The sequence below is a fragment of the Zalophus californianus genome, chromosome 1 (assembly GCF_009762305.2).
Source record: "Zalophus californianus isolate mZalCal1 chromosome 1, mZalCal1.pri.v2, whole genome shotgun sequence".
Classification (NCBI taxonomy): Eukaryota; Metazoa; Chordata; class Mammalia; order Carnivora; family Otariidae; genus Zalophus; species Zalophus californianus.
The window spans coordinates 155881318-155953406 of record NC_045595.1 but is presented as its reverse complement, the minus strand read 5'-3'; the positions used below and the strand labels follow the sequence as shown (position 1 = coordinate 155953406).

General features: G+C 40.3%; 1 long non-coding RNA gene across 2 annotated transcripts; it reads left to right on the top strand.

The window, feature by feature from the left end:
• Nucleotides 1-36403: 36403 nt before the first annotated feature.
• LOC113918223 lies at nucleotides 36404-57224 on the top strand. Of its 2 annotated transcripts, XR_003518482.2 has the most exons (4): nucleotides 36404-36504; nucleotides 36813-36934; nucleotides 51327-51451; nucleotides 56453-57224. It is a non-coding gene; the product is annotated as an uncharacterized LOC113918223 (long non-coding RNA). The 2 variants fall into 2 exon arrangements; XR_003518483.1 differs by lacking the exon at nucleotides 51327-51451.
• The last annotated feature ends 14865 nt before the right edge of the window (nucleotides 57225-72089 follow it).

Sequence of the window (72089 nt, the reverse complement as noted above, 5' to 3'; positions counted from 1 at the left end):
TCACTACTTACATCAAAATAAATTGCAGATGAAACCCCAATTTTAAAGGGAAAAAAGCTGAAGATATTAGGTAAGGACCAATTCTGAAAATATTATTAGAGCTGAGAAGAACTTTGTAATCATGACACAAAACCCAGAAGCTATATTGGAAAAAACAGATGAGTTTGACTACATGCAAATTAAAACTATTGAATGGGGGGGAAATGCCATTAAAAATTTAAAAGTCAAACAACAAACAGGGACAAATACTTGCAACGTTTATGGAAACGAGTTCATTTCTGTTACAAAACATTCCAACAAATCAGTAAGAAAAAGATCAACAACTTGGTAGAAAAAGGGCAAAGAACACAAAGAGGAAGTTCATAGATAAATCCAAATGGTGCGTTGAAAATATAAAATAATTCTGACCCACTATTCATAATTAGGAAGTTGCAAATTAAAATGTTAGTGAAGTACCATTTTTCTTCTATCAGATTGGCACAGATTAAAAGTTAGATACTGAACAGTAAGAGAGGGTGGAGAAAAACAGGCACTCAGTCCTGCCTGAAGACACATGTTTAAAGATGCTAATTGCTGCATTGTTTTTAATAACAAAGCAAAGCAAAAACAGATGTAACATAAATGTGCCTTATTAGAGAAGTCTCAGTTGGGTAGAAGTGGCTAGTCCTTTTTACCATAGTCTGGCTCAGTCACTGAGGGAACCACTATTGGCTCAAGAGCTGAGGCCCACCTTAAAGCTAGAGGTTATTAGCTTATCAAGTCTTGCAACTGGGCAAGGAGTTCTTTCTTGAAAGGGGATCTGAGGGATCCTGAAGAGTAAGCGAATGAGATTCCATTTGCATATAAAGGCCATTCATATATATGCATTTATATAGTAGTCCGCCCTTACCTGTGGGGGATAATTCCAAGACCCCCCCAGTAGATCATTGAAACCTGCAGATAGTACCGAATCCTTTATATAATGCTTTTTTTCTACACATACACACCTATGATAAAGTTTAATTTATGAATTAGGCACGGTAAGAGATTAATAACAATGAACTAATAAAAGAATAATTATAACAATACACTGTAATAAAAGTTATGTGAATCTCTCCCTCTTTCTCCAGATATCTTACCATACTCACCCTTCTTGTGATGTGAGATGATAAAATGCCTACATGATGAGATGAAGTGAGGTGAACGATGTCAGCCTTGTGATGCAGTGTTAGGCTACTACCGACATTTTGATGATTCCTCAGGAGGAGGATCGTTGCTTCTAGACCAGGATGGACCTAGGATAACTGAAAGCTCAGAAAGTAAAACCATGGTTGGTGGGGGGGACGGACTACTGTATGTACATAGATAGAAAATATTTATAAAAATACAGAAGAAAATGGTTAACAGTATTGGATTAAGTGGTAGTTTGAAGAGAATATTGCTTTTTTAATATCCTACTATGCTATACAAATGTTTTAGCAAATACACATATTGCTTTTATAACTATTATCAAAAGCTCTTGATGAATTTAGAAATAGCGTCAACTTTTTCTGAGCCCCTCCTCAGGGGCCATGTTCAACATGCTCACAAATCCTTAGCCTTTCATTTGCTCACAGGCCTTCCTAGATACTCCTGCCTAAGGTACTTTCTCTTTCTTATCTCAATCATTTTCTGTATCTGGTTTTATTTTTCCTTAGCAGTACTCCGAACACCAGCTCAGTGTCCTACAATTCAACTTAATTCTGACACTATCTACCTGGAGATGGCATCAGATCCCACATGTTAAGGGTTCAATGCCACACAAGACTGTCCCGTACCCCCACTTTCCATGCCAGTTGCAAGAGCCCATGTTGTTACCTGTGCTCCCAGCCAACTGGTTACAGATTGGAGGTTCCCATGACCACATCCTCAAGTTCCAGTAATTTACTAGAGTGACTTACACAACTCAGAAAAACATTTTACTTGCTGGATCACTGGTTTATTATAAAAAGATATAACTCAGGAATGGCCAGACGTTAGAGATGCATAGGGCAAGGCAGGGGAAAAGGGCCCAGAGCTTCCATTCTGTCTCAGAGCGGACCACTTTCCCTAACTCTCCATGTGTTCACCAAAGCTCTCCAAACCCTGTCCTTTTGGGGTTTTATGGAGACTTGATGAAATTGGCAGGATTGATTAAATCATTGGCCATTGGTGATTGATTCAACCTCCAACCCCTCTCCCTACTCCCTAGAGGTCAGGGAGTAGAACTAAAAGTTCCAATTTTCCAACCATATGGTTGGCTCCACTGGCAAACAGTCCCCATCCTTAGGTACTTTTGTAAAGCCACCTCATTAACATAATGAAAGATACCTTTAGCACTCAACACTTAGGAAATTCCAAGGACTTTGGGGCACCATGAGCCAGCAACCTTGGAAGAAGACTATATATCTATATCTATATCTATATATATATATGAAACATATTTTGGTCATCTAGATGACCAAATATATATTTTTCTTACATGTCACAATATCACGATTTTATTCACAATTCTCATCTGAAATTCTTATTTGTTTACATGTTTATTCCCTGTTCCAACTCTAAGAGGGCAGGACTTAGTACCTATCTTGTTTACTGCTGTAGCCTCAATTTTCTAGTGAAGTGCCTGGTATATAGTAGGGCTCAATAAATATTTGTTGAATGATTGAATGAATTACAAGCAATGTTAAAAAGAACGAAGTCTACACATTGTGTCATTTCACCTGGAATATAAATTGGGTTTCTCCAACTTAAAACTTTCTATTCTTCCTTCAGTACAGCATACAGTTAGTACCTGCTATATGGAAGAGCACTGAGCTGTGAAGAATAACAATATGTCTGTCTTGTCCTCATGAAACTTAAAATTTGTGGACAGAAACACAGGTCATTTCTGGTCAGCTAAGCACCCATTGGGGAATTCCTGAACCAGGAGAAACCACGCAGGGGTAAGGCCAAGAGAAGTGGTTCTTGTCTCATTAGTGGGTGGGGTGCAGAGGAGTTTCTGCTCCCACCTCACTGGAAGACAAGGGTTCTGGAAACCACCATCGTATCAAATCTCCTGGGATTGCCCCCATGTGGAGACGATTCTGATATGCTATCCCTCTTCTGCCAGTGTTTCTCACACATATGGTTTCTATGGTTCCCCTGAATCTCTGATGCCTGGGAGGGACCCCTGCCATCTATGCCAGCTGGCTTGTGGGCCCTGTTTTCTCACCTCTTTTCTGCCAACTCTTTCAGATTGCTGTGCCTGGTTCCCATTTTATCCAGCCTTTTCTCAGAGAGCATTTCCTGAACACAGTCATCTCAGAATGGGAAAAGAAATATAATCAGGATACAACAGCTTTCCAATACTCGTTGGATTGCCTGCCTGGAAATTTCCACTATTAGAGACTCATTTTTTTAGAGTTAATACGTTAGCCTATTTTGGAATTCAAATGCCTTTGGGAATAAAGAGGGGCACATTAAAATATTAAAACAATAAAGAGGAAGAAAACAAAACTATTAAAACCTTAGTGTGAAAATGTGAAACAGGAATTTGGCATTTGGATTATGAGCTATCAGAAGTGAAAGGGAAAATGATTATTTTAAAAATTTTTATCCATCCTTCTTGTTTTTACAAAATGAGGACCCTGAGCCCAAGGAAAGCATGGTGGCTTGGCTAAGGCCACAACCCAGTTTCCTGGGCCTTTGCCTCCTTGGAATGGGAAGGATAGATCCTATGGAGTGTTAAGTGGAGATCCTTACACAGGCAGTCAGCAGGTTGAGACACTGGGCGCCTGGGTTAGTATCCTAAAGAATCGTGTTTCTGAAGGCCCTCTTCGGTTGTGTAGCAGTCCTGGGCTTGGTTCTGGTGATAGCAACATAGATTTCGCTCTTGCTTCGCTATGTGCATCAGGGCAAGCAACAACATCTTTAATTTGCAGTTTATTCACCTGCAAGAGACAGATGGTGATATTATCTGCTTCATGGAGTTGTTATAAAGATTAAATGAGCTAAAGTAGATAAAACACATAGCAAAGTTCTTGGCTCATAGTAGGTGCTTGATAAACACTGGCTATTAAGACCGAGTTATTAAAGAACTGGTTTACTACTGGACAGTGTTGTAAAGGGCTCTCCCAGTAACAGGAAGCTGCTCTAGCCAGTCATCTTCTCATCCCCACTGTCTCTCTGCCTCCCAATTTTCACAGCCTCAAAATGGAATAGATGATTCATCTCCCCTACCTTCCCCCAAAGAATATCTCATATCTTTTATACAACAGCTAATTTTAGCTGTGTGTCCTTAGGCATCTTCAAATCATACTGTTTGGGGAGAATATGAAGGGGTTAGGGAAGGTGGGAGAAGTAGCGGAAGTGATAGGGTTTGGTGATACGTACCCTTATCACCCACCTGTTCCCCCCTGTTTCCATTGGCTGAAAGGTAGCAGAGATTGGAATCTGAACGTTTGGAGAGTCACTATGTTCCCTGGAAACTCTACCCTGAGATTTGTTGGCTAGGGAAAGGAAGAGTGTGTTTCCAGTATGCTCCATCTAGCTGCCTAATTTGTCTCAAAGATCTGAGAGGGATACAGAGTTTGTCTACCTGGCTGACTCCAGCAGAGGACAGGAGCTCAGAGCTTACTCCAAAAGAAACTCAACTTCTCAAAAAAAAGAAAAAAATCCATTCTCTGAGGAAAAGCTGCCGTCAACACTCACGTGAAAAGACTTGTCATGATAAAGTCACGTCTGTGGCTTTCCCTGTCATTTACTCCACTCATAACAGCCTATGTTTTTCTGAAGGTCCATGCAGTTATCTGGGAGTTTTAAAATTCAGATTCCTGAGCTTTACCCTATGGAGAGTTTGATTCAGTAGGGCCTTGGAATAAGAATTTTTAATGAGCACCCTTACCTGATACCTCAGGGGGTAATTTGAACCACACTTAGAATTCTTTCAAGTGTAATACATGCACGTAAATCCCTGTTTCAGTTAGAAAGTTAACACAGATCCACTCTCTTTCATATTCATAACTCCTTTTTGTAGGAACCACTAATTTTACCTAGAGCTGAGATATGAGTTCATTACCTGAGAAGTTGAATAGAACAGAATCAGAGGATTTAGAAAGCAGCTTTAATTTCAAAATATACTGAATGAAAAAAAAGCAAGGAGAAAATAGTATGCTACCATTTTTTTCTTTAAATTTTTTATTGTTATGTTAATCACCATACATTACATCATTAGTTTTTGATGTAGTGTTCCATGATTCATTGTTTGTGCATAACACCCAGTGCTCCACGCAGAACGTGCCCTCTTTAATACCCATCACCGGGCTAACCCATCCCCCCAACCCCCTCCCCAGTATGCTACCATTTCTGTAAGAAAGAAAAGGAAATAAGAATACACACACATATATACAAATATCTTCCAAAGGAACACAAGATAGTTAACAGAGAGACTAGGGAGATTGGTTGGCTGTTGGGGATGGGTGGAAATAAAATGGAAGCAATAATAAAAAGAAATGATACTTTTCTAAATTTACTTTTCAATCTGGTTTTGACTGTTAAACCACATTAATTCACCAAGTATGTAGTAAAATCCTAATGTTTAATACAAATAGAAACATATGAATTGAACTATATATCAAATTGATATGAACACAAAGAAGTAAAGCCAGAATTAATTCAGGTAAATTTTGAACACTGTACTCTGACTATATCCCATCATCAGTGGGTTTTTCTTTCCACAGATAAACTGTTGTTGGTAGTTTGAAACTATTTTGTGTGGATTATAGAATTGAGCAAATGAGCAACTGTATTCATGTTTTGGGGAGATGGAGTTCTTATGGTAGGGGAGTGGAGAAAAAAATATGGAAAGGGGGAAGGAGAACTTGGATTAAAATTGGAGGTATGAATATGAACTCATGACTTTATCAAAATACATATTCTCTTGCCAGGCTCAAAGAAAGGGCTTAGAAGTAATTATACCTCAGTAGCAATGAATGAATGTATCATCCTGATTTTGGTTTCTAACTACCATTTCTCATGCAAAGAAATCAAGACTCCCTGGAAAACTGCTTTATTCTGAGACAGTGGAGTGCAAGGTGAGCCTGTAACATTGAGTTGCACCAAAAAGTGAAGAAGTGCTCAAGCACTGATAGATAGTAAGATGTCAAAAAATATGAAAGCCAGATTGATCACATTTGAGACAACTAGAATATGAAAATAAATAATGGCAGGAATGGATTATACTAGATTTACCTGTAAAATTTCATGAGGCCATAATGGCACCAAAAACAATGGGACTGGATGGAGAGAAGAAAGGAAGCTTTATTTCTACAGAAGAATAGCAACCATAAATGTAGGAAGAATATAAAATAATGATTTTCTATTACCATTGTAATAATTGATTCAAACAAAACTCATCAAAGCGTGCTAAAACTATTATGCAAAATATTGGTCTTCATAATCACCCAGTTCCTGAACTATTTATTAATTATAGAGGGAACATGGTACATTTACATTGGAGAAATCTGGCAGCATCATTTTAAACAAATGATCAAACTTACAATCACCTGTGTCTCTTGGAAGGCTATTCCTGCCAATAATATTTAACCTTACTCTGATCACAAGGAAGCAATCAGAAAAAAAAATCTAAATTGAGAAACAGTCTTCAAAAGACAACTGGTCTGGACTCTTCAAAATGTCAGTGTCTTAAAAGTTAAAAAGTTAAAAGAAAAAGGGGGGGCAGGCATGGTTCTAGAATACAAATTACTAAGGAGACACAATGACTAACTGATGCATAATTTTGTTTGTATTCTGGATTTTTCAAAAAGTTATAAAAGATACTGGGACAATTTGGGAATTTTGAACATAGATTGTATATTATATAATTTTTGAAATAAAAATTTCAAAAATTTTTTTGAAAATGATAAATTCCATTATGAATATGTTGAATGACCCTGTTCTCAGGAGATGCATACTATAGCATTTGGGGTAAAGCATTTTTGATGTCTCCCACTTAATAATTCAACAAAAAGAGTAAAGGAAAATGAAAGAGAAGGCAAACAGCCAAATATTAACAATTGGTGAATCTTGTAATAGTATCAGGTGCTCATTACTAGTGCAACTTTTCTGTAGGTTTGAAATTTTTCAAAATAAAAAGGTGGAAGGGAAGGAGGGGACCAAAAAAAAAAAAAAAAGAGGCAGTATTGGTTGCATCCAGAATCAGTTGCCAGAATGGAGTGATACGCACCTTCACTTATCACTTACTGGGCAGGATGCACCTGCTGATAGCCACATTTAATTTCCCTCTTCAGCCTGGCTTTCTCCCTTCCTCTTCCCCTCACCAGGATGTGCTTAAGTACAATAGTGAGGAGAGGAGGAGAAGTATGGAGAATATTCTCTGGTATTACCATTTCAGTAGGATATTCCTGCTTCAGGCACCCCTCCAGAGGGCTAATGGCCTTCACAGCCTTATTACCATCCTGGGATAAGTTCAAAAAAAAATTTTTTTTATGATAGTAATTTGTTACACCAGTTTACCACTTGCCTGCTGCTTTCTTGTTAATCCAATAATCTATATGAGAAAAGCAATTTGACGTACCTCCATTCCATCTGCCACCCATCATCCAATCTATATCTTAACTATCAGTGATTTATTAGTGGCATCTGCATTGAGCACATTTCCACCCCATTGGTGCCCTCCTTCTCAGCCTCCTTGGATACACTCTGTTGGTGTATTAGGAGAGAAACTCAGCATGGAGTTTAAAAGCCATAAAGCCTCATTTCCAGGAGTTGCTTCTTTCAAACATTAGCATTTATGCATATCCACACACTAAGCAAATTAATTTCGGAGCCAGTCTTAAAAAATGTGAGAAACCAGGATGTTTCCTATCATGCTTTTTACTTAGTCTCCAACCTTGATTTTCTTAGCGGTTCAAGTTAGTCATTGAAAACTGCAAACAGACTGGTGGCATTGCTCCGTGCCTCAGATGAATGTTGCATTCCTCATCCACAACCTCCGGGATGTCCATTCACTTGAATTAAGGGCATTTGTGAGCTCTGGACCCTGAACTCTTTCCTGCAGAGACCAAAGGGGCAGGTAGCTATTGGCTGGTTGTACTGAAGCCACTCTGAAGAAGGGACTTTGTTCTTGAAGATGTGAGCTGGGTCTCTGCGCTTCAGGGCATTATTTGTGGTTGTTAAGATTTCTTTTTCTCAAGTCACTCTGGCCTACCCAGAAAAACAAAGGCTCTAGGATGACTGTCCCAAAAGAGGGAAATAATGGAGTTGGGCAAGTAGAGAATGATGGCGCATAGCAATGTCTGCAACCCCTTGGGCAGAACATACCCCAACACAGACTCTGTGCTGTTCTTTGCCTGTAGAAGCTTGACACACATGGCCCAACCTATGGTAAGAGAAGAAACATGGGCATAGAATGGAAATCTCAGGAATCCATTGCTACCACTATCTACTTACAGTTTCCACAAAATGGGAGTCCATATGGCATAGTGGTTGGTTCACTGGCTATTAGGTGAATTCTGATTCTGCAACTTCCTGTCCCTCTGCTTAGGGACCCATTTAAGTCTCCATTACTTCTGTAACATGGGACTCCTATCACTGCCTCATAACGTGGTGATTGAGAGTAATATGATCAATCAGTAAGTTGTTTTTATTCTCCCTTTCTCATCAAATGTGATCTGATTTTTAATTCTATAATGACTCTCCCTTTTTTTGTTAACTTTTTTTTTCCCATTAGGTTCCCCAGGAGTCCTAGTTACATTTGGTGTGCTTTCCTTGGTTCTTTTTACTTTTACCTTGGTTTGTGTTGCCTAGTGTTCTTACTATCACCATTCTAGATAGTAACTTTGAACTCTGTTGGGAGAATGACCTATAGCTCGTGGTGGGAGTCAACTACCAACAAATAGAAGGGCATTTTCCTGAGCTGATTTGTTTTAAGCAAAGGAGAATGAAAAAAGACAACCCGAGTCTACAATCTTCATTTAACATGGGGCGCCTGGGTGGCTCAGTCTCTTAAACATCTGACTCTTGATCCTAGCTCAGGTCTTGATCTCAAGGTTGTGAGGTCAAGGCCTGCATTGGGCTTGGCATGGAGCCCACTTAAAAAAACAAATGAAAATAAAGTTTAACATTCTGTCCAGAGTCAAGGATAGCATCTTAAGTTGTCACACTTTTAGGCTCACCTAGAAGTGTGCCTTATGAGGCAACAGTTCTGAAGGGCTGGTATGTTCCATGTCACAAGTGACTGAAACTCATGATTTTGCATAGTAGTTGTTGGTTATATATATTTTATCCTCACGATTAAATGCCAATTGCTGAAGGATTAGAATGGCCTACTTAATTTTCTCCACATAGAACTCAGCATGGTGCACTGTACTTAGTAGGTGTTCAGTAAATGCTTAAGTGACCATGGTTTCAACATCATGAGCAGAATGACAGTATATTTTACTGTGATTTCTTTTCCTTTGAGTTGTTTTCTCTCAAAACTCTGTTACTAAACTTTTTCTTCTGTTGAAGAGTTGTATTTCTTTCTAAAGAGAACATCCCCCTCCATCTTTTCTTAATTAACAGCCTTTTCCAGTACAGTTTTTTTCTTTCTCTGTGACAGTTTCCCACTATTGTCTGTTTGCAGCTGTTACGCAGTTGAGAAACTGAGTAGACATGCTAATGAGTGCCTGGTGTGTGGGAAGAGCACCCCTAAATTCTCCTGGACTGGCCAGGCATCCTGTTCCTACTTACTCTTGCTAAAATAAGCTTCTAGTTGGCAGCCAGGGGATGGGTTATTTGCAGTTTCTGTGGAGGAAGTTCTTGCTGGGACTAGCTAGCTCTGTTTCTATTTAAGCACAAATAAACATGTCACTGCTCCCAAACTCCTTAGGTGTATACCACACTTCAAATTGCCTGATCCAACCAAGCTCACAAATTCATCCAAATGACTGAAATTCAGCTGTAGTTTATGCTTTAATTAATTTAGAAAATTATCTTATGGTTTTTTTAAATTTATTTTGCCCACATCCAGTCTCTTCCTACATTGATCTTAGATGTATTCTCGAGAAAATTAAGAGACATTGTGTCACAGAATGAATTTTGGTCCTTATAACTGTCTTTAGAACTTTTGTGGCTGGAACTGAACATCTCCATCAGGGAATTTTGAGCACTTCATTGTTTATTCTTCCCAGGAGCTTTGAGAAAATGATATTGATAACTTGTTTTCCAAGAGAGGTTACACAGGTGCCTGAATTTCCTAGCATCTGGGATGATGATCTGTAGTACTAATCTGAGATTCTCATTCTGAGTCATGTATTGCCGCCAGTAGGCTGGAATCAAGCTAGTTAATCTCCCTTCAGAATGTTTTACAGCTGTTAGGATTCCATGACCTTTATGCAAAGACACAGAGAATCTCACTGATCAGAAAGCAAGCTGGGAATGGGGGGCTGGGCAGGATGGAGGCCTGGAGAGATAGCAGGCTTTGAACAAGGCACAGGGTGGTTGCCAACCACCTTGTTAATGCAGGCATGGTCTCAACAATAAATATATTTTTAGCTTTCCAAACTATCCGAAGATGATTCTTTTCCCATGGAGCTTCTCAGGTGGCTTTTTTTGGGGGGGGGGGGGGAGGAGAGAATAAAAGCCTAAAGTGACCATTCCTAGAAAGTGGCCCTCATTAAAGATGTAAGACATCAGGTTAAGTTTTTTCTATCTGGGGAGCTCTTTGGAGCGTAACCACTTTGTCCATTAAAAACCAGGAGACCACATAGAAGAAAAGCTGGAACTGTGAGGTTTGACAGATCTTCTACCCTGCTGTCCACTCTGAGCATAGATGAGAACTATGGAAAAACAGAAAGGCCTCATCTGTCTCACTGTCTTTCCCTGAAGATGTAGAAATAAGGGATAGAAAATATTAGGTTATATATTCTTGTGAAGGGGGCTGATCCTATTCATTTTTGTATCCTACTTCTTTGCCAGATCGTCGTTCTCATTTCTACTCCTCGAGGACGGACACACACAAATAAATCTAATGACATTTGATATTTTCCCAGAGTAATCCTATCTGTCTGTCTATAGTGTAATAATAATGGCATTCCATTTGAATAGCACCAATTTCATTTACATGTGCCAAGAGCCATGGACTTCTTCAGAGCCTCAAAATACAGCATGGCAATTCATTTACTGAATTCTATCCCATGGCTCAGTTGTACCACTATTTTACTCTACGTCAGTTTTCAGGTTAAACCGCTGGTGGGTGTTTATCACTTTACTCAACATTTGTCTCAGCTTGGGGAGTTCTTTATTGAAAGAGGCAACATAAAAAGTAGCTCTCACAGCTGGAGAAGTTGAAAAATATGTGATGAGTTAATCAGACTAATTGGCCCGGTCTGGTAATCAGTAGGTAACCCAATAATTTTGACACAGAAAACAAACAAGAGATTGAGTGGAGTAGGTTGATTTTTCCAACTGAGAAGAAAACATCCCTTTAAGATGGGGAGACTATTCTGGCTAGGGATACTAGGACATTTTAATTTCTTTGTATTACACATTGATTTTACTTATAGACAGTGAAACTAGGTGCAGATGGTTGGCTAAATAAGAATTGCAGTATGTCTATGATTCAGGCTAAGGTGGAGAAAATGTAAAGAGAAAACTTGAGGATATGTATCAAACCAGCCTAGAGTGGATGTTTGTGTTTAATACAATGAGTGTGAACACACTGGCACTATTCTCACCAACCGTAAAATGAAGGCAGAAATCCCAACAAACTCCCTGTCCTCCCACTCTGAGACTACTGAATCAGACACTTTGGGGGTGGGGTCCAGAAGTCCGCTTCAGCAAGTCACAGGTGATCTTGACGCACACTAATGTTTGAGAACCACTAGTCCACAGCCTTACTACTCAGTGTAGTCTGCTGACCAGCAGTCTGGGAATCATTAAAAACTTGTGAGAAATGGAGAATCTGGAGCCTGTCCTCACAGTCTGCATTTTTAACCAAATCCCCAGGTGACTAGGGTGCCCAGTAAAGTTTGTGAAGCTCTGGACATTATCCCTACTTCCTCAAGTCTGACTGAGACCTCATCTAGCTTCTACTCCTTCCACTCCCATGAAATTGCTCCCGTTCGTGCTATTGATGACTTCTAATCAGGGCACTCAATGGCTTTCTTTCTATCAGTCTTCACATTTTGTCTCTCTGCTGCATTTCACAGAACTGCCCATTCCATCCTTTGGATTATGGCACAGAATATTCTCCTGAAAACTTTGACTGTTGCCTCTATGGCTCCTCCATAGACTCTTTTCCCTTTTTGAGCCCTTTAAGTGTTGGCAACCTCCTCCCATCCTGCCCAACAACCAGGGTTCTGTCCTCAGCTCACAGTTCTCATTCTGTACACTCTTTCTTGGTCATCTGAGCTCATATATTGCTGACATCCAAAACTAATTCTGGACCATTCTTCAGTGTCTAATTGCTGTTAGACATTTCTACTTGTATGTCTTGCAGCCACTGTAAATTCAACATTCAAAAATGAACTCATCATGGAGTTCAACTTCCTCTTCCTTTTATAGTATCTCGTTCAGTTGGTGTCACCACCATCTAGTGACTACTAAACCTAGAAGCTTGAAATTTATCCATGACTCTTTCTTTTCTTTACTCCCTAATAGAGTGCTAGTTGCCATCCACTATCTACTCTTCTCTTTTGTTTTTTAGGATTTTATTTATTTATTTGAGAAAGAGAGAGAGAGGGAGCATGAGCGGGGGGAGGAGCAGAGGGAGAGGGAGAAGCATACTCTCCATTGAGCAGGGAACCCAGCTCGGGGCTTGATCCCAGGACCCTGGGATCATGATCTGAGCCGAAGGCAGATGCTTAACTGACTGAGCCACCCGGTACCCGTACTCTTCTCTTCTTTAATGAAGAACCAAAGTGTTTATTCTGGTACTTGGAATAAAGATTTTGTCTCCCAGCCTACCTTGCAGCTACATCTAGCAACATATCTGAGCTTTGGCCACTGAAATGTAGGTAGAAGTCTTCTAGAAAGTCTTCTGTAAAGAGAGGAAGCAGGCACTAATTTTGCCCTTCCTCCATTATTCTGCCTGTAACATGGAAGTGATGATTCAGGCCCCAGCAGCCATGTTTGATGATGAGGAATAAGGTCCACATCAAGGATGGCGTAGTGGAGTAAAAGAAGGAGCTGGGCTCCTAATGAGAGTGAGCCAGTCCCAGACTAAATTCTATCATATGTGAGAGAAGTACACTTCCCTCTTTACAAGTACTTATTTTTGTAGGTCTCTGTTCTCACAGCTGAACTTTGTTTTTAGTGATAATAACCCATATCCAGTTATCACCAAGACTTGCCAATTTTACCTCAAAATATCTTTTTTTTAGATTTTTATTTATTTGAGAGAGAGAGAGAGAAAGAGCACAGAGGGAGAGTGAGAGGGAGAAGCAGACTCCCTGCTAAGCAGAGAGCCCGAGGTGGGGCTCGATCCCAGGACACTGAGATCATGACCTGAGCTGAAGGCAGATGCTTAACTGACTGAGCCACCCAGGCGCCCCTCTCAAAATATGTTCTAAATCTGTTTCTCTATACCTTGTAACCCAGCACTTATTTAGGCCTGAATCATTTCTCATCCAAACTACTAAAATACTTCTTGTGTTTAGACCTTCAGTTCTTTACCCTTCAAATTCATTCTTCATTGATGTGAATAATCTAACATAAAAATCTCATTTTGCCATTCCTTTGCTTATAACTCTATTGATAATCCCCCTTTTCCAGTAGAATAGCTTTCCAGCTTATTTTCTATTCCCTGTGCTCATCATAATGCCCAGACATATGAATGTCTTACAGTTCTCAGAATAGCTTTTGATTTTTCATAGATCCATGCTGTTGCTTTCATTCTGGAATGCCCTGTCTCACTTCTAATTGGAAGGCACATTTTTAGTTTTCTTTCAAGATACAGCTCAGAGTTCTCATCTCCTAGTCTATGGATGACATTTCAGTTGTGCATCCCATGAGACAAAAATTAAGAGCATGCAACTGAAATCTAGGTATGTTAATTTACATATTCAAAATTATATACTTGTACACACATACACATACACACACACACACAGACATCAAAACCTACATCAAAATAGAAATAAAAATAATTAGAAGTTTTTAAGTTTTATTTTCACCGCCATGGACTGGCTTGTTTCTCCTGGGGTAAGAGCACTGAATTTGGGAGACCAGTTTCTCTCTACTCGGCAATTTTTTCTCTGATGACTCCCACCAAAGCAGAATCGATCACGTCCTCTTTCGTGCCTCTATAGTCCTATGTTATTTATTGATGTGTTTCTCCTATTTCATGAGATCCTTATTTAAGCAGGGACTGAATATTAGACATTTTTATATGACTACCACCTATCGTTTGGCCAGTATTTTATTTTTTAATTCATTCAATCAAATGCCAGTCAACATTTATTGAATATCAGCTGTAGACTAAGCATTGCTCTAGGTGCTGGCGACTCAGCAGTGAGTTAATCAAAGTTCCTGACCCCACTTAGCCTATAATTTAGTGGGCAGTGGGGGTGGGAGAGGAATATAGATAATGAAAAAACAAAAAAATATAAATAAGATGCTAGGCGTGATAAGTTTAATAAAGAAAAAGTAATAGTGACATCATTTGGAAAGAGACATGAGCTGAAGTCCTGAACAATTGTCCTGTTTTTGTGAACCTAACCACCTGAGACATCAAACAGCTATGTGGTTCTCTTCACATGGTTCCTTTAGCCCCCTTTATATACCAACAGGAAGTGTGGATCCTTATCAGTATGATAAAGTGCTTAGAGAGGAAAGTTTGTAAAGCACCAGGTTCTCCTTCCCTATTGCTTTGCCTCTTCTATTAGAAGACTGGGGCAGGATGCCTGGGCGGCTCAATCAGTTAAGCATCTGCCTTCGGCTCAGGTCATGATCCCAGGGTCCTGGGATCAAGTTACACATCGGGCTCCTTGCTCAGTGGGGAGTCTGCTTCTCCTTCTGCCTGCTGCTCCCCCTGCTTGTGTGTTTTCTCTTCTCTCAATCTCTCTCTCTCACAAATAAATAAATAAAATCTTTTAGAAAACTGGGGCTATTTAGTTCCACAATTGCCTACATTAATCACTACTTACTTGGACTTACCCAGCTCTACTGCTAAGAAGTCCCTCTAGCTTACTTCCTGACCCTGCTCCTCTAATGTTTGTTCTGGATCTAGCCCTATGTGTGAATTCTCCTCCCTAATACCTGCATCCCTATTTAGTTCACCTGCCACAATTAAAAGGCCCTCTTATGTTCTATCCATCCCTCGACCAGTTCCTTTCCCTGTGTCCTTTGATTGTGGATAAATGTCCTTTGTCTTCAAACCTGCCTTCAGAGATTTGGCCCATCTTTTGTCATTTTCTTCAGGGACATCATTTCTCTCCTAATGCAGCCAGGTGCATCCCATGACCAGAGAAGAGGTCAGTATGTCCTTGCTTCCCCATGGTTTCTTTTAGTCCACTCTCCCATGGTGACATCTTCATTAAGGTTCTTCCATTTGATTATGCTACCTTCCTTCTTTCTTTCCTTGTTACAAAAATCTCATATTCTGGAAAACTTCGACCTCCAAATTCAATATGTGAATCACAGTTATCATTTATCTGCTTATTCATATTTTTTCAACTAGCACATTTCTTGTGATTTAGTCCTCTGTAAGATTTAGCCATTGCGGTTGAGACTTTATACTAAATACCCTTGTGCCTTACTTTAATTTTTTCAACTCTTGCTACCCCACTAAAAATGACCCCACACTCGTGACCTTGAACTCGAAATCCCCTGCTCTGATTACAACTTTGTGTCCTTCTTTTCCTTCTCTTTCATTCCTATGACCTGCAGGCTCTCAACTCCTCTTCCTCCAAGCCCTGCTCTAGCTTCTAGCTCCTTGTCCAGCCTATCACACGTGGTAGGTCGTTTCAGTTATGCAACTGCTACCATTATAGAATCTCTTGCCTCTAGCCTCACAAGGGCTAGAATTTCAGGCCTGTTGTGGTTATAAATGTGTGTCTTGGGCAACTTGTTTTACCTCCTTGCACCTTAGATTTTCATCTTGAATGGAAAATAATAACAACACCTTTTTCACAGTGTTGATGTGAGAACTAAATAATAAAACATAAATGTATCCTACATGGTGTTGGGCCAAAGTAGGCATGGGATAAATGTTAGTTGATTGCTTTCCCCTGGTGCTGTATTAAGAATTCTTACCCAGCTTTCACTTTTCACAGAAGCTCTCTCGTTCCTTTTCCTTTGTGGACACATGTGCTTATACTTACCCTACTCCAAACAAGCTTTCCTCCATCACTGAGTAGTAAATCCTGTAGTTCTATGCCTCCTTGATCTCAAAGTCACATCTGAAACAATTGACTATGCCTTTTTTCTTGAAACTGTCATTTCCCTTGGTTTCTATATTTAAGTTGCTATCCTACCTTTAACAGCTCCTTATTTCTTCCCTTCTCTGTTTTTTTTTTCCCTGCTATACCTAACAAAAAATATCCCCCTAAGATTAGACACTTGCTGTTTACCCTTTGCTTTCTACAGTTTTTTTTCCCCAATATACTGCTTCCCTCCCATGGCCACAACTCTCACCTCTGAAATGATTTTTTCTACCAAATCTCCCCCAAGATCCAATCCCAGATTTTTACTTGCTCACCTTCACCTGCATGGCCTAGAAATACCTCAATATTTATAAAACTGAAACTCTTTATTTCCTCTTAATATCCCCCCCCAAAGGGGCCATTGTTTTCTGTTATCTTTTTTTGAGTAAACTCAATGCCCAACGTGGGGCTGGAGCTGACAAACCTGAGATCAGGAGTCCTGTGTTCTACCGAGCCAGCCAGGTGCCCCTTCTCAGTTATCGTTTATACTTTTTCTGTCTTGCCGCACATCTGATCAGTTGCCAAGATCCATTAACTGTACAGTCACAAGTTTGTGTTTCTCTTCAAAGAGTATTTTTCCTAGGGATGCCTGGGTGGCTCAGTTGATTAAGCGTTTGCCTTTGGCTCAGGTCATGATCCCAGGGTCCTGAGATTGAGTCCCGCTTCAGGCTCCCCGCTCAGCGGGGAGTGTGCTTCTGCCTCTCCCCTCCCCCAACCCCCGCCTGTGCTCTCTCTCAAATAAATAAATAAAATCTTTAAAAAAATTATTGTTCCTAGTGCCCTCACTCTACTTCAGACTTTCATCACCTCGCATCTGCACCTTAGAAGTAATTCCTCACCAGTCTCCCATCTTATGTCTACTTCTTCCCAATCCATACTAGATCCACTTAGAGACATTTCCCAGTTCAAACTCTTTGGTGGTGCCCATTGCCTTTTAGCATCCTAGGGTCTTCATAATGTTGTCCTAGCCCATTATCACGATTTAATCTACTTATCACGAATTTACTCCTAATGACCTTCATTTCCACCAGACTGGAGTATTTGTCCTTCTTGGAACATGCCCTGCCTCTTTCCGCCTTCATTAATATATTTATGGTGCTCCTTTGCTCTGAAATGCCTCCTGGTTCTCCTTTCACAGTTTGAAATCCTATCCTGCTCTCAAGGCTCATCTCAAATCTTTCCACCTCCCTGAAATCATTTATGTTCTTCATTTGTACTTCTCTCAACTTTAAAAAAAAATTATTTGAGAGAGAAACATAATTCTTCCTATTATAGCTATTTGTGTACTTGTCTATTATACTACATTGTATGTTGTCTGAGAGCAAAGATATAGTGTTTTATTCATCTTTTTCTCCCATTTTGTGCTTAACACATCCTGCTAATAGTATTTACACCAGAAATATTTGTTGAATTGACATAAAATGGCAGTATAAGCTGATTTCTTATGTGCAAATCAAAACTCTGATTTAGAAAAAAAATGACAGAACAAATTATTGGGCTTTTTTAAAATATATAAACAATATGGACACTCACAAAAATAGTCTATAAACACAAAAAGGGAAGTAGCTGCCCAAGAGTAGACAGTCAGGTATATCCACTAGAGCAAGAGAGACTATTTAGGACTTGGTTTCTAAAAGATTGTCACAGAAGAAAAAAAAAAATCACTCAATTTGGTAAACACCTCCATTTTTGTAGAGGGTTCAGTTTAGCTTTTGAGAGACAACAATTTTTTGTTTGGCCTCTTAGTCATTTTTAGGGTAGATGACAGTCGTAAAAATAGTAACCTTGAAAGTCTGTGCTAGTGCAACACACAAAGGTTAAGCAATTAAATGTCATTACTGTTTGGCCCTCAATGAATTTGGTGGTATGTGTTACCTGTTTGGCCCGCAATTCATTTATTTTTCCAATGTCACCTCCTCAGAGAGGCCCTCCTTGACCCCTCTACCAAATTAGCATGTCTCTGTCATGTGACTCTTGGCTCCTTTACCGTCCTTTGTTTTTTCTTCATAGCATTTACATCAACCATCTACGTCCTTTGTGGAATGTAATCACCTTGGGGGCAGGGACTTTGTTATCTGTTCCCTGCAGTATCTCTATTCTAGAAGGACCTGCTACATGGTGAGAGCTCAGGTCACAAATGGTTTTCAATGAGTTGAAATGCCAAAAATAATCAACTCATCCATGACATGTTTGTTACAACTCCCACTTGTTTGATAGGATGTTGTTTCATTTGGTACCCCTTAGGTTTTGCTCACATGGGCAAGACAATTGCAAAAGCTCCTTAATCCTTTCCAGAAATCCTCTTATGTAAATTGACCAAACTACTCTTTCATTTCTCTTTCCATGATTTACCCTGCTTATTCTATGAGGGAAGCTGGCTTCAATTTTCCCAGTAAGTGAAAATGGGTTTCTGATTCAGGCTTTCACTCTTTATCCTTTCTTTTTAATTCACGGTCATTCTTGTTCCTAGCTGGTCTCTGTTGACCTACTCAGAATCATTACTGGGAACCAGAAGATGGTATGTAATTGAATTGGTATCGCTGCTGTCACCATCAATTTGTTTAGGAAAAAAGGCTGAGGAAACACAAAGGCAGAAACTATAATTGAATTTGGTTACTCCAAAGGTAAAACACAGTTGCAATTTTCAGAGAGCATGGCAGGTCAGATGGTGAATGGGTAGGGGCTGAGTGAGATGGATTATCCCTAGGGGACATGAAAACCAAAAAGTTGGACTTGGGCCAAAAGGGATGATCAGAAGTCATGAAACCCACAGCTTTCTCAAGGTCACTTCTTTTCTAGGCATCAGGTACAATGAACACTGGATTGTGAGGTGAATGGGGGCTCAGGAGAAGTGGGTTCTAGTTCCAGCTTCTCCAGGAAAGGTAAAACAATCAGCACGTTATTTAATTGCCCTGGGCCACCATCATCTCGCTTATAAAATTGAGACAACAATATAATTTCTGCCTCTCAAGGCTGCTAAGAGGATGAAATGACATGGTATCTTTGATTGCTTTTGAATAGTGCTTCATGCTGTTTGGAAGCTAAGTCTTATTATTATTACATGATCAATGCCTTATTTCTACAATGACTAATCATTTCAGTTAGCTTTTTATCCATTACAGAAAGCATACCACAGAGAATTGGCTTGCTCAAATTATATTTATTTAACTTCCAACCTCCCATTAATATGTATTATCATGGCTGGGAATTTAACAGCCTGTAAGCCAGGACATATGAAAGTGATATCTGCATAGCATCCTTACATCTCTTCACTTCCCTTGTCACAGTGAGGAGTGATGTTTACTTTGATGATATTTTATCAATGTCATCCACTTACCCTGTTGCCTGAACGATTATTTTTGTGATTTTGTTATAAATACTACCTTTGAGGGGATCATGTGACTAGACTCATTATGGATTGTCAGTTTTCTATCCCTTTTTCTTCTACCCAGAATTTTCCCCCACCACTGTTTTTACTTCTTCACACCTTACTGCATTTAGTCATAGTCGAGAACTCATTTAATGTTTTATTCTAATTCTGACCTCAGTTAGTTAACAGAAAGAGTGTGAACTGCCCAAGTTTTGTTCCCCTATTTCATATGTCTCCAAAAGTGTTGGAAAGGTACTAATAGGCTAAAGTTTATTTCCTTTTGTGGCACCTCTTGCTCTCCGAAATATTGGCAGATAGACATAAACATTTTGAAATCCTAATGAAGGCCTGCAACTTGATCGTCTGTTAAGGACAGGGTCACCATATGACCCAGTATGCCTAGAGGGTTCTGGTTTATACCGGGTGTCTAGGAATAATTATTAATAGTAGTCCCCTGTCACTCACAGACATGTCTCATTTGAGATAATATGACTGCCCTTTGGGGGATGATATTTTCAAATTACCTTCCAGTTGCTAGAACCATGGGTTATTACAGCAAGAAGGGTCTTTAGAGTTATCTGCCATTCTTTAACCACACGGACACTAAGAAGAAACTTCAATAGCTTGAGTCAATTCGATAAGTTAGTTTTGCTGCAAACTAGCTGTGTAACTTTTGACAAACCAGATTATCTCTCTGACTTTGAGTTTTAGTTCTAAAGTAATAGATAGCATTGGCCTAGAACCTATGTGGTCTGTCCATCTCTGTGTATGCGTGTCTCTCTGTCTCTCTCTAGTCTTTATTGATATTTTCTGATTAATACATAGTATTTTAAAATTGAAACATTATGAACCATATAACAATTAGAAAGGAAAAGTGCCCCCACAACTTTATTCTCCAGATATAACCAATATTAAATATATTTGACATATATTTTTAAGCTTTTTTTTTTCTTGTGCCAAAGATCTAAGGAAAGTTGTCTTACAGAAGAGTTTTAGAACTATTTCTAAAGGCAACAGGAGTTATATCAAGTGTCCTGAGGCTGATGACTCTTTAAGTTGATTTTTCTAGAAATCAATTCTATCTAGGTCTCATGAAATAGAAAGGAGGTAAGGGCAGCTTTTTATCTCCTCTTTATGCCTCTCTGGCTTTGCATCAGGACCTGTCATTTGATTGTGCAAAAGCCCACAGTGATGAAGTGTAGTGTGCTCTATTTTGGCTGATTCAACACGGTGTGAATTATCTGCTGGTTATATTGTAACTCCTGGACTAGAACACTAATGGTCCTCTTTGGCTCCTCTGGCTGTATTTAGTTGCAGTGATTTGCCTGAATTGATCAGTGGTGACAGGGGCAGATGTCCTGAGAGTCCTCATTTCCCAAGATGAACTGTCATGGTGGACAGATTCTCCACTGTGCATAGAGCATAGTTTGGGTACAAAAAGCCCATGTCTAAAATTAAATTCTGGGCTTTGTGTTATAAAGAAATGAATGCCCAAGAACTAATGAGCAAATCTGGACCCTACGCTTACCTATGTAGCTTTTGCCATTAATTAACATGACAGTAGGGAGAGAGATACAATGGAAAAATGGATATAACAGTATTGTCATACTTGCTGCAGTAACTGCAAGAAGCTAAGAGGGCCACAAAAGCACTTTGAAAAATGTAAAGGGTTACTCAAATGTTAGGCATAATTAAGTTTACTATACTTGCTTTGTGGTCTTTAGGTGGATATTCTGGATACTTCTGGTATCCTATTCTGCCTAAGCAAAGTGAGGTTATTATAGTTTATGCCATTTCGTCTCCATTGGGTGGATACATTTAAGGTATACCTTCCAGCTCTAGGATATCCCAGGGGGAGGAATTTTAATACTGGTCCCTCCAGTTTTAGGATCAGAGATACATTTGGTCCGGTGTAGAAAATGTTTCAGCTCTTGGGTTTAATAATCAGGTAATCAAGTTATGCCACTTAATTCTTTATCAAATGGCAATTTGATAAATATCCCTAAATTATTTCTCAGATTAAATTAATGCGAAAGAAGGCTTCTCTCTGCTCGACTACTTCCTTCTCATCTTGCAGTTTCTTAATTCCTCATTTTCTACTACTGAGGGCTCCCCCATCCCGGGGTGCCTGACCTCTACTCTTTTGTAAGCCCACCTGTATTCTGAGCTTTACTGTCAGCGACCTGCTGCTAATTCTTTGCTGGCACTATCTTTCGAGCTCCTCAAAGGTATGTTATTAATGCTAGCAATAAAAAATACTTTCATGCAAAGCACATTTTTGGAACCTGGTAACATTACAAAAACAAACCCAAAAAACAACAGGCCGATAATATTTCTGTGATTGTCCAGTTCCACCTGGCTTGGCTTTGATAATCCCCAGTGATAACAATAGTAGAGGCTGGAGGTGTTTGAGAAAATGGCAACACATAGGATTACCCCAGCTTGTCTCAGCCAGCTCCTTCTGCTAATCAAACCAGTGAGGCAATCTTCTCCATTTTCCAGGAGGCACTTCTCTCTCCAGAGTGACAGAATACATTTGGTGCTTCTTACCCTGCCCTAGGTCCGTGACTCCCTACCCTCTGAACAGTCACAGCTAAGGAGCCCAGTGACCCTGTGGCATTCAGCCTCAACACCGTAGTCTATTCCATCTTTTTTTGTTTTTGTTTTTCTTCTCTTTGCTGAATTGAATTGCAAATCTAGGCATGCCTCAGTGAAAGCACTTATATTTCTGATCTGCATCCTGACTCCCCTCCTCTTCTGGGACAGCAAAAACCCTGAGGAAATGTAGTCAGCCTCAGTTAAGCCGAACCTCTGATCAGATTAGCTCCCTGTTTAATAAGACCGAGGTAGGCATCCCAGCTGCTCTCCATCCCATTTCACACAAGCAGAAGGATCAATGGCAGAAGACCCTTATTCTATGAATGTAGCTTTGGGCCCTGTTTCTCTAGTTTTATCATGAGGTTCAGACCACAAGGCATATTGCAGGTTTCAATGGGGAGATTTAAAACCTAAGAAAGAATTAGAAATCTTTATCTAGGGAAGGTGACAAAAACATGGACTACTAAAATGTGGATCCTGTTTACAACCCTAACAAAACATGATTCTTTTGATAGCATAAGGTCACAATCTTTCCACCTCTTCAGTCCTCTGGCTTCCTTTTCTAGTATGTAAAACATATTGGGATAACGCAAGATAATTCTCAAAGTCCCTCTCTGTTCCACCTCTCCTAAAATCCTTGGGCCCTAAACAGCTTTTATGGGCGAGATATTTTGAGGAAAGAATGAGGAGACCATAACATTGTTCATTCATTGAACTACCCCTGCATTTGGCAGACATTTCATTCAGTGCTAATCACAGGCTGGCACTCGGGTGAGTAAGCATGGCACTTGACTGTGAAGAACTCAGTTTAGTGGGGGAGGTAGGGCTATGAAGAATAATCATAATTCAGTGTGGTCAGTACGTCGTCAAGGCCATACAGGGTACTATGGGTGTACAGAGGAGAGACTATCCCATCTATTACAGAAAGAAAATTTGCCATGCCCTATTTACAAGCTCAGAAGAACCATAGGTGTCTCCACTTTTCTTAGCAACATCTTGGAGCTCTCACTGTTCATTCTCCAGGCTTGCTCTGTGTCTTAACCCAGAGTCTACATTATGATCATTTTGCCTTATATAAGGATAATAATTCACAGAAATTATTTCCGACACCTTCAAGTTTGTGTTTACCTACAGCAGGCCCTCTGAGCTCTGAGAACAGAGCCTGTTGAATCTGTCCTGGGTTACCTCCCAACCCAAATATGTCATCAACCATGGAGGTTGGCCCAGCCAAACTGATGTATCTGGTTACCTATCTTAAGAAAGAACAGGAAACCAGCAATATTTCAAAATGTTGTTGTATCTGTTTTTGAAAACGTACCAAAAACTATGGCAGGAGAGTTTGCTCCTGAATGCTTTGTTCTTCAATTCTGTAAGTTAATGTCGAGGGCTACATTCTTCCTCAGGTGTAGTGCTGGGCCTTTTCTCTTTCGAGGGCAGTGTTCTTGTGCAATAGAAAAAAATACCAAATCATTAGTCAGGAGGCCTGGGGTTTACTTTTGGCTCTGTCGTTAACTAGCAAGGTGACCTTAGTCAAAGTATGAAAACTCAATCTTTTCTATTAAATGAAGTGGTTGGGTGAAATGATCCCCAAGTTTTCTTTCAGCTTTGAAAGAATAGTCTCTGTTTCACTGTGAGTCTCTGATAGTCTCTGATCCTGAGGCTGTTCAGTGAATGTGTGAGGTTGACATGATAGGCTCAAAGCATAAGAAATTATCATGGTTTCTCTGGGAAGCAGGCTCTGAGATGGAGATTATCAAGCAGGTGGTTTATTAGGGAGTACTCTTGGAATGAATCCCTAGAGAAGGGAAGGAAAGGAAGCAGGACTGAGCAGAGGGACAAACAGAGATTTGATGCAGCCTCAATGGAAAACACAGATGGGATGACCCTTTGGAGCCATCTTGAGTTGGAGAAGAGAGCTGGGCCTTTGATACCCTCGTGTTGAGGAGTTGTTGGATGCAGCCTGGGGGGAAGCAACTCTCCTTAGCTCAAGTAATCCCCCAAAGTGGGCTGATAATTGAGGGCCTTCTGCCAGCAGCACTCCTGGTAGCTGGAAGAATAAGTCCTTCATTTCTGAAGGGGATGGTACCTCACAGCATCCACCCCAGGATGTCTGTGTGCTCCCACTCTTGTGAACATCTGTGGAATATATGCAAAGCACCTAACCCAGTAATCATGCTCAACAGATGTTCATTTGTCCATTCATCCAACCATCCTTTTATTATTTTTTTTCCAGATGTTACAGGAGAGAATCAGCTGGTGATTTCTCTTACTAGCAAGAAAGGGATTCCTATTTAAGAAGGGAGATTGGATCTATTAATTTTCTTCCAATCTGAATCTACCTCTGTTCTATGATTCTATACTAATTAACAATAATAAATAATAATTAAATACTGCTCCATGATTTACAGTGTTTTGAAATATGTTGTTTCATGTGATCCTCACAACTAACTTGTGTGGCAAACTAGGCTGGTATTAATAGTCTCATTGTAGAGATGAAGAAACTGAGGATAGATCTAGTAACCTGCCCCAAACCAGGATGAGATGAAAGGAGACTTTGAATCCAGGTCTGCTGATTTCTGGTCCAGGGCTGTTTCCATGATGCTAGAGTCAGCAGGGGCTCACAGGCTCTGAAGCAGCTGATAAGACCTGGCTTGGGGCAGCCTATCTTGCTGGTGAGTCTTCTCAGCTAAAGCTGACCTACTGGGCAGCACTGGCTTCCAGAGTCAGTGAGTCTAGAGTCTATGGGCCCCTTCCTAGTGCTTCCATTCCCCACATGCCAGCCCCCCATAGTTCACTGAGCTTGTGCAGAATCCTGTGTATATATACTGTCAGCAGAGCCACTCTAAACTTGGTAATTTTATACACAGAGCAGCAGAGATTGTTCCCTATGACTTAGTGTGGGATTATGGTGAGGAAAAATCCTGGAAGTACGTGTATGTGATGTGTCACCATCCCATAGACCGGTGCTTCTCAAACCTTAACTTGCATTTGGATCACCTGGGGATCTTGTTCAAGTTCAGACTCTTTGAGTCGGTCTGGGTTTGGGCCTGAGATTCTTCATCTTAAGCAAGTGCCCAGGTGCTGCTGGACCATAGTTTCCCTCTCTCCCAGGGACAGAAACCCACAGTCTTTCATAGAAAGCTCAAGATTGGTCTTTGCTTTAAAGGCTAATTGGAGCCACTGATTTGAAAGGAACAGATCATAATTTTACTGTAGTTACAGTTTGTCACCTCTTTCACCTCTTTCTAACCTCCACTCTTTCTAAGAAAGGAAGGAAGGAAGGAGGGTGGCAGAGAAGGGAGGAGGGGAAAAAAAGAAAATCAAATTGGTAATGTAATATGTGGTCAGAATCAATCAAGCTGTAAATGGATGTGATGCTGGTAGCAGGTGCCACAACACTGGATGGGAGACTCTTCTTATTTAGTAGAGTCAACATTATCCATTTTGTGAAAGAGAAATGGAAACCATATGGATGAAATCTTCAGACACCAGAGGGAAAGATGCAGTGGACAGCCACTCGGGAGTAAAGGGAGCCCTTGGGGTTAGAAGCCCAGAGGAAAACCCTGTGATTTGCTTAAACCAGCTCCATTTAATGGGCTGTGGCTGGGTGTTTATGCAACAGAATGGCCCTCACTGCAGTCCCTGGGGTGTTGATTTACTCTTTGATGGTGTCTGTTCTGTAGAATCTGCCTTCATTTCCTGGCTTCTCAGGCTGCTGGAGGGGGTGAGTGGAAGCAAATGCTTTTGAAGTGATTTCCTTGCTAAAACATTCAAATCGCTTTTTCCTAAGGGGATGAAATATTTTCTGAATTTTCACTGTATAGTTTCTCCAAGCAATAGAAGGAGGGGGCAGGGAATGCAGGCTGGAAACAGCCTTAGTCAGGAATGTTCTCAGGGGCAATACCAGGCAGGGAGGGGGGAAGGGAGTTTTTTCCTACAAGGCAAACTCTCTAAAAGCGAGGAGAAATATGAAAATCAGGGCCTGCTCAGCAGGGAAAAACTGTCAGTACGGTGGTGGAATATACATGTGAACGGAATATTTAAAACAGGCTTGGTCAGGTCCCCAAGAGCTATTCTGTGCAGAGCAGCGCCTCTCCAGTCCCCTCATGTCTTCCTGACTCTCTCAATCCCGGTCTCAGGGTGGTGGTATTGGGTGGGGTTGGACTGGTGCCCACAGCCATTGTCTGTCTGTGTTGGGGGGGCGGAGTGCAGGCTGCTCGCGCATGTGCGCATGCATGGTGGGGGAAGGGCGATGGCTGAGGCTTTCCAGGAGCTTGTGTCTCTGGAGATTTGGGGGAGAGCTGAGTTCAGGCCCTGGCGCCAGCCTTCCAAAGGGAAATCAGAAGCATGGTGCATAATTAGGCATCTCCCCCCTCAGGCAAATAGGGAAGGAGTTTGCTCTCCCTCAGCATCAGCCTGCAGAGATGAAAACCAGGAGCAAACAGCAGGATTCCCTGCCACCTGGCTCAGGATTCCTGAGGCCCATGGTGTGAGAAGAAGGTGGTACCCGGAGCGGCTGTCACAGGTGCCACATAGCTGTCGATATGAGCATCCTGGTCTCTTTTCCATGGCACTTTTTCACCCACTTGTTTGAATGATTTATCACAAAGAAATCACATTCTATCCTTGAACGTTGAAAACTGTGGCGTAGTGAGAGGCAGGGAGATAGAACAGGGATGTATAACTTAAAGGAAATCTCCATGGAACTGGAAATAACTGAAAACTTAAAAAAGCTTATTTTGCCAGAGCACTTGCAGTGTTTTAATCGATTTGCATGTGTTATTCTGTTGAGTGCCACCACAGGCCTGAGGCAGGCACGGTGATAATCATTTCACAGATGAGGAGACTACGACTGGGAGAGGCTGTGACCTGTCCAAAGTCACACAGTTAGTAAGTGGCAGATTTGGAACTCAGCAAGAGATGGTCTGCATCGTGACAGCTCTCCAAAAAGGAGTTGTTCCATACCTTCTCCACATGGCCACCCTACCTGCCTTAGGGATCTAGTGTATTATTGCCTGCAGAAAATAGACTGACTCCACCCGCTTTGTAATTCTGGGCCCTGGGCCATTTCCTTGTTTGTTATCATCGCATTAGCCTTCTTAAAAAGACCAGAATTTCTCTTATATGGAGTGGTTGCCTTGCCTGTCCTTCTACCCACTAGGATTTCGGGGAAACCATGGGGTGCCTGCCATGTACCAGTGTTATAAAGGTGAAACCAGACTCTGGCTTTCACCTCTTCTGGTATAAAGCAAGTGAGAGGCAGTAGGGTAAATATCAGCATGGGCTTTGGAGTCAGACTTCCTTGAATATTCCAGCCTGATTACCCTTTCTAGGCCTCAGTTTTCTCATCCGTAAAATAATAGGAATAATAATAATAATACCTCTCTCAGAGGGTCTCTATGAGGCTTAGAGAATGCATATGAAGTAGTCAGTAGAGTGTAGAGTCTCAGAATGTTAGTGACTGCTATTTTTAGGTTCACAGACTTTGCAGTGGGACCCTTAAAAAAAAGGTTGACTTTGAGAGACTTGCAAGAATTCAAAGTGATTGAAATGCTGTTTGAATGAAAAGCCTGTATTTTCAGCTCTGTGATTCTAAGGGTCTAGGAAATACCACAGAGCCAAGCCTTTGTTTCATGCATCTTTGTATTTCTCACAGTTACCAAACCCAAGGCCTTCCACAGAAAAGATGCTCAGTGGATTCCAGTTCACTGGGGTGGGGATGGGGAAAGGGAGTGTGTGTGTGTGTTGGGAGGTGGTTGGATGGAAAGTAACGGCAAGTGGGGGGATGTGGGTCTGTGCCCTTTGACAACCACAACCCAGTGTCTTTGGCCTCCTCCTTTTTAGCTTTGCCTTGGGGACATACATAATATTCTTCTTTCTCATCCTTTTTCCAGTATAATGTCAGCAGAGATACTCTCACGATTATTGCCTTAGGTATAATAAACTCTGCTTTACCAGGGGTGTGAGAATCTTTGTTCATAATAAAACTGAAGAGCAGTTACCTAAATAGAACTTCCAACTTTTCTCAGCTTTGGAGATCACTTGAAGACTAATCATTTCTGAATTCACTGCCCTGCTATTCCTGGCTCACATCTTTCCCTTCTTAAGAATTCACCAAGTCTACCTTCTCTACACGTCTCACCCTATTTCTCCTCATAGACCAAGCTGCGCTTTCCTGGGTTGCCTGGCCATTGCCGTGGTCACAGAGGGCTGTACCTTTAGCGCAACAGGCTTGATCCTCAGCTTTAATGGAATTCTGTCTTTCACCTGACTTCTCAGTCCTTTATGATCTGTCCTGTGAGATCCTCATTTCTAAACTGGAGAAAGCAGAGAAACCCTGTGTTCAAGACCTACAGGGATTTGAGGTCAAGAGAACTCTTTAGATCTGTTTACCTTGAGATTGATGACCAGTAAAGTGTTTAGTTTAGGTCAAGATTGTCTTGACAGGAAGAGCTGCCTATTCTAAGATGGAGAAGGGAAACTACAATGAGGTGTGATATAAAAGTCATTGAGAACCCTATTTACCCTCAAGTTATTTTACAATTATGGCATTGAAAGTGCTTTGTGATTATTGTTTTTTCCTCAAGTCCTGCTTAGAGATGCTCAATCAGATCAAACCAACTAGACCCAGAATCATTTTCTAGCTTTGTCCATTACTGGATCTGGGACCTCAGGCAAATTGCTTCAGTTTCTTCATTCTGTAAAATGGCAAATATACTCCCTGTGTGACTGTGGTACAGAACAGAAATAATGGATGTAAAGTGGTTCTTGGTGCCTGATGTGTATTAGATGCACAATAAATGAGAGCTATTTATTATTTTAGTATTTATAGGCTGTTCTTCTATAAGTCACTCACTAAAATATGAATATGCCTCCTGGAAGGAGTAATACACTCCATTTGTCAGTTTAACTAGCTTTCACCTTGGAAAACAAATAGGTTCTAAGGTAAGAGAGAAGAGAAGGGTGTTGGGGGAAGTGGCCTAGGGAAATGGGCAGCTGTGGCAGGAAGGTAGAATCCAGATGGACAGCTGTGGTTGAGATTCTTGGGTAGCCATGAGATAGCAGAAGAGCCCTGGAAGCTTGGGAAGGGGTGGTGACCAAACTGGGTGTCACCCACATATTACACTGGAAACAGTCACCTATCACTAAGAGTGGACTCATTGTACCCATGGTGATGGTGGTGGGGAGTGAGGTGGATCAGGCCACAGAACTCCTGGCTATAGGAAAGGTCCTTCATCACAGCTGTGGCTCATGAAAGCTTCCAAAAAAACCTCACTATTCTCTACTGTCTCCAGCTGCAGCAGAAGGGAGCTTGGTCAGAAACAAATTGGACGTTTCTTAAAACACTGTATGAAGACCAAATGAAAACCACACAGCACATATATTCTTTTAGCTGGTCATTTGACCAATTGCTTGTTCATGGGAGACTGACTTTTGGAAAATTGAGCTAAAGGCAGAATCTAAAGGACTCTTTCTCATTTCATCTGTAACAACTCTGTTTTTTTTGTGTTTTATTTATAGTTAAATTTTGTGAAATAATAGAAAATATATGTATTGGTCTTGGTCTCCAGTTTCTGGCACAAAGCTAAACGCTTTAATTTCCTAAGTGATAAGAGTAGTAGGAACATTTGTTCTAATATTTGGTCTTTGACCCCAGTTCCCAATACAGAGCTCCTAAATCCCTTGGAATTTAGGAATGTCTTTTGCTCTAATGAGGTGACTCTTGGTGGGCTTCTAGATAGCTTCAGGATGGGGGTTGGTCTCCAGAATGATCAAGCCATGATTAGAAGGTTGGGACTTTCAGATCTACCCCTCATCCACTGGGAAGAAAAGGGGCCTGGAGATTGAGATAATGATCCATTCTGCCTACACAATGAAGCCTCCATAAAAATTCCCTAAGTTACCAAGTTTGGAGAGCTTCTGGGTTGGTGAACAAGTCTACATGCAAGGAGGGTGGCACACCTCAATGCCACAGGGACAGAAGCTCCTGAGCTCAGGACTTTTCTAGACCTCACCCTATAGATCTCTTCATCCGGCTGTTTATTCATATTTTTTATTATGGCCTTGATAATAAACCAGTGAATATAAATAAGTGTTTCTCTGAGTTCTATAAGCCATTCTAGCAAATTATCAAACCCAGGGAGGGGTTATGGGAGTCCCTATTTAAAGCCAATTGGTCAAAAGTAAGGTGACAACCTGTGACTTGCAATTGGTGTCTGAAGTTGGGGCAATCTTGTGAGTTTGAGCCCTTTACCTGTGGGATGCACACTAACTCCAGGTAGATAGTGTCAAAATTGAATTGAATTGTAGAACCCCTAGCTGGTATCAGAGAATTGTTTGATATATGGAAAGTCCACACCTCTGGTGGCAGTATTGTGTGGTAACTGTGTGAGAGTGAAGGAGAAACACAGGATGTTATTCATAGATTCCCTTTTCCCTGTACCTGGGACACTATATTAAGGAAGGTTTTGTGTGGTGCTTCAACTTTGGTTTTGTTTTGTTTTGTTTTAAGTAATCTCTACACCCAACATGGGGCTTGAACTCACAACCCCAAGATTAAGAGTCCCATGCTCTACCAACTGAGCCAGCCAGGCACCCCTGTGTGGTGCTTCAAAATTGAAGACAATGATTTCTTTTTACCATAATGAGGTACAAAAAAGACATTTCACTAGAAGAGTCGACCACCACTGATGTGTGTTTAGTTCTTATGAGCTTTACTCCGAGTCCAGCCTGCTGGAAGCCCTGCATCTCCCACCCCCTTCCAAAACCCTGAATTTTCCATCTAGTAGCCCATCAGAAATTCTCTGGAACTGGCCTAGAATAAAGAAGTGGATGATTTGCTGGTTATATGGAGCATTCATAATGGCGAGGTGGGGGTGGCAACACCTTGCTGCCTTCCTAAGTCAAAGCAAAAATATCTGGAGGATTGAGAGTTTGCTGGGCCTAGTGAGCAACTTACTGGTGAACTATCTGTGCTCTCACTCTAGTTTCTTCCTGAGTTGGATCCACAAACAGATTTATTTGCTTCCTATGCATTTTTTAACTGAGTGATAAATTTAAAGAGCATTTTAAAGAACACCTGCCATGTTTTATCAAGGAGCTTTGATGCCTCTTAAGAACAAACTCAATCCCAGAAAAACCTCACAAGCAAAGGAACAGCTAAGGGAATGCAGCAGCCATCTGGAATGCCTGACCAAAGCAGGAGATATGCCCAGTTGTAGTACAGTAAGTGTGAAGTCTTTTTTTTTTTTTAACTTGGCCTAGAATGTTGATTTAATTACATTTAAAATAAGAGAAAGAAAAATAGTTTAAGATGCAATGTTCTCCACTTGTAATTGAGGGAAACAGGCCATTTTAAGGAAGCATCTGACCAAGGCCATTCAGAGAGTTAATCTGGTTGACCGGAGGGATACAAACAGAGTTACCTAGAATATAACTTGGAGCATTAAGATTCTACAGATAATTATATTATCATTTATAGCAGTTCTGGGCATTGTTATACTTAATCCTGATCACAAACATGCCAAGTGGGCACTGAACTTCCTATTATTTAGATGAAAAGAAAGATAAAATATATCAAGTATTGACCTAAGTTTATAAAACCAACGAATGGAAGAACTTGGATTTGAACATAAAGCTTTTTCTTCTCTCACAGTATCACACTGCCTTCTTACTTGCTTATTCTTTATTTCACACAAAGTAATTGTTGTTTTGTTATTAACCATGTATTCTAATTATTCTTTCAACATTCATTTAACCAACATTTGTCAGAAACCTCCTATTTTCCAGGGATTATAGGGGATGCAACAATTCATAAGGCAAAGCCCCTCATCTCAGAGTTTACAGTCTGATAGGGAAATAATTGCAACACAAGGCAGAAAGTAAAATATGCCAAAAGAGAAGTATGGGTTTCTGCTTCTCTATTCCTCCTTCCCACAGATAATCAATAATTAATCCCACTTTGTATTTTGCTCATACCTGCCTTCCAAGCAGACCAAATGCTTTGCATATATTATCTTGTCAACACTCCCAGTAGTAGAACAGCCTCATAGTTCAATTCCAAACACCTATCACTTTGTGAAACTGTGTGCAGCCAGTCTCACTCTTTCTCATGTCAGAGCAGAGCAATGACACAGCGTCTCAAATAGCATCAGTGATCTCAAGTACGCAGCACCAGCACCAAGGGTCACACACCTCAGTTTTACTTAGATCTGCATGGGCATACAGTCCAATTTTCCTTTTGTAAATTATGGACTGATAACACTGTTGGTAGGGCAGTAGGGGGGAGAAAATGAAAAGAATGAAGAAATTGTATTCCATTTGGCCAGCAGCAGAAAGCAAACCCCAAAGGGAAGTTAAGGGGCACTAGTAGCATCTGAATGCTGAGTTATAATGAAGGCAACCATGTATGGTGCTGTGTGCTTTACTTTCATTATTTCACTTAACCACCACATCTCCCAGTTCAAAAGGGTTGCACTTACTCGTGGGCAAGCACTCGTATTATCTCCATTTTCTTACAGGTGGGAACTGGGATTCAGGTCGGTTCAGTAACTTGACTTAGGCCAGGTAGTTAGTCTAAAATGAGCAGGAGTTCAGTCACAAATCTGTTTCTTTAAAGCTCAGGTTCTAACAGCTATGTTCCACCCCTTCTCAGCATTGGGAGAATCAAGGAAAGTTGCATACACAGAGGTTGGATGCCTGGGAAGGCTGGGGCAAGGCCAGGAAGACAGGAATTGGGAAACACTCAGGTTTAAGGTGAAATCATGAATAGTTTAACAGTAAGAACTCGGCTGAAATGATGGAAACCCTACTCACGCTATCTTAAACCACAGAGGAACCTTTTGGCTCAGGGAATCAAGCTATGGCACTAGTGGGGGAAGGGTCCTGTGGCCTTCATCTAGAGAAGTAAAGGCCTCAGCTTTCTGTCTCTGTCTCCCCATACTTCAGCTCTGCTTCTCTCTTTTCACTCATTAACACCAGCTTTCCCCATGAGGCTGCAACCATGTCTCGAACCTGCCTCAGGATTTTATCTTTATAGCTCCATGACTTGTGAGGAAAAAGAGCTGTTCCCGTTAACCTGAGTTAGGAAAATCCCAGGAAAATGTATGACTGGTTTTGCCTGCACTAGTTACCTCCCTGTATTGGAATCTTACCCCAACCAACCAGAGGGTGGGAGTGGGAGGAGAACTGCTTCCTCTTCTAGAAAAAGAGGAAAAAGAGATGTTTGACTGACAATAACATATGCCTCCTACAAACAGAAACCAGATTAGCTATCCGAATAGCAGGCGTAAGAAACTAACCATGGATGGAAAACACACCTTAAAATCAGGGTTTTTTTTCTGCCTGATAAAGCTTCCTGCTGCCAAAGATGATCCATGCCAACCCAGGATCTACAACATCAGAGACTCAGAGAATCCTTCCATCTCCTCTCTCTCCCCATTGCATACTATGATCCATTCACATTGTTCTTCCTTTGGCCACTTTTTTGTATGTACCAAACTCCGTTCCTTCTTAGATTATACTAGCTGTTCCTCCGTTTGCAATGGTTTCCCCCAGTTGTTCAGATCTCAGCTCAAATGCTACCTCCTGATAGAGGACATCTCAAACTACCTTTTTATTATAAGGCAATCCCTGGCGAGTTTTATCTTGTCATAGTACATAACACCACTGACATTCTCATTCCCCTCTTTTCTCCTCTCCTCTGTTTTCTTTACTGTTTAGCTTCCCTAAAATATGACTTGTCTGGGAGCAGAGATCTTTTCTGTCATCTTGCCCATCGTAATGCCAGCACTGACAATATTGTCTGGCATACTGTGTGGGTCCTTAATACATATATGTTGAATAATTGATGAATCCTAGACTTAGAAGAGACTACAGCATTTAACTTGATGCCTTGTACATAAGAGGGGCTTCAAACATGTCTCTGAATAAATGAAAAATAGGAGAATCCAGGAAACCTATGTTTTTTTTCAAACTGTGGTGGGAATTTGCTGAATTTGAATAGTATAACCAAGACTTCAGGTCTTCACACCAAGGGTGAACGGCAAAGATCCACCTTCCCCTTCCACATTCTTATTAGGTGTCTGAGCTGCATGAATGATACTTTGGAAATGACTGGTTTCTTACGTGGCTATTCATTTATTGAGCAATGTCATATGGTAGACATCAAGCCACCTGGTTTACATATTTTAGCTCCAATTCTGAGAGTTAAAGTAGTAGGTAACTTGCCCAGGGCCCAAAGGTTTATATAAGGCAGAAATGGAAGTGTTCCAAATGTGCTCTAGCACATCTAGAAGATCTCAGAGTTGTGTATTTGGTCAGCTCTAGTAGTTGATACCTGCCCACAAACCCATTTCATTTTTATCTATGCCTGGCATGTGGGTGAACAGATGAAACTCGATTCATGGTTGTCCCAGAGGTCTTTGTCTCTTAGGACAGTGGTTGAAAAGTAAGGTCCTCAGAAGCACATCATTATGTCCTGAGGACATGTTAGAAATACAAACTCTGAGGCTTCATTCTTGATCTGTTGAATGAGAAACTATGGGAATGAAAAACAGGGGTAGAGTGATGAACTGTCCTGGTTTGTCCAGAACTGAAGGGGTTCCCAGGATATGGGATTTTTAGTTTTAAAACTTGGCCAGTCCTGGGCAAACTGAGATGAGTTGGTTCCTCTCTTAGTTTTTTTTTTTTTTTTATTGCTACCATAACAAATTACCACAAACTTATAGCTTAAAACAACACATTTATTATTTTTGCGGTTCTATAGGTCAGAATTCCAGTGTGGGTCTCACTGGGCTGAAATCAAAGTGTAGCAGGGCTGTGTTTCTTTCTGGAGGTGTGATGAGAATCCATTTCACTGCTTTTTCCAGTTTCTAGGGGCCCCCTTCCTCTGTCTTCAAAGCCAGCAATGTTGCGTTTCCGGGACCATTCTTTGTCAGCCGCATGGCTCTCTGGCTGTAGCCAGAAAAAGTTCTCTGATTTTAAGGACCAGTGTGATTAGATAAGGCCCACCTCAAGATCCTTCCATTTGCCAAGTCCCTTTCATGTCAGCTAATATATTCACAGGTTCCAGGGAATAAGATTCAGACATCTTTGGGAAGCCATTACTCTGCCTACCACAATTACCATAACTAGAAGTCAAATTTTCAGTAGTAAATACAGAATTTTCAGTAAGAAAACCAATAAAGTCCTAGGCAGAGCCAGGACAAGTTGGTGCCTTCACTGGGGTGACAGAGGGCAGAGAAGAGCTGTCTCACTGTGGCGCTGGCCACATCGTGAAGTGGAGAAAGAGGCTCTGAGGTAGGCAGAAGTCAGAAGGAGGCAGATCTGTTTTTTTTGAGTTGCCTGTTGTGCGATTTTTGTGTAACCTGATTCCGACTTTCTCTTTTTCAAGCTTGTGACATGATCTCCCCATCTGTAGACATTTTTGTCTGTGTCCAGTATAACCATACTAATTTATTATTAGTCACTAACCATGGGTAATTCACCGTTGCTTATAAAATGCTACATTAACTACTGCTACCATTTAGTTATCAAGTTCTGATGGTAGCGAAAACAAATCATGACTTTAATTGTCTGAATCTGGCTCTGTGTGTGTGATCAGCATGTGATCAGGACCTTGCTGAGTCCTACAGAGAACCGGTGAAAGACATTCACAGGATGCGGGCTGTAGTAGTAGCTCTTGCAGGGAAGCAATGTTCCATGAGTATTTTATTGTGTATGGCATATAGGAAGGATTTATTTGTCCCGTGTAAATATCTGACTGTCTCTACTTCTGCCATCTCTTTAGATGAAATGCCACCAAACAAAACACCTTCTAAAATAGCTAGAAATAGATGCACAGACAGAGCATTGGTAATGACGCTGAAGTTTTGTGACTTTAAGATAAACATGGGTATATGAAACCAACGAATGTCTCTCTTCTTCATGGTGACTGGAAGGCTGGGAACGGAAGTGGAGTGAGGGCTTTGCCCCCCGTGAGGTCATAGGTGCAGCTCAACTTTACATTATGATGTAGATGCTTCTCTTTAAAGGGGAGAGCACAGTCCCAGGAATGAAGAGAGACATGCCAGTACTCAAATCCCAAGTCCATCCCTTATTAACTGTGTGACCTAAGGGACATTTCTTATCTTTGTGAGCTTTATTTTTCTCAGCTTTAAAAAAAGGATAATGAGACCTTATATTTGTTGTGAAGATTAAATAATAACAGTATGTTTTAAGTGTCTGGTACAGAGTTGGCACAAGTAAATGGCAATTATTAACATTATTGGTTCACTTTTCAGAGATACCTCCAATAATCATTGAGGGTTTATAAAGGTGTTTTAGTCAGTAGTAGCCATTTTCACTCCTTGAAAGGCCATTCATTCAACATGCTTTCTATTCTGTGTCAGGCTGAAATGGATGGTATAAAAATTAATAAATGAAGAATTTGTATCTTCCAGCAACCACGGTCTTCCTGGAGAGATGACACTTGCTTGGACTGGAGGAATCAGTTAGTGACATTTGGAGGAGAAGAGAGCACACTACACTTCAAGAACAGCATGAGCTGAACCAAAACACAGAGGTAAGATGCACCCCTGGTCTGTGTTGGGAATGACATGGAGTTTGGTATTGCTGCGATGTAAGTATATTAGGAAGGAAGTGGTCAGAGTTGTGGCTGAAGATACCAGCTGAAGCATGAAAGAGCTCCATGGTGGCAGGGAACTTGGCCATTGTCTGTGCATGGTGGGGATCCATTGGTGGTTTTACGTGGGGAATGATATGACCTAATTAAGATTTTAAAATATCACTCCAGCCAGTCTATGGAGAAGAGATTGAAGGAGAGGAAGGGTGAAAGAGAAGTTGGGGAGCTCAGTGAAGAGGCTCTAACAGTTATGGTATCTGCATTGAACAGAAACCAACTAAGGTACCTCATGAAACTTCAACTAAAGAACTAAAAGAGTGAGTGTGAACAGAGTTAAGGGAACCACCAAGACTGGGAAAGCATGCCAGAGCTACCAACAGTGGGAACCATTACCAACCCCTGGCATGAAGGGTCAAGGGAAGGGAATAGTGACAGATGGAGCCATGGAGAAAAAGCATTATGATAGGAGTTGTAGGAGTTGGGTTTCCGAGAAGTTGACCCCAGAGGAGGATTCATGTGCAAGTGATTTATGCAGGAAGTGCTTCTAGGAGGAACTAGTAAGGAAGCAGGGGAAGAAGCCATGCATAGGTACTATTTCATCAGAATCTGGTGGGAGGAAGGTGCTATACCATGAGTTAGGAGTCAGAAGGCCTGGTACCAGGTCTTCTGCCGCTTAAGTCACTCCAAGTCCCTGGCTTTTAGTTTGATCAACTGTGAAATGGGGAAAGTGCAACCTTACATAGCCATTGTGGGGATGAAATAGGAAGTATTGAGGGTTTTGTAAGGGGGTATGCCAGTGTAGGGTGCTATGACATAGAAAAGTCATAGATGTTTTAGCCTGAGTGATCTAGGGAATGTGAGTTCAGACCTGGGGCCACACATGGAGGCTGGTCTTAGGTCTTCTGGGCCTCATGTTTATGCTCTAGGCCTAATGTAAACAGTCTTTGAATTAGTTCCTGGACACTAATGGCTATCTTTTTATGACGAATAGAAAAGATCCTGCCAAATGAGTTTTTATTTTTTTATAATGATGGTTAATTTTGGATATTTTTATCTTTTAACGTGGATATAGCACCTCAATGATGGTATATAGGTACAAATTACTGTGACTATTATATTTTTAAAAGGCAAATTATCTGATATTGAGTCATTATCACCGTAGGGGCTCTGTTGACCAACAATACTGTTATCTTGCTATTGGAAATCTGATGGTATACCTCAAATGCATAGAACTGCTGCCCTCTAAAATGATTTTGAAATCTTATTATTGCCATAATCACTATTTTACATTTCCCTAAACTTTTCTATAAACATCTGGGTTATAGAATAGTTTCTCACTAACTGATAACATCCAAGATACTGTGAGACAGTTTGGCAAAACTTTTTGCTGAGGAAGGCCCTCTCATTATCTGGATGTTGAGGAGACAGGCAGCATAGCAAGGAAGGTGTCCTGTTGGGGCATCTGATTCCATTGTGATCCGCACAGGAGTTACTTCCTCCAATGACAGCAGGAAATACTGGTAACCTTGGCAACACTGGTGGCCCTTCCCAACCTTTTTAAATTGAAATCGCTGTTGCTAGGATACATCCTAAAGCAAAAAGAGGGGAAAAGAGGGGAGCAAGAGAATGAGAGAAATGCGAATGGGAGGGGGAGAGAGGATGAAAGGGAAGGAGAGAAAATAAGAAGGAGAATGAAAAAGGAGGGTAAAAGGAAAATAGCGAAGTGGTATTTGAAGGGTTGGCTTCTGGATGTGAAAGAGGCTGTTGAATTATTGCCAAAATTAGAGAAGATGGAGTGGGGGTAAAAGTAGAATGTTAGTTCCTGACTTACTGACAATCAATAATTCATACTTCATTTTGACTTTGACTTTTCTCAAGCAAGCTACTTATCCTTGATGTGGGTGTTTTCACACTGTCAGAAGGGAAATGTTTATCAGCTCTCTTGCCTTTACCCAGACCTCCATCAGCATTCTTCCTTCTGATGCCTCACTTGTCCACTAGCCTGAAAATGAAATATCTGCAGAGAATATCATTCTGTCAAAATGCAGTGAATGCTCCTCTCTCAGGAGGGCACAGGCAAAGTTTCTCTCGTGTCCAGAGGAAGCCATAATCCCACCATCCATGCATCTGCCCTCTCGCCTCTCGATCTCCTTTCTCCGGGTACAGCTTGGAGAGTGGGGGAAAACAAAGAGTTGCAGCAGCTGACAACCTCTGCGTTCAGGGGAAAGGTGGCACTTGCTCTGGGTGATTATAGCTTTTTGTAACAGGGGAGTCACATCATGCCAGACTTAAAAATGAGGAGAACTGGTCACTGAACGGTCCCTTCCTCTCTACTGTGGTGTGGAAAAGAGTCACCCTGGGAACATTCCCCCACTTCCAGAAAATGAGTAGGTTACCCAAGATAGAACCATAAAGTCAGTGGCTTGGAAATCTTGGGCATCTTGTTACAGGTGAAGGGATTTTGTACACTTTGTTCACCATGGCATCTTTAGCACCTAGACGAGCGCCAGGAACATGGCAGGTGCTCAATAAATGCCAATGAATGAATGAAAAGAAATCACTTGCCACAGTCCTCTCACTGTTGCCAATCTTAGTTTAGGGGATGCCCATCCCCTTTGACTGGGGTCAAAGCTGAGGAGAGAGAGTGAGATATTTTTTTCCCTAGAATTCCTAGCAATGAACTTTCACAGTCTTCCCCCTGGACATGAATGAGAAAGGAGGTAGTAGTGCCTGGTTCTGCCATAGTCATTTGTAAACATGGTAGCCTAAGACAAGAGCTAATCCTAAGGAAGCAGAGCCGAGAAGGGAGGACTCTGACTTTCTGCCCAGAGGACTGTTTCTAGTGTCTCCCAAAGCAGCATATTCTTCAGATGTCCCAGAGATCAGTGTTCTCCACACTGCACTGGGAGCCACAGGGGAACAGAGATGCAGAGGTGCCTTTTTCCCAGTGCAGTGGCCCACTTTGCCACCTGGGGACTGAATCAGCATTGCTTATGTTTTTCTGCTTTACCAAATTTCTAAAATCAAAAAACAAAACAAAGCAAAACAAAAACCAAACTCGTAACTCCCTTCCACGGGAGTAGTTCCCTTGGTCCCGAGCGTTTCAGATTTGGCTGAGAAACCTTCTTCCCTCTTTCACCTCATTACTCCCGCTCCATAGCTGCTCCCAAAATCTTTGGATTTTCTCACAGACTTCCTTTTTACAGGTAACTTCCACTAATGCAAATCAATAAAACAGACACCAAGAAGCTTCCCACCCAGTAATTTATGATAGTCCTTTAGACTACTTGAGTTTCAGATAGGGCTCAACCGGGACCACTACCATAAATAAAATAAAAGACATTCTAAAGGGCTCATCCATTGCCAATATTCTATGGTTTTGAATCTAATATATGATTTGTATCATCATTCTAGAATTTAAAACTCAGTACTTTCTTTGTCCCTATTATCTGCTAGGCATTGACCTGAACACTGGTTACGGCCATCATGGAACTTACAATCTAGTGGGCATGGGGGATAGATAGGCCATTAAAAAATGAACAAGATTTCAGGTCATGATATCTGTTACACAGAAGACAAAACAGGGTGATATGACAGTGCATCTAGGGTGTGAGGGATTGATCTTACCTAGGGTAGCCAGAAGGCCTCTTGGAGGAAGTGACAAGTGAACCAAGATCCAAATGATGAGAAATATTTGATCACATGAAGAGACAGGGGGAGGTTGTTCTAGACAGAGGAAGCCACAGTTGAAAACCCTGCAGGGGAAATGAGCTTGGAGGGTTGTGTTTTTCTTTTCTTTTCTTTTCTTTTTAAGATTTATTTATTTATTTGAGAGAGAGAGAGAGAGCATGCACAAGCGAGAGGGGCAGGGAGAGGGAGAGAGAATCTCAAGCAGACTCCATGCTGAGTGCAGAGTCCGACACGGGCCTTGATCTCATGGCCCTGAGATCATGACGGAAACCAAAAGTTGGACACTTAACCGACTATGCCACCCAGGTGCACTGAGCTTGGAGTTTTAAAGAGAATTAACAGAAAGATTAATATGGCTGAAGCAAGGGGAGAGAGAGGTTCTAGAAAGGACAAAGTCCCATAGGGTCTTGAAGACCTTGAGGAGGAGCTTGGAAGCCAGTGCAAAGCAAGGGAGCAGTATATGATTTTAAAACAATCATCCTGTTGCTTTGTAGAGAGCTGATTATATGGATGCAAGGATACAAGCGAAGTGACAGGCAGGAGCTAACGCAGCAGTATAGTTGAAAGGTGCTGGCAGCTTGGATTAAGGTGAGGCAGTGCAGTTAGGGAGACTGGATCCAGGCAGTGACAAAAGGAGGTAGAATCGAGGACAGCAACTAGGTCTGGGGCTGTGTGAGTGAGTGAATGGGGCTATTGTACTGAGGGAAGACAAGGCGTATAATATTTGGGGGGACTGAGAGTTTCATTTGGATCTAATACGTTTATGTAGGAAGTTGAATACATTAGGTTGTAATGCAGAGAAGGGGTCAGAACTAGAGGTGTAGACTGTGGATTAATTGGGCCGTAGATGGTATTTTAATTATGCAGCTGGATGAGATCACCTGGGAGAATGGAGATAGAGAAGTGCAGAGGGCCAAAGAACTCGCACATTTAGAGGAGACCAAGTAAGCAGAGGAGGAAGTGCCAGCAAATAGGAATCTAATAAAGAAAAGCCATAAAGTTGGAGGAGAACAAGAGAGGTTGGTATCAAAGAGTCAGAGAAGGGAGCTGTAACTGTATTGACTGTTGCCCAGAGGTCAGGTTAGATATGTAGGAGATGTAACCTCTGGATTTGAAAACATCAGTGCCCTTAGCAGGAAAGGTTTCAAAGCAGTGGTGGGTTGAAAATTAGACTGCACTGAGTTGAGAACTAAGAGGTAGCAATAAGGAGAGAGAGCAAGCAAGGGAAAAAAAGTTTGGTTGTACAAAGAAGAAAAGAAATGGTGTAGCATTTGGAAGGAGATTTGGATTCAAGACAAAGTTTCTTTCACTTACAAAGATCAGAGATATGAGAGCATTTTTGAACATGAAATGGAATGATCGCCCATGAGCCTTCCAATGCCTGGCCCAAATTCCAAGGGCCCGGATGTGCAAAGGTAGACGGATCCTCTCTGAGAACCTCTCAGAGGCCCGAAGATCCCAGTCTCGGTAGCGTGCCCCAGGAGGCGTGTCTGTTTTCATTGGTTATTGCCTCACTGTTACGACTCTGAGTTATTAAAAGGTCAATGCTGGATCCAGCTTTCCTCATCAAACTGCTAATGCAATATTAGTTTTAACGATCAAATCGAAGAAGAGAAAGCTTTCCTGGGTGGTTAATAACTAAGAAGACAGAAATTAAATTTGGCCTACTATTATTATTTAAAAATAAAATCAAATAGAAGAAGAAAAATGATGAGAAAAACAATCCCTACTGAAACAACCCTGTCCATTTTATGTTTCCATTCTGCACTATTTTGGGATAAAATTAGTTTATCCTTTTTGTTAAGGGATCTGGCAATTCCAGGTGCTTTTGGGAAATGAGGAGAGCAGTCTGAGCTGGGATTTGACACTGTCCCTGTAACAGAGTATACACTAAGTTTTAGTATTTTTTGAAGGTTAAAATAAAGCTTCTGACTTGCAAAGTTACCTCCTAGGAGAGAAATGGGAATTAACTTGGAGGCAGACTATCCTTTGTTCTGGAAAGAGCTATCCTTTATAGATTCCTAGTTTAGAAGAAACCCTTCAAAGAAAAGGATAAGTGTCTATACCAATAGTACCATTCTTATCCAGTTTTTTTTATTTGGATTGGCCATGTAAACATGTATTTATTTGTTCTAAGTGTCCCTGAGTGTTGGGTTAAGGTTGAGATGGGCACTGACCAGGCAGAATGGTGTTTTCCATAGTATGATCATTGGACCCCTCACATCAGCATCACTAGGGAGTTGGCTAAAAATGCATAGTCCTGGTTGCCACTGCAGACCTATTGGATTAAAATCTTTGTAGGTGGGTCCACAAATATGAATATTCAACAAACTCTCCAGATGATTCATATCAGTTGTGCACTCCTAAACGTTCAACTCTTGGTTTTGGGGGTAGGGTGGTGGGAGAAGCCCTGATTTATATTATTTACCAGTATCTCTTCCTCTACACCAAAAAGAGAGGTTAGAATAATTAATAATAATAATAATAATAATAATAATAATAATAAAACTCCGATGGAAATGGGAGTTTGGTGACTACTTTCTTTTCGTTTTTTGTCAAGGACTATTTTCACTACTCTGAGGTTCAGGCTCGCAGCTGACATTTATATTTAGCAAGCTCTGCTTTCACCTTGCCTCCTCTTTTCTCAGAAAACAGATAAATCTTTCTGTTTGATAGTTGCTGCCAGTCATGTCTCTCCTCCTCCCCTTCTCCCTCCAGCCAATCCTTCTCTTTTCAGTGCTTCTACCCCTTCCCCCACAGCACTATTTGGATGCCCACCCCTTATCATCTATGTTATATTTGTAGCTTTGTCTTGAACACGACAAAGCTGGGATTTCCAGGGCTGCTTCTGCACCCTCCCTCCCTGAAACATTTATGTAAAAAACAAAAAAACAAAAAAACAAAAAAACGGGGGGAGGCGGTTCTCAGAAGGCAGGAAACTAAAAAACTGACTGGACCCAGGAGAGGGAGGCTGCTGCCTTAGACCGGAAGCTCATCAGCTCATCTCTTTGCTCCAGAGAGAAGTCACTGGAAATTCTTCACACCCACCAGGGTGACACATACATTGCCTCCTTCAACCTGAGGCTGACCTCAGAGCCGAGGTGCAATCTTATCACCCACCTCATCACCCTGTCACCTGATAATGCATCCCTGTCACATTCTTCTCAATAAACCTTATAATATCTGCTCTTCTTAACACCTGGGGCCTAACCCCCAGGCAGTCATCTCAGAAAGATGACCCTGAAGTTCCTTTCATCTGTTACAGGATTAACATGATACATCAGTGTCCTTTTCTCTTCCCAGTGGGTTATGAGTTTGGTTGTTACAGAGCCCAGTGGCACAAGGAGTTTAAGGATCTGAATTGTTTATCCTGACTCATCCCGCGGTCAACTTCAACTGAAGAGCTAAACAGCTCAGCCTTCAGTTTTTCCAGCTATGAAAGACAAATAGTACATAATAAAGCTCCCTCCTACCATGCACACACACTTATTTCATAGGTATTTTTAAAGGATAAATAGCAATAGAAGTTTTATCAGTTCGGGATCAGTTCTTTGGTTGGCTTGCAAACAAAGCTGGAAATGGTTCGGTATGCCATGTAAAGGTTTCATGTTTTCAGAGAGCTCTATTGAAGTGCTTTGTATGAATTATCCCTCTCATTCTTCCTAACAACCCTGTGAGGGTTTTCTAGATGAGCAAACCAAGGTTCAGAGGACTTGAGGTAATAGGGAGAGAGCTGGCATGGAAACTCAGGTCACTCTTTTCCCTAATGACTCTCAACTCAGTGTCTCAGACATAAGTAACTCCATAGCAAGGTCTTTCTCTTGAACTCCAGACTGTATGTCCAAGTGCCCTTTGGACATCGCTATTCTTTGGAGGCTGCCACTGCAAGACAAAGGCTCTTCCTGATCTGGCAACTGCCTTCCCATCTGGCCTTCTTGTATACCTCTCTCCCTCTCTATGTTGAGCCCTACTGAACTACTTAACAGTTTGGCAAAAACACATGCTGTGATAAATCCTGTGGTCTCCCACATGTATCTTTCCTTTGGAATCAAGGCATACATTTTCATAACTACTAGAAGTGCTGGCTATTGCCCACTGATAGCTGAGAATTTCTAAAGAAATTGCCTTCTACCAAAAGGAGTTGCCATGAAAAAAGTTACACCTCTCTCCAGAAGCAGCCTGCATTTCATGACTGGTCAGTGCAGGGGGTATAAAGCCCAATACTCAAAATGGACAACTCTGAAGGCCATTCCAAGTCAGAGCTTCTCCCATAGGATTGGCTGAGTCTTTATTAGAACTGCCTTGCTGTTCAAACTTTTCCCTCTGCCTAACCCTGCTCCTCTTCCCCCTTCACAAGTTTTTTTTTTCTTCCTAAGAGCCCTCTGCATAAATCTGTATTCACATTTCTGCCGCACAGTCTGTTTCCTTGGAAGTCTGACCTAAAACAGCTCTTACCAGATTTGTCCCTACCAGATTTAAAATGGGATTTTTGAACTATATTATCCTTTGGCTAGCTGGAAATGAGAACCCCATTACTGGTGGCAGGTGGAATTTTGATAACTCCTGGAATGCTGGAACAGTGCAAAAGTTATATCATCAGTGGTAAACTGGGATGGAAACTGAAAGAGAATGTATTGGCAGGTGTACTGTCTCAGGAGATTGAGAGGTTCTAGGAGAGTAGTCAATATAGAGACTATGGAATCCCATGGCTTTGGCTGAATGCTATCAGACATTAGAGAAAGGCAATGAAGGACTGAGAGCGGTTAATCTCAAAGTTAGGGCAAAGCAAGAGAGCCAGAAGGCCTGAGGGTAGACAAGCTGAGGACCAGAGCTAGAATATGATTTTAAGTACAGCAGAGTTCCAGAGAAGATTAATTTGTCAACCTGGTAAATCTGCCTTACCAAGTTCATGGCCTTAATTGCAAAGGAGTGAGACTCTGAGATTTAAGATGGTGCATTATCTAGGTTTATGCCCTTGGAAATCTTGAATCCTCAGTTTCCCCTGCACCCAGAGAAGTACCCTATTCCTTCCTGAACAGGGAAGTTATCACTTCTTTTTGCTTGCAAGATAGCAAAATAACCTATACGCCCACACCTCCCCTCATTATCTCCACCTTCCCTCTTGGCCACCAGACCAATAACTGGGTTCAAGACACAATGTAACTGGCTGGGGAAGAGTTTGGTCTTTCTACTAGCAAAAGAAAGGAACTGTACACACAAAGAGCTGCAAGACCTGGTCAACATGTATCAATAGGACCAGGAGAGAAAGTATGGACTTGATCCTGAGGTTCTGGGTCAAGGTGGCGAGTGTGGGAGAATGAGGGTAAAACCTAAGTTTGGATAAGGGAGAATTTATATGGAACATTCTCCATTGGTGCAGGACTTAATACCCTGTCAAGGACCCAGGAGACATGCATGCAGCTAGAATGGCTCCTAGAAGCTTGGAAACAGCTTTGGTACACACTAACTAAATATACCAGACCTTCTCTGGTACATGATGAAAGAAGAGATCAAAAGGTTTAGAGAAGTGGATGTGCTGGAGTGGGTGTACTATGCAAAGCAGAAAATCCATCTGCTAACCAGCTTAAGGGTCCACTGAACACTCCATTTACCGGAGTGATAAAGGGTGCACTGATGAGAGGAGCACCAGCATAAATGAGGTACTCAGTGGTGACTGTTCTCTGTAGGCGAGGGCTGACGGTGGAAGATGCTGGCACAGGATTGGGAACCCTGAGAACAATAAAGAGGATGGCAAGATAATAGAGGCCAGGTGGTGGCACTTCACTATCAAAAGCAAGGTAGTCACAATGATCATCATAAATGGCCAGTCTGAGTAATAGCCAGGGAGGCCTGACCCACACAGGACCAAGGAGATGGTTAATAAAACACAGTGTACCACAGGCAGTTAACAAAGGATGCTATATGTATGCAATCAAAGGAGTCAGATTTAGATAATCAGGAGGTTGAGAACTTACTGTAATAAAAAGTCAAAATCTCTTGTTCAGTTTCTGGACACTGAGCCAGTTCTCTCAGGCCCAGATCCCACTGCTTAAAGGAGAAGTCAGGTCTCCAGGAGGGAGAGACCTTCAACCCTTTATTAAGCATATGTGATAATGATTCCCTTAGTACTTCCTCCAGGTACCTATGACTATTAGAATAATCATGCCCTGAGAAAAATGAGAATATTCAGTTATTTTGAGTAGGTTTGTAGACAGGGTCTAAGTTAATAGTGATATCCAGGGACCTAAAGGATCATTGTGGCATCAGTTAGAGTAGCAGCATATAGGAGCCAATTAACAAGTGGAAGCCTGGTCTAGTTCTATCTCACAGTGAGTTCACTAGGTCCATTGACTCACTACATAATTATTTCTCTGATTCCCAGATATAAAACTGGGACATACTTGGTAGTTGGAAGAATTGCTATATTGGTTCTTTGTCTTTGGACTGGCACATCCCTCTTTCAACCTGCCAAGATTACTTGCCTATCTGTGAGCAAACTAATTAATTCATGGGTGGCATCATGTCCCCTATTTGAATCATTGGTATGACTTCTACAAAAAAGCAGGTGGGTCTTCGAAGACGAGAGTGGACTTCTGCAAACTCCATCAAGTAGTAGCCCCCATTGCAACTGCTATGGCTGTATGTGGTATCTTTGCTCGAGCAGATTAACACAGCTTCAGATCCATAATATATAGCAATTAATCTGGCAATGGGATCTTTTCCATACCTTTTAGGAAGAAGGATCAGAAGCAGTTTGTGTTCGTGGGGACTGGACAGCCATATATAATGGTCTTGCCCCAGGCTATGCTAACTCTCTTGTCCTCTGGTATAATACAATCCAAAGGAACCTAGACCCTTTATTCTTCAGAAAATTATCAGTCCACTGTATCTGTGACATGCCACTTGGACTGCATGAAGAAGAAATAGCAAATACATTGGAGGCCTTGGTAAGACACATGCACTCCAAAGGATTGGAGATAAATCTAACGAAAATTCAGGGCTCTGACATGTATGTTTTTAGGAGTATAGTCATTGGGGACATGCCAGGATATTCCTTCCAAAGACAAGGAGAGATTAATGCATCTTGTATCTTCCATCCCTAAGAAAGAAGCACGACACTTTTAAGGTTTCTTTGGGTTCTGGGGATGGCATGTTTCATACTGGGAAATATTGTTTCAACCCATTCACCAAGTGGTGAGACACAGAAGGACTACTAGCTTTGATTAAGGCCCAGAGCAGGAAAGAATTCTGCAGCAAGTCTGGCACAGATGGTCCTGCAGAAATAATGGTAGTTATCTGTGATGGAAAAGATGCTGTTAGAGGTTTGTTGTCAGCCCCAGTTGATAAATTGCAAAATGGACTCCTAAGATTCTAGAACAAAGCCATGCCATCTGCAGTAAATAGCTAGAGACCAAATATCATTTACAAAATAACTCTTGCCATACACCTGGGAGCCAGTGGGGCTGACCCACTGACATAGGAGGAAAAGGACAAACCTGGTTCATTGGTGAATTGGCTTTGTATGTGGGTCCAAGCTGAAAATATAGCTCCATTTCAGGGATGCCCTGAAAGTCAGCAATATGGGGCAATCCTCCCACTGAGTACAGCTTCAGATGGACACAGCTGCTTCTCTACTTCTTTGGGGGGCAGGGAAAGAAAGAAAGAAATGGCTGGAAATAAGATAAATAGGAACTTATAGGAAGTGACCTGTTTGGTTACAGGATTGGAAGGAGAAAAATAAATCTGGGAAAAGGAGGTCTTGAAAAGAGGCATGTGCATCTGTCTATGGCAGTACAGACGAAGTTTGAATGTCTTTGCATTTCATGATAATCCCTAGTAAGAGCATTTACCAAGGAAGAGATACTAAGTAGCCAGGTAGACAAAATGACTCGGCCAGCTGATGTCATCCAGCTTCTGTTATTGGCCACTCCTGTGCTGGCATAATGGATGCATGAATGGACTTGGATTGTCACAAGGAATTGGCTCAATGGTATCAGTCCTCACTGACTAAGGCTGTTGAAGCTACTGCCATCGCTAATTGCTAATTGCTAATTCTCCAGCCTGCGAGCAACAGAGGCCAATGCTGAGTCTCTATGATAATCATCCCTAAGGACACCAACCAGCTACTTGGTGATTAGTTGATTACATTGGAATCTTTCTGTCCTGGAAATTAGTGATTCATTTCAACTGGGAAGGTGACATATTTTGGGATAGGTTCCCTTTCCTTCCTACAGGGCTTCTTCTAGCACCACCATAAGAAGGTTTACAAGAAAAGCAAACAAACAAAAAAGATTTACAGGAATATTTGATCTACCCATACTATATACTGTAGAGCACAGCCTCAGACCAAACAATGGTGTTGCAGCAGTGGGCGCATGACCACGGATCCACTGGGCCTATTACATTCTGCACTAATTGGAAGTTGTAGGTCTGAGAGATGACGGAATTGACTTTTGAAAGGGCAGCTGAGGTATTGGCTTGCAGATGATAGTCTATGAGGATGGGGCACCATGTTTCAGGATGCAGTAACAAAGACCCTTATATGGCTCTTTGTTTTATATGACTCCACTTATCAGTCCCGGTGACTCAGTTGAGGAATGTATTATTCTCAAGCATGTGTTTATGGCTCTGTGGGTCTATACGAAGTACTGGATCCTAAAGGAAGGATCTCTTATTCCCCCTTTAAGAGTCCTGTTAAACTTTAAGCTATGACTACTACATGGTAACCTAAATCTCCTCATGCTGAGTCTAGCAAGCAAGGACAGGAAGCACAATATTGGTAGGGATCATTGACTGATCATTAGGAGGAGGTAAGGCTACTACTACACAGTAGGGTCCAGAAAGAATAAATCTTGACTTTAATCAAGAAATGGACAAGTACAGAGGTGCCTGGGTGGCTCAGTTGGTTAAGCATCTGCCTTCAGCTCACGTCATGATCCCAGGGTCCTGGGATCTAGCCCCACTCAGGCTCCCTGCTCAGCGGGGAGTTTGCTTCTCCCTCTCCCTCTGCCCCTCCCCCCACTTGTGCTTGCTCTCTCTCTCTCTCTCAAATAAATAAATAAAGATTTCTTTAAAAAAAGAAAGAAATGGACAAGTGCAGCAGCTGTAGTATGGCATGGTTACCAGGAGCCCAGGAACTCAGTGGTGACTCTCTAAATCATCCTACTAGGTAAGCCACCTAGACCATGAGAAGTACCAGACTAGGGTGAAAAGAATCTAGAATGAATCATAGAGGAAGGAGACGATGAGTGTCAATTTCAATTTTAAGACCAACCTTGTTGGGAAAGGCTGACTTTCACCTTACTCACTTTCCTCTTGTAAATTTCTCCAACAAGAGAGACTACCCAGACATTTGAAGGAGCTCTTTTCAGATGGAATGACTTACTATATGAATCAGGTGACTCTAAGTGGTGCAAACGTGGCCCATATTGGATGCTATGATGTAACATCTAGATCCCTTCTTCAGAAGGAATGTATTCATCCCACAGTTGTTGCGGATAGGCTATAGCTGATACGCTCTTCTGGAAATTGTCCTTGGTTGAAGGGAGATGCCTTGTCCAAGGCCACACACCCCTCCCAGGGGCAGTCTAATTGAATCACTTGATGATGCAGAGGTGCAGGGTTTCAGCCTTCTTGTCATGGTGCAAATAAGTCTTAAGGGCTATCCCAGCTCCAAACCTCCCATAAGTCTGAGCTCCCATAGATCTCTGTCAGTTTTTCTTTTTACCCAATCCTCTACTCTCATTCTTTTATTGGTGGTATTCTAGAAAGTACTCCCTTATAAATAACCCTCATGCAAATATATACCTCAGAATCTGTTTTCTAAGCAACTGGACCTGAGGTAAGTGCTCTTACTGCTTTCAGGCTTTTCAACATGCTAATACCTCAGCTTGAAGTGCCCTTGCCTATCTTCAGCTTTACCTAAGCCAGTGATTTGCAACTCTTCTTTCCCATTAAAGTTATTTAATTGCTTTAAAAAATAACAATTCTGAGGACCTATCCCCAGAGTAATGAAATCAGAATCTCTGGGTATGGAGCCCTAACATCTATATTTTCCAAAGGCTCCCTTGATGTTTCTAATGCATAATGATGGTTTAAAACTACCGATCTTACCAATGCTTGCTTATCTTTTGGATATCCACTAGCTATCCCTTCTTCTGAAAAGTTCTCCATGATCTGATTCCTTAAGGTCCCGACACTTACTACCCCCCGGGCTTGCCTCTGATTGGGGACTTACCACACTCTATAATTACCCGCTTACTGATCATTTTTGTCCACCTGACTATGAACTCCTTGAGAGAGAGATTATATCTTAATCATTGCAGTAACCCCAATGAATAGCCCTGTGTCTGGCACATACTTCTTTCCCTCTACATATATGTTAAGTAAGTCAGATGTAGATTTGGGAGTCACTGGCTTTCAGATAGTAACAAAAGCTCGGAATGAGGATGGGATTACTATGAAAGGGTGTACAAATGTCAATCTTTTTTACATATGAGAAATCCTTTTTAACATTAAAGTTTTAATTACAACAGAAAATCCAACATACATTTGAAACAATTAAAATACATATGTAGGGAAACAGTACATTTATTTTTCAGATAGACACATTTGGTTTCAAGGGCTTCTTTTGATTATACAGAAGTCTGCTCAAGAATTTCTCTAGAAGGAGAGTAGGAACGAGGACAGAACCTTTAGAACATTGATGCGTAAGAGTAAATGGAAAAAGAAGTGGTTGCCAAGGACAGAGCGAAGGATGGGCCAGAGGTAAGTAAAGACCATTAAAAATTTTGCAGAAGCAAGGGAGGAGGGAATGTTAAGCTGTTAATGTCCAGAAAGGTTGGATAACAATCAGTTTTGTCTATGAATTTCACCTTTTAACTTTCTTTCTTCCCTTACCCCAACCACAGCCTTTTTGAGAAGAATGGGTTGCCAACACCCTATGTTATAACCTTTACCCTTAAATATACAACTCTGCATATTGGGACAATCATTTAGAAGACATAAGGGTGGGAAGTTAACAGTAGAAGCAAAGCTGAAAGAAACTACATAGTGGGCCATAAGGTAGAACCTGGCAATAAAAACATAGGCCATGAGTAATTCAAAGACAAATCCATAGACCAGATGAATAAGCAAGTAATTTTACTTCTCTAAGTTTTAATTTTCTCTGGGAAAAAATTAGCAATTTGGATTTGATTGATTTTTTTACATTTGACCAGAATTTATTTATTCATTCATGTGCCCATAATGCACTGTGCTAGACACACTCGTTCATTTCATCAGCAAATCCTGTTAGTTCTGCCTTCAAAATATATTGAGAATCCTACTACTGCTTTGTGTACTGTGGCGATCTTGCCCCAAGTCACTATCTTCTCTTTTCTGGATTATTGTAATCACATCTTTAATTGGTTTTCCTTTTCTGCCTCTCACCTAATCCCCACTACAATTTAACCTCCATATAGCACCTAATGTAATTCTTCAAAAATCATGACAGATCATATTATTCCTCTGATTAAATCCTCCAAACAGTTCCTTCATCAGTCAAAGTGAAAGCCCAAGTCTCTTTTAGTTGCATTCCTACCTGATCAGGGCCCACTACCACACTCTTGTCACCCAACGGTTTACCCTCCTTTACTCTATTCTAGTATCATAAGCCTCCTAACTTTTGCTCCAACACCCAGAAATTATTCCCACTGCAGGGCCTTTGCACATACTGTTCTCACTGGCCAGAAGGAGAAATCTGCTTTGTTGGCTTCCTCCCTTCCTACGGGAGTCAGCTTAATTGTCACCATTTCATAGTGGTGTTTCTCGGTTACCGCTTAATAAATATCATCGATCCTCTTGCAATGTCATAATGCTCCATCTCCTTTCCCTGGGTTATTCTGTGCATCTATCACTTGGTCAGCTTCCTTTACTGCAGTGCCTAGAACAGTGCCTGAGATGTGGCTGGCATTCAAAAAAAAAGTTTTTGTTGAACAAATGAAGTGAAAAAAGATGTCTACTTGGGAGAGTCGGAAAAAACTCAGAATTCTGTCTGAGCACTTTACAGTGCTTTTGTGTTGAGAAAAATCCTCTCTATATCAAATCTGGCAGGGAATTCTCTCTGCTTTTTTTCTTTTTTGAATGGTTTTGTGATGTCATTTCTCCCATGACCATTCATCGAATAGGTGTTTCTATGGTTACAGTGTTATTTCTAGTTAGAATCCTGCTGAGGAGAAACCTGAATTTGGTATCCAGTAAGTCAAGATTCCCATGACACACTATTAAGATAAAGATGGATTTTCACAAATCAGCTCCCTGTGTCATTCACCAAATTATTGGAAAGGTGGAGTAGAAGATATATTTAGGGGTTAACTCTGGAGTCCTGAAAAACAGCATTGTAGGAAATAGACAAAATGAGATACCAGTACGTCTGCTCATTAGTGAGGGTCACAATGAAATCAATCCAGTTTTACCTTGCTTCCCACTACTGGAGCCCTGGTGTACCTGTTGTCATTATGCCCTCATCTTTATACCCTGTCAAGCTGTGGATTCCGTAGGCTGCTTATCCTTTCTGTTCTATTCTGGGGATAGGAATAAAAATACAGATGGGTATACCTCTAGAGCCTAATTTGTGGGTTTACCCTAGAAAACAAATGAAGTATGGCTAATGTTGACATTCAGTGAGTAAATGGGGAGCTGGCTGTGTTAGAACATCACAGAGGCACTAACCACACAATTTAGACACATGCCTTAGCTCCCCAAGCTCAGTTTCTGCATAGCCAGCATAGAGAACCATGGAGAAGATAAAAAATTGTATTTTCAGCTTTGTCTCATTTTTTTCTTTTTGGTGCCCCTTCTATCCTGGCTGCTCTTCTTCCCACCCATCTCCAATCTAGCTCCTATTACTCATAAACTGCCTAGGGATGATACAGTTTTGTTGTTAATGAATTACAAAAATGTGAAAACATTTCTGTAGCTATACAAATATCTTCATGAGATCTTTAAGGAACATTGCAAAATGCAAATTAAGTTGCATATGTATGACCCAAATAAAACGACTTTCGTGTCCAACCCCAGCGTTATAAGGAGCTCGAAGCCAGTATCAATGTAATCACTGAAAAGCAGTTTATGTTTTTGTTGAAATGTCTCCAAAATGTGGCAAGAGAATTTGTATCTTAAATCCTAGTACAATGTATTCTCACCCTGTGCCTTGCTGGGGCTCTGTTCGCTAGTTTCCTCTCCATAGGCTATCTAGCTCTGCTTGCTCAAGCCTGTTCCCTCAGCATGTTTAAAAATAAACAAAACAACAACAACAAAACTTTGTTCAGGACTTATCATGTCTCCCAGAGTTCATACAATCTTTGAAAGAACTAAGCTTTCATTCATTTATTCATTCAATAGGCATTTACTGAGCACATACTATGTACTGTGTACTGTGTACTATGTACACAGTACATGTACTATGTACACACTATGTACACACTATGTACCAAGAACTGACCTCCATGTTTAAGAAAATCGATATATAATGTGTGCACTCTGGAGCAGGGTCAGGAGATATAATCAGCATATTGTCAAGCAAGAGGTGACAAATTCTGTGAATCAAATAAATGAATAAAATCATAAGAGTCTCTGATTCTTCTGGATAACTCAATTCCTTATTCCCTTGGTGAATAGCCTCATTGATTCTCTATCATTAAAGTTTTCTCTCCACTAATCCTTCCAAATTGAAAAGAATTCAAGGCACCACTCTAACTCAGGTTTTAAGATCCACCTTTTTGCAGATGTGTTTTATGACTAAATTGCTCTGTCTGTCTGACATAGGTCATTAGCTTCTTGACTAAGATCTATGCCTTTTTCTAAGTCTATCCCTGCACTAAGTAGCTGCTATTTCACAAATAATAAATAAAAAATGGTGATGACTCTGAGTGTTTGTGATCTACTCACTGGCTTCTAAAACACATCTTTCATTTCTTCTGCTGGGAAATATGGTAAATGCTTCTCAGAGTAATTGAAAAAGTTAGTTTAGCTGTTCATACCAACATTTTAAAAGGGCGGAGTGAGAGTAGATAGAATCAATGATTAGGTGAACTGATTTCCTGGGACCATAGAGTTTGAGTATAAAGAAATATGACACCTTATCTGGGCCCAAGAAGGGTACAGCTGTTTGGATTCTTATTTAATCAATTATAGAAGAAAGAGAAATTTTGCTTAATAAAATGAACTGAGTCATACATAGCTGGCTGTGGGGCACATCCCTTTCAGAAATGTGACTTGGGAGCTACATTTGCAATTACTTTCAGCCAAAATGACCTCAGACTCCTGAGTCCTCCATAGGATTTCATCTAATGTAATTTCCTGACTTTGAAATGAGAATTCTTAAAACGCTACGGGTTTCATAGCAAAAAGGCACATGTGGCTTAGAAGTTCCAATGGGGAGAACTGCACCAGAGTCACACAAGCCTGAGGATACACCTGCCCTGCTGCTCAATTTCCTTTGACTTCATGTTGGCCTCGAAGTTACCGTTTTAGGGTTTTCACTCTTGCTCAGACTCCCTTCACACAAGGCTTGCCATGTATGTCTGTAGTAGCCATGGCTATTAGAATGCTAATATGTACTCAGAAAGCCAAAAGTTTGGATTAACAGATACAAATTTTTAGTTATTATGAAAAATTGAGACAAATACATAGTTGCTGTTTGGCATCAGATAATCAAGTATTTAACTTTCTCTCATCAGTCTTAGTCAGTGAACCTCATCACAGTTGAACAGTGCACATCAGGACTCATCCTTTATCTGTTTTTAGTTCTGTTGTTGAATATTTGACTGTACTTATCTAAACTCTGTAGACTTAAACAGGTTTATATCCATACATTAGTTTTGATACTTTGATCAAATAGATAAACAGATAAATAGACTTTTAAAATAATCTTATATTTTCTAATTTAAATCATCAAGTAACATTAGGTTTAATATAATACAATGTTGATTATGAAGGTTATAAAGCTATAACACTATTATGCATACTTTTAATTTATGTAATTTGTATAAATTTGGATGTAAGTTTGTCAGTAACGATGACACGGATATGCATATAGATATGACAAGAAGGCATTTAGACTGCTGCCAATTCCAAGTTTGTAACATAACTTTTGAAACTGACCAGGAGAGCACACTGCAGACCTACATATTCCTGAGGGTTCACTTTCCACTCTGATAACACCAGCTGTATGGAACCCTTAAGAGTCACAGGTTATGCTAGAAAGAGCAAATGTCTGAAAGAGCAGTTCTCTGTGAAGTGAGGTGTGCTCCAAGCTTGTGATTGTTGATGCTTTCATAGAGTGTTGTGTCACTCTGCTAGATTACCATGGGCTAGTATATTTTGGGTCGCAAAGGTTGTTCTGGGGATGCTGAAATGTTCTCTACGTGTGGTTTATGGGCGATGGAAGATTCTCATTGGAATAGCACATCTGTCCCTAGCTGAAAAGAAAAACATGACAACCTCTCAGGTTGGAACAGCCACCAGGTTAACAGTGAGAAGAATTCAGTTTATAGCTGCCATTTCAAGAGAAGCAGTTCATCAGCTAGATGAGAAGGCTGAGGGCTTTATGATCACAGTGACATTAGAAAAATCAGTCCCAAACGACAGACTGTTTTCTCTGTTTTCAGTTATACATCTGTACAGTCTGTATTAGTGACAGGTGGTTGAATTTATTTTGTTTAAACTTGACCTAGTCTGTTAAAATCTGAGTGAAAGTGGTCTCTAACAATGGTTAATTCTTTACAGGGGAAGTTGGGTCAAGCACTCAAAAAGATGCATCACTGAAACCATCTCTACTGTTTAGATCTTCTAATAATTGCCAAATTTAAAAAAAGGGCAAAGTGATTTTACCTGCTAAATTTACTCTCTTTGTTCTCTGGTCTTGCAATAAGCCAGGAAAAAAAAAGCCAAACAACAACAACAACAACAACAACAACAAAACACACACACACACCAAGAATGTAATATGGACCACAATTTCATAATGTATTAAATGTATGCAGTTTATTACTTCCAAGGACCTGTACTTTTGTTACAGTGTTCTTAGTATTACATGCAGGTGACCCTATTAAATAGTGCTGCACCTGCCAGCATTCTTTACAACCCAGCCATCGCCATGGCCTCCAGACCTTCTCCCGATTCCCAGGACACCTGAGACATCATTAATTCCTCTTACAAACTCCCAGAAAGTTCATGGGTTTATTCACTCAAGAGATACTTATCAAGACACTGGGCATACAGCATACTGAACAAAGCCTATCATCCCCTGCCCTCCTGGTGCATTCATTCTACTGGGAATTTGTGTGAAATCAGACTCCACGAACTTCCCAGGATAGACTGGAACCTGCAGACCTAAACAGGATTCCTCACAGACTTCAATAATCTCCAAAACAGCTGCTCCAAGTTTCAACACAGATCCTAATTTCTTGGAGTTTGGGGGACTCTGGAATGGACCAGAGATGTGGAACCTTCTCTTACAATGGGACTAGCAGAAATAAAGTCATGATAATAAAGCCTTCCGCTCTCTTTCACTGTTCTCGGGTTGTTTTAGTGAAGTGGACCCTGAGGAAAATGTGCAGTTGTCCATACAAACCCAAATAAAAAGCATCAAAAAAGCAAAAAGATCAAAACAAATGTTGTTACATATATTTCTCATTGCAGTGCTAGGGTGTAGTAAAAGAGTATTGCATAGACTTTGTTTTTGATGTCTAAGATCTTAGGAACTATTAGTATGGCTGACAGCACAGGCTGATTTGACTCCAGGTTGTGAGACTTGGAAAACTGTAAAGAGATTTGGGTGTGAAATGAAGTGACTTACACAATTCCTATGTGCAGTATTTGTCCCTGCGCAGATCAGTCGACCTCAAGTTGACCACTGGCTGTAGGCTTCTGGTACATGTGTCCATAATCACTTCAAGTAAGGCTTTTCTGTGTAGACTTTCCTCTGCAACTGTCTCCAAATTGAATTCATAGAACATATTCATTACTTATACTGATCTGACTTTCTTTTCTTTATTTTTACATTTAATCTTAATTCTCTGCAAAGCAGACTATCAAAGGATTTGAAATTTTAAAGGGGTTTTGAATTGTTTTTTATAAATTCCTGGCAGTTATATAAAATGTGAAAGCAAAATCTGTGGTTTTTTAATTCTGAATTTCCTAAATTTATTAAGACACTGACCATTATTAAAATACGAGCTATAGGTACATGAAAAGAGATTTAGCAATAGCTTGAGACAAAATCATGAGCAGTTTTGCTACGTGGGTAACAATAACAAGACAGTGCCAGTGGAAGAAAAGGTGAAAATAGTTAACAATCTGTACAAACTTCTAAAAAGATTCAGGAGTGGAAGCAACCACTCCCCACATAACCCCTGAAGTGTATGGGGAGTCTGTGGAGGCCACATAAATACGTGCTACCTGGCAAGAACATTTTGGCACACCAGAAATGTAGGGACACAGGGAAGAATTTTGTAAAGGTTATTTGAGAGTGCCTAGGTTTTAAATTTATGGCTCGAGATCCACAAGTTGAAATTTGCATGATAGAAAGAGATTTAAATCCTGGATGAACTAACTGTCCTTTACCACTTTTAATTCGACACCTGCCTGCTTTTAAGGTCCAGAGCGACACGACTGTTGATGCTGACAGGTGGTTGAAGACTTCCGGTAGATGGAGGCTTTGCAAAGAACCTTTCTTTATTGATCTGGCCACATAGCATAGAGCCACCTTAAGTCTCTTTTTTGCTCAGTTTTTCCTCTAGTAACGCTTCCTCACAGGAGGTGTAGGGTACACTTGTTATTGTTTGGGTGCAAGGAATCTATCTCTAATGACCTTCAGTGGAGCCAGGAAGCTGTGTGCCTCTGGCCAACCCAATTATATTACAGGCTAGACAGAGTACGTTATGTTGGCTCTGGTGAATGGGCCAGGAAGCAAAACGATAAATCTTTATGATAAATGTTGATTGTTGGACAGGAGGAGAAAAGACCCCAACCCCACCCCAATTTTCTTTTTCATTAGCCTCCTGATACTATGTCCTGAATAACATCGAAAGTAAGCAGCCTATAAATATTGCACAAGTTTCCAATACTAAAAGCTGATAAAGTTTATTGTACTTATAAAATAGAAGGAAATGCTTTCAGTTTCCTATTTACAGGTCTCTAGGGAGATTCCAGGTATAATTTATGGCTTCAATTTAAAAATGTTGTGTCCCTTCACACATTGTCTTTCTTCGTTTGCTTTCTTTTCTCTTTGTCGTTTTATGTCACGCACAACATGTAAGTGACCATGCACTCAAACACTCAAACCTTCCCTTACATACTTTTATTTTTGTTACATCTTTTTAATTACCCCTTTAAAGATAGTTCTCTCATAAGTTTCTCTTTGTTTTCTATATCTTTTTCCAGTCTCTTCTTAGTTGACATATAGACTCTTCTTTCCACACATCTAAGCTTCCTCCTATTCCATGTTTGTATTCTGAAACCACCACCTATGTAGCCATGTCCTCATAAATTTAGAGATTTAACATATGGCTGTTAGTCTCCAACGAAAAATATAAAATCTGTCCATTTCCAGTAATGCTTACCCAGATTTCGTCATTGCTTTATATGGAGGAAAATCTAATGAGTATTTTGATGAATGGACTCTGAATTTAAAATGCTCAAAAAAAGGGGTGGGGGAGGGTGCTTTAAGAAACCTCTGGTGTCATAGATGCTCTGTTTACTGATGATCCAGTGCTGTTCATAGGTCTGGAAACCTGGGCTTTCTCTGGACATAAAAATGACAATGACTGTGGAGATCATCTGATGTAATATGTCCTTGCATTCACACCACTCCTGGTTTCATTATTTGTGAGGTGTTGCATTTTAAAAACAAGTTTGGACTTGAATTATCACCCTGTGTTCTTGGAATCACTTTGCCTTTAACCTTAATGAATTGCACTTTACTCCACACAATATCCCACAAGGCAGCGGTAGTGGCAGCATCTTAGTTTCCAGATGAGAGGGGAGAGAATGGCGTTGTGTTCCTTTATTTATCATACAAACCAGCTGACAAAGAGGCCATCCAAGAGTGCTGGCTAAAGACATTAGAAGTTCAGAGCTTTGCCAAGTGAGGCTTATAAAATGTAGGAGTGTCTTCACCCATGCCTTTTACTAGAATGTTATTTATATCCACATATAGAAGGGTATGGTGCAAAATAATGAATACTATTTTAGAGCATTTGTGAAGTGCCTCATTAATATTATTTAAAAATAATAATACCTGACATTTATTGGGGCTTACTATGTGCCCTGAAGTTGAGATAGATCATATACATATTTTCTCATTTAAATTTAATAAGGACTGAAGGAAAGACTATTGTCCTCAACTTAACAGAAGACAAAAATGGGGTTCAAATAGGTGAAATAACTCACTTACGGTCACATAGGCTGTAGATGGTGGAAACGGGTTGAAAATTCAGCTCTTTTTGACTTCATTCAGCTCCTTTGACTTTTTGAAACCGAATGTAATTTTAAAACCTCTGTTTTGAGTCACTATATAGTATTCTCTGAGGTAACTGTTTTTTTTTTTTTTTAAGATTTTGTTTATTGAGAGAGAGGGAGAGCACATGAGCAGGGGAGAGGGCAGAAGGAGAGGGAGAAGCAGGCTCCCCACTGAGCAGGGGGCCCAATGTGGGGCTTGATCTCAGGACCCCAGGATGATGACCTGAGCCGAAGGTAGACACTTAACCAACTGAGCACCCTGCTAACTGCTTTTTTTAGATATTAAGTAAAAATTTGCAAATCGTTTGCTTTTTTAGGTTTTTTTTTTGGTATTTTTATTTTGGTATTTGTTTTGTTAAGAACAATCTGGATAACACTATGCTTGATCTTTCATTAAAAAGACATTATACTCTTGCAGCAGAAGAGAGGTGACATAAACAAGAGAAATATTAAACATTACAGAATGACTTTATCCTAGCCTGCAAAATTTAATTTTTATTTCTAAAACTTAGCAGTTTTTTTATTCTATAACTTTGGAGTTGGAAGAATTCTGTTTAACCTACTCCAAAATACTTCATTTATCTTGTCTAATCCAGAGTGTAACTCTCTGCTCCATAATGTTCTCCGAGATGTGAAAAAATGTCAGCAAAAAATAAGACTCTTTTATTGCAACTGTTGGTCTTAAACAGCATTGATGAGCAGTATATATACTGTAATTCTTGATAAATTACTAAACTTCTAAATTAGGTACTCAAAGATTTGTGCAGTTTGGGTCTAAATCCATTTCTGTTTCTTTTACCACTCAGAACTATTCTTCACCCAAACTGGTCTCCAGACCAGTTTTTTTTGTGTGTGTTTTCTTCCATTTGGAATGTTTTCTCTCCTGTTAATTCCCGTCTTTCCTTCTTTTTTGTACTGTTTGACTCTTTATAAATAGAACTATTTTATTCTAGTTTATTCTATAGTTATTTGTCTCTAATTCTCTCCCAGTCATTATAAGCATCTGAGGTCAAAACTAGGTTTGCTCCTTTTCCCCCAAAAAGAGTTTTAATCAGTTTTTTTAAATGTCCATTATATGTCAGCCCTCTAGCCAGATTTTTTAAATAGACTATTTTTAAGAATAGCTTTATATTTATAGAAAAATTAAGAATGTAGGACATAGAGTTCCTATATACCTCACTCAATTTCCCCTATTAATATCTAACATTGGTGTGATACATTTGCCACAATTAATGAACCAATATTGATACACTAGTATTAACTAAGTCCATAGTTTACCCAGATTTCCTTAGTTTTTAACCAAATGTCTTTTTCTGTTCTGAGATCCCATAACAATACCATATCACGGTTTTCATGTCTCTGTTACTCTTGGCTGTGAGAGTTTTTAGATTTTCCTTTTTTTGATGACCTTGGTAGTTTTGAAGGGTACTGATCAAATGTTTTATAGGATGTTCTTCTACTGGAATTTGATGTTTTCCTGATGGTTAGACTGGGGGTTTTGTGGGAGGAAAACCTCCAAGAACCATTGTCATTACATCGTAGCAAAAGTACACAGTATTAGTGTGATTTAACACTGTTGCTATTTCTTTGTTCATTTTAGCTAAGGTATGTTTTTTCAGGTTTTTCCACTGTAAAGTTATGTACCCTCTGTTGCTTTCCCAACTTGTACTATTTGAAAGGATGTCACTGTGTGTGACCCATTCTTAGGGGTGAGGATTTATGGAAGGCAGAGTATCTCCATAAATCATTTGGAATTCTTCTGCAAGAGATTTCTCTTCTTCCTATTTATTAATCTATTCAATAATTTATGTCAGTGTGGACTTCTGGATATTTATTTTATGTTGTGTGTTATAGTCCAGTAGCAGTTTGTTTCTCAAATTGTTTCAGCCTTGGCCATTAGGAGTTCTTTCAGCTGGTTCCTGCTTCTTTTCAGTATATCCCCACCAATGTGTAGGGGGTTTTATTATTGTTGCTTGCTTTTTGAGCACTTCCCTACTTGCTGACACTGTAAGATGCTCTAGGCATATCTTGTATATTCCCTGCTTCTGTACCCAAATCAGCCATTTCTTTAAGAAGCCCTGGTTTTTCTTATTGGAAAATGGTCTTTGTTAGAATCTAAGATCTGGGTGCTAAGCATGCCCATGTGGTTGCTTCTAGATCAGGTTAGCTGACATAGCAAAGAAATGTATGTATGTATCATAACCTACATATATACACTTATCTATAAGTATATCTGTATATAACCATTTGTATTTATATTAAGCTAAATATGCGTTCATATTGATATCTCCAGCTTTAATCTGTTTCCACATGGCACATTCTAGCCTCATTTTCTTGTTTATCTGTAAATTTCCACTCCAGTCCACCAACTACCATCTGCTTACTTAATTGTTCAGTTCCAGTATACATAGACAGTGGTTTCAGAATTTTTACCACCATGAGTGCAAATCTGTCAACTAAGATAACAGCGCTTATGTGCAGTTCCTCTTGCCTCTAGTCCTACAGGCTCTACTCCTTTTCAAAGTTGTTTAGTGCTCCCCCACCTCCTTTTTCTCAAATAATAAATCTTAAAAAAAAAAAGAAATAGAGCCCCACATGTACAGTCAACTAATATTTGACAAAGACAGAAAGGCAATTTAATGGAAACGAGATAGTCAACAAATGGTGCTGAAAAATTAGATGTTCATTTGAAAAAAAAAATTTAATCTAGATGCAGACTTTCACTTTCATAAAAAATTTAACTGAAAATGAATCATACACTTAAATGTAAAATTCAGAATGATAAAACTTCTAGAAGGAAATATGAGAGAAAATCTAGGTGCTTTTTCATAAGCTTTTTTCATACATTTGTAATCAGTACAGTTAGGTCCACTTGTCACCATCTGCCTTCCTTTATGAGATCCTCTGAACTTCTAAATAGGTTTTTTAAATTTGCATATATTAATGTTCACATTTGTGCTGTAAAGTTCTGTAAGTTTTGGGGAGAAAAAAACAAACAATGCCTGGTATCATATAGCATAGTTTTACTGCCATAAAAATCCCCTAATCTTCATGGATTCTATTCTTTTTCCCTTCCCCAAATTCTTGGTAACCACTGATGTTTTTACTGTCTCTGTGGTTTTGCCTTTTTCATTTTTTTAAAAGATTTTTATTTGTTTATTTGAGAGAGAGAATGAGATAGAGAGCATGAGAGGGGGGAGGGTCAGAGGGAGAAGCAGACTCCCCGCCGAGCAGGGAGCCCGATGTGGGTCTCGATCCCGGGACTCCAGGATCATGACCTGAGCCGAAGGCAGTCGCTTAACCAACTGAGCCACCCAGGCTTGCCTTTTTCAAAATGTCATATAATTAAAATCATGTGTAGCCTTTTCAGACTGGCTGTCCTTACTTCACCATTTAAGATTCCCTTGTGTCTTTCCATGGCTTGTTAGCTCATTTCTTTTTATTGCTGAATAATTCTATATTATAAATATACCACAGTTTGTTTATCCATGCACCTATTGAAGGACATCTTGGTTACTTCTGGTTTGGAGTTATTATGAATGAAGCTTCTATAAACATTTGTGTGCTGAGTTTTTGTGTGAACATAATTTTTCAAATCAGGGTGAACATCTTGGAGTGCGGTTGCTGGATTATATGGTAAGACTACATTTATCTTCTTAAGAAACTGCCAAACTGCCTTCCAAAGTAGCTGTACCATTTTGTGTTCCCACCATTCCCACCAGCAAAAAATGAGAGTTCCTGTTGCTCCAAATCCTCATCAGCATTTGGTGTTGTCAGTGTTTGGATTTTAGCTAATCTAATTGGTCTGTAGTAGTGTCTCATTGTTGTTTAATTTGCAATTCCCTGACGACATATGATGTTGAGTATCTTTTTATATGCTGATTTACCATCTCTGTTTATCTTATTTGGTGAGGTGTCTGTTCATATCTTTCCATTTTTAAATTGGGGTTGTTTTCTTATTGCTGAATTTTAAGAATTCTTCTTATATTTTGGATATAAGATCTTTACTAGATATGTGTTTTATGAAAATGTTTTTCCACTCTGTGGCTTGTCTCTTCATTCTCTTAACCATGTATTTCATGGAGCAGAAGTGTTTAATTTCAGTCAAGTCCAACTTAATATTTTTTTCTTTCATGGATTGTCCTTTTGTTGTATCTAAAAACTTACTGCTAAGCCCAAGGTCACCTAGATTTTCTCTTATATTTTCTTCTAGAAGTTTTATCATTCTGAATTTTACATTTAAGTGTATGATTCATTTTCAGTTAAATTTTTTATGAAAGTGCAAAGTCTGCATCTAGATTAATTTTTTTTTTTTTTTTGCAAATGAACATCTAATTTTTCAGCACCATTTGTTGACTATCTCGTTTCCATTAAATTGCCTTTCTGTCTTTGTCAAATATCAGTTGAATGTATATGTGGGGCTCTATTTCTTTTTTTTTTTAAGATTTATTATTTGAGAGAGAGAGAGAGAAAGAGAGAGAAAGGGAGACAGAGATAGAATTTGGGAAGGGGCAGAGGGAGAGAATGTCCAAGCAGACTCCCGCTGAGTGGGGAGCCTGATGTGGGGCTCTATCTCATGAGCCATGAGATCAGGAGCTGAGTCCAAATCCAAGAGTCAGATGCTTACCCTACTGAGCCACCTAGGCATGTGGGGCTCTATTTCTGGGCTCTCTGTTTTGAGCCATTATCAGTGTGCCTATTCTTTCAATAATGCACTGTTCTGATCACTATAGATTTCAATAAGTCTCAAAGCCAGACAGTGTCAGTCTTCCAATTTTGTCCTTCAGTATTATGCTGGCTATTGTATTTGGGTCTTTTGCCTTTTCATACAAACTTTAGAATCACTTTATAGAGACTTACAAAATAGCTTGTTGGGATTTGGATTGGAATTATATTGAATATATAGAGGAGTTGGGAAGAATTGACAGCTTAAAAAAATCAAGAATATCTGTCTGTTTAGACCCTTCATCAGAATTCTGTAGTTTCCCACATAGAGATCCTGTACATATATCATTAGATTTATACCTAAGAATTGCAGTCTTTGTTGCTATTTTAAATGGTATCATCTTCTTAATTTCAAATTATAATTTTTCATTGCTGGTATATAGGAAAACAATTGATTTTTTTATTTGAGACTTGTGTTCTGAGATCTTGCCATAATCACTTATTAGTTCCAAGTGGTTTTCTGTTTTTTCTTTTTTCTTTCAACTCTTTGGGATTGTTCACACAGTCAGTCATGTTATCTGGGAAGAACAACATTTTGATTTATTTTTTCCCCCAGTCTGTCTACATTTTCCCCCTTTTGTTGTATGTTTGGATTGCCTAGAACTCCCAGTATGATGCTGAATAAGAATGGTAAGAGGGTGTATGCTTGCTTTTTCCCAAATAGAGGGAAAGACCCCAGTTTCTCACTACTAAATATGTTACCTATAGGTTTTTGGTAGACACTCTTTATCAAGTTGAAGAACTTCCTATCTATCCCTAATTTACTGAGAGTTTTTATGATGAATAGGTGTCGGATTTTGTCAAATACTTTTTCTTTATCAATTGATGTGATCATATATTTTCTCTTCCTTACTATGTTGATAAGGGTGGATTATGTTAACTGATTTTCAAATGCTGACCCAGTGTTGCATACCTAGAATAAACTCTTCTTGGTTGTGGTTTTAAGTTCATTTTAATACATTGTTAGATTTGATTTGCTAATGTTTTAAGATGTTAAAATTTATATTGGTCAATAGTTTTACATTCTTATGTCTTTATCTGGTTTGGGTAGTCAGGTAATGCTGGTCTCATAGAATGAAATAGAAAGTAGTCTCTCCCCTTCTAATTTCTGGAAGAGATTGTAGAGAACTGGTATCATTTATTTCTTCAACATTTGGTAGAATTCACCAATAAAGTCATCTGAGGCTGGTGCTTTTATTCACTATTGATTTAATACCTTTAATAGATATAGGCTGACTTGGATTATCTGTCTGATCTCTTTTGAATGTTCATAGTTTGTATCTTTGAAGAAACTGGTCTGTTTTATCTAAGATAACAAATGTGTGGTTATAGAGATGTTCATAGTAGTTTTTTATTATCCTTTTAATGTGAGTGCATCAGTAGTAATGAAAATATCTATTTATTTATTTATTTATTTATTTATTTATTTATTTATTTATTTATTATGTAGTGTTCATGATTCATTGTTTGCGTATAACACCCAGTGTTCCATGCAATACGTGCCCTCCTTAATACCCATCACCAGGCTAACCCATCCCCCAACCCCCCTCCGCTCTAAAACCCTCAGTTTGTTTCTCAGAGTCCATAGTCTCTCATGGTTCATCTCCCCCTCCAATTCCCCCCACTTCATTAGCGCTCACCATAGCTCATACCCTCCCCAATATCTATCACCCAGCCACCCCATCCCTCCCACCCCCCACCACTGCAGCAACCCTCAGTTTGTTTCCTGAGATTAAGAATTCCTCATATCAGTGAGGTCATATGATACTTTTCTTTCTCTGATTGAGTTATTTCACTTAGCATAATACCCTCTAGTTCCATCCATGTCTTTGCAAATGGCAAGATTTCGGGTTTTTTGATGGCTGAGTAATATTCCATTGTATATATGGACCACATCTTCTTTATCCATTCATCTGTTGATGGACATCTTGGCTCTTTCCATAGTTTGGCTATTGTGGACATTGCTGCTATAAACATTGGGGTGCACGTACCCCTTCAGATCACTACATTTGTATCTTTTTGGTAAATACCCAGTAGTGTGATTGCTGGGTTATAGGGTAGCTCTATTATCAACTTTTTGAGGAACCTCCATACTGTTTTCCAGAGTGGCTGTACCAACTTGCATTCCCACCAACAGTGTAGGAGGGTTCCCCTTTCTCCGCATCCCCGCCAACATCTATCGTTTCCTGACTTGTTAACTTTAGCCATTCTCACTGGTGTAAGAGGTTTTGATTTGGATTTCCCTGATGCCAAGGGATGTTGAGCACTTTTTCATGTTTCTGTTGGCCATTTGTCTGTCTTCTTTGGAAAAATGTCTGTTTATTTCTTCTGCCCATTTCTTGATTGGATCATTTGTTCTTTGGGTGTTGAGTTTGATAAGTTCTTCATAGATTTTGGATACTAGCCCTTTATCTGATATGTCATTTGCAGATATCTTCTCGCATTCTTTCAGCTGTCTTTTGGTTTTGTTGACTGTTTCCTTTGCTGTGCAAAAGCTTTTTATCTTGATAAAGTCCCAATAGTTCATTTTTGCCCTTGCTTCTGGCGATGTTTCTAGGAAGAAGTTGCTGTGGCTGAGGTCGAAGAGGTTGCTGCCTGTGTTCTCCTCAAGGATTTTGATGGATTCCTGTCTCACATTTAGGTCTTTCATCCATGCTGAGTCTATTTTTCTGTATGGTGTAAGGAAATGGTCCAGTTTCATTCTTCTGCATGTAGCTGTCCAATTTTCCCAACACCATTTGTTGAAGAGACTGTCTTTTTTCCACTGGACATTCTTTCCTGTTTTGTCAAAGATTAGTTGACCATAGAGTTGAGGGTCCATCTCTGGGCTCTCTATTCTGTTCCATTGATCTATGTGTCTGTTTTTGTGCCAGTACCATACTGTCTTGATGATGACAGCTTTGTAATAGAGCTGGAAGTCCAGAATTGTGATGCCACCAGCTTTGCTTTTCTTTTTCAACATTCCTCTGGCTATTCGGGGTCTTTTCTGGTTCCATACAAATTTTAGGATTATTTGTTCCATTTCTTTGAAAAAACTGGATGGTATTTCGATAGGGATTGCATTAAATGTGTAGATTGCTCTAGTACCATTGACATTTTCACAATATTTCTTCTTCCAATCCATGAGCATGGAACATTTTTCCATTTCTTTGTGTCTTCCTCAATTTCTTTCATGAGTATTCTATAGTTTTCTGAGTACAGATTCTTTGCCTCTTTGGTTAGATTTATTCCTAGGTATCTTATGGTTTGGGGTGCAATTGTAAATGGGATCGACTCCTTAATTTCTCTTTCTTCTATCTTATTGTTGGTATATAGGAATGCCCCTGATTTCTGTGCATTGATTTCAGATCCTGCCACTTTACTGAATTCCTATATGAGTTCTAGCAGTTGGAGTCTTTTGGGTGTTCCACATAAAGTATCATATCATCTGCAAAGAGTGAGAGTTTGACTTCTTTGCCGATTTGGATGCCTTTTATTTCTTCCAGATTCTCTAATTTGCTGGCATATAGTTGCTCATAATATGTTCTTATAATTGTTTGTATTTCTTTGGTGTTGGTTGTGATCTCTCCTCTTTCATTCATGATTTTATTTATTTGGGTCGTTTCTCTTTTCTTTTTGATAAGTCTGGCCAGGGGTTTATCAATCTTACTAATTCTTTCAAAGAACCAGCTCCTAGTTTTGTTGATCTGTTCTACTGTTCTTTTGGTTTCTATTTCATTGATTTCTGCTCCGATCTTTATTATTTCTCTTCTCCTGCTGGGTTTAGGCTTTATTTGCTGTTCTTTCTCCAGTTCCTTTAGGTGTAGAGTTAGGTTGTGTATTTGGGATCTTTCCTGTTTCTTGAGAAAGGTTTGTATTGCTATGTAGTTTCCTCTTAGGACCGCCTTTGCTGCATCCCAAAGATTTTGAACAGTTGTGTTTTCATTTTCATTGGTTTCCATGAATTTTTTTAATTCTTCTTTAATTTCCTGGTTGACCCATTCATTCTTTAGTAGGATGCTCTTTAGCCTCCCTGTATTTGAGTTCCTTATGACTTTCCTCTTGTGACTGAGTTCTAGTTTCAAAGCACTGTGGTCCAAAAAGATGCAGGGAATGATCCCTATCATTTGGTACCAGTTGAGACCTGATTTGTGACCTAGGATGTGATCTATTCTGCAGAATGTTCCATGGGCACTAGAGAAGAATGTGTATTCTGTTGCTTTGGGATGGAATTTCTGAATATATCTGTGAAGTCCATTTGGTCCAGTGTGTCATTTAAGGCCTTTATTTCCTTGTTGATCTTTTGCTTAGATGTTCTGTCCATTTCAGTGAGGGGGGTGTTAAAGTCCCCTACTATTATTGTATTGTTGTCGATGTGTTTCTTTGATTTTGTTATTAATTGGCTTATATAATTGGCTGCTCCCATGTTAGGGGCATAGATATTTACAACTGTTAGATCTTCTTGTTGGATAGACCCTTTAAGTAGGATATAGTGTCCTTCCTCATCTCTTATTACAGCCTTTTGTTTAAAATCTAATTTGTCTGATATAAGGATTGCCAACCCAGCTTTCTTTTGATGTCCATTAGCATGGTAAATCATTTTCCACCCCCTCACTTTCAATCTGGAGGTGCCTTTGGGTCTAAAATGAGTCTCTTGCAGACAGCATATGGATGGGTCTTGTTTTTTGTTTTTTTTTTTTTTTTTATCCAGTCTGATACTCTGTGTCTTTTGATTGGGGCATTTAGCCCATTTATATTCAGGGTAACTATTGAAAGATAGGAGTTTAGTGCCATTGTATTGCCTGTAAGGTGACTGTTATTGTATATTGTCCATGTTATTGTATATTGTCTCTATTCCTTTCTGGTTTATGTTACCTTTAGGCTCTCTCTTTGCTTAGAGGACCCCTTTCAATATTTCTTGTAGGGCTGGTTTCGTGTTTGCAAATTCTTTTAGGTTTTGTTTGTCCTAGAAGCTTTTTATCTCTCCTTCTATTTTCAGTGACAGCCTAGTTGGATATAGTATTCTTGGCTGCATATTTTTCTCGTTTAAGGCTCTGAGCATATCATGACAGTCCTTTCTGGCCTGCCAGGTCTCTGTGGATAGGTCTGCTGCCAATCTAATGTTTCTAGCATTGTAGTTTACCGACCTCTTGTCCCGAGCTCCTTTCAGGATTTTCTCTTTGTCTCTGAGACTTGTAAGCTTTAGTATTAGTTGTTGGGGTGTTGACCTATTTTTATTGATTTTGAGAGGGATTCTCTGTGCCTCCTGGATTTTGATGCCTGTTTCCTTCCCCAAATCAGGTAAGTTCTCTGCTATAATTTGTTCCAATACCTTCTGCCCCCTCTCTTTCTTCTTCTTCTGGGATCCCAATTTTTCTAATATTGTTTCATCTTATGGTATCACTTGTCTCTTGAATTCTGCCCTCGTGATCCAGTAGTTGTTTATCTCTCTTTTTCTCAGCTTCTTTATTCTCCATCATTTGGTCTTCTATATCACTCATTCTCTCTTCTGCCACATTTATCCTGGCAGCTAGAGCCTCCATTTTTTATTGCACCTCATTAATAGCCTTTTTGATTTTGACTTGGTTAGATTTTCGTTCTTTTATTTCTCCAGAAAGGGTTTCTCTAGTATCTTCCATGCTTTTTTCAAGTCCAGCTAGTATCTGTATAATCATCATTCTGAACTCTAGCTCTGACATCTTACTAATGTCCATATTGATTAGGTCCCTGGCAGTTGGTACAGGCTCTTCTTTTTTTTTTTTGAGGTGATTTTTTTCCATCTTGTCATTTTGTCCAGAGAACAGATGAATGAGAGAACAAAATGCTAACAGGGTAACAATGACCCCAGAAAAATATACACTAAATCAGAAGAGACCCAAAACAGGGAGGAAAAGAAAGGGAAAGAAAGAAAAAAAAAAGAATATGATTAAATACGATCAGCCTGGTGAACAGATCAGTGTCACACACTAGATGTTGGGTGCATTTTGGTCTGTTAGAAGAAACTGCCTCCCAAAATTTTAAAAAAAGAAAATCTTACATATGTACAAAAATAAGGGTAAATATGATGAAGGGAGGGAATATGATTGTAAAGATGAAAATTATAAAAGATTTTATAAAAGGAATTGATAAGAAGTTAGTTGAAAAAAGAAAGAAGAGAAATTAAAAAAAGGAATGTGATCAGGCAGGAGACTAGAACAAAGCCATACACTAGAGATTTAGGGTATATTTTGGTCTGTTTTAAGAAACTGTATCCCAAAATTTTAAAGAGAGAACAACTTGTATATATACAAAAAATAAGGTTAACTACAATGAAGGGATAGAATATGACTCTAAAAATGAAAAATAAAAAAATATTTAAAAAAAGGGATCAACAAGATGTTGGTTGAAAAAAGGAAAAAGAAAATTAAAAAAAATTAATTTTGAAAGACTAAAGAATCATGGGGAAAAAAGCCATGAATTCTATGAGCTGTATTCCTGTAGTGCTGGAGTTCTGCCGTTCTCATTGATTGGTAAACTTGGTCTTGGCAGGCTGTTCTTGCTGATCTTCTGGCGGAGGGGCCTGTTGCCATGGTTCCCAAATGTCTTTGCGGGAGTCGGAATTGCCCCGCCCTTGCCAGTCCAGGCTAAGTAATCTGCTCGTGTTTGCTCTCGGGAGCTTTTGTTCCCTGCAAGCTTTCTGTACAGCTTTGGAGGACGAAAGTGAAAATGGCGGCCTCCCAATCTCCACCCTGGAGGAGCCGAGAACTCGGGGCCCCGCTCCTCAGTGAGCCCCCAGAGAAAAGCAGTCAATCACTCCCGTCTCCCTGGTCTCCAGCCGCACTCTGTGCTCACCTGGCCTGTGACTGAGCATTTCTATCTCTGGCACATGACCCCGTTTGGAGTCTCCAAACCCAGCAGATCCCTGCAGTGCACTCCTGCGCCACTCCTCCCAGGGGAGGAAGGGAGTCTCTCCGGATCTGCCGCTTGTTGGGTCCCTGCTGGAAGAACAGTGGCCCGACTGTGCCACGGATCATGGTTTATGGCAACCCCGAGCTGAGAGCCTGCGCCTCGGCTCCGTCTCTGCAGCCGGCTTCCCTGCTCTGATACCTGGGAGCTCTGCTGCCCTCAGGCACCCCTGGTCTTTTCTTGACCCCGAGGGTCCTGAGACCACACTGTTGCAGTGAGGGTTCCACCCCCCACTTAGCCACTGGAGTGACGT